Raw genomic sequence first — 72,089 nt, 5'->3', positions numbered from 1 at the left:
ATAAGCCCTAATTAGCATGGTATCAGAGCAAAGACCCTAGGATTTCTGCTCTGCCCGTTCCCTTAAGCAAACTCGGCCCTCCCATGGAGAACCTACCACCACTCCACGGTGGAAACAACCTCATCCTAATCGATTCCACCCCTACACTAAACACTACAACCCTAAACACTACTACCCCAACCGACCCTACCATGAATCCTACCCTACCTATATCGCAAGTTGTTACATAGATTGTCCATTATGATTCGTCTACTGCTTCGATTGGCATCAAACTCAATGGTGCCAATTATGGAGTTTGGTCTCAAATTGTTGAGATGTTTGTTGCTGAAAAAGACAAGTTTGGCTACTTTTTTGGGAGTAATCCATAGCCACCTACCGACGATCCGGCCTTCACCAAATGGCATACAGAGAACACTATTGTGAAGGGTTGGCTCATCAACTTTATGGAACCCAATTTGATTGGGTACCTTCTTCAACTACCGACGGCAAAGGAAGTGTGGGACACGATTGCTCACATGAGACAAGATGGACGACCAGTGGAGACATACTATAGTGATCTTCAATCTTTGTGGCAAGAGATTGATTATCGTCAACCCAATCTAATGAAGTGCAGTATTGATATTGAAATTTATAATAAAATTGTTCAAACGGATTGTGTGTACACTTTGCTTGCAGGATTGGATAAGATGTTTGATAAAATTCGTAGTGATATTATATGAACTGAGCCCATTCTTTCCGTCGAACAAACTTTTGCTTATGTTTGCCGGAGGGAATGCGATGAGTTGTGATGAATACCGGAGGACAGCTGCCAAGTAGGGCAGCCATGGTGGCTCGACCTATTACACGAGTTGTAACTCCACCTACACCGAGCCCAGGACTACAACCCCAAGCTACTACCCCGAGCCTAGCACAGGGTTCGCTCTTTGCTGCTAAGACGGCATCACGGCCCACCTCAGGTCCCCACCCTCCTCGTCTTAAACCACATGTCCCAGCTGTTGCGGTAGTGAGAAACATGGCTACGATAATTACTTCAAATTACATGACTATCATGACTGGTGGGAACTGTTGAAGCTTCCGAAACAACGGGAACGAGATGAGCAAGCCAAGTTAGGGCAAGCCAATCTCGCCACCTCCATGTCCCAATTATCTTTGATATCTCAAGATGATCCTCCTCCTATTTCGAGTTCTTTTGACATGTCTCTGGAGTCTTCAGGTAACTGTGGTTATGTTTTTAATATGAATAATGATGATACTCCATCCGGATGGATCATTGATTCCAGTGCCACATACTATTTGACTTATGATCCCATTGATTTAACTTGTGATACTGTTCCACTTCGACGTAATATTATTAATGCTAATGGAGTCACCTCATTGGTAATTGGTGCTGGCACCGTACGCCTCACCCTCTCTCTCTTTGCCTCATACATTACTTGTACCTTCACTAAAGCATAAATTGATGTCTCCTTGCCAAGCTATCGAACAATTAAACTGTTGTGTGCTAATGTATCAAAGTTTTGTTTTATATAGGATATTCTCAAGAAGGAGATAATTGGTCATGGTACTAAGATGGGGGATCTTTATTTTGTGGATGATGTCAGTACATGACGGGTCAATCTCGCCCAAGGAGCTGTTGATCACAAGGGACGTCAGATATGGTTATGGCATTACCGTTTGGGTCATCCATCTTTCAATTATTTGCAGCATATGTTTTCGGATTTATTTGTTGGTTGTTCAATTTCAGACTTTAAATGTGACACTTGTATACTTGCCAAGAGTCATTATGTTTCTTATCCGCTGAATTCTAATAAAAGTGTTAGTCCTTTTGGTCTTGTTCATTCAGATGTTTGGGGACCATCTCCGATTACTACTTCATTTGGTATTCGGTGGTTTGTAGCGTTCATAGATGATTGCACATGGATGACATGGTTATATCTTCTTAAGCATAAAAGTGATGTTTTTCGGCTTTTAAGATCTTCCACACCATGGTTCAGACACAGTTTTCTACTAAAATACAGATTTTGCATTCTTATAATGTCGGTGAATATGTTAATAATGATCTTTCACATTATTTAACTAATCACAGAACTCTTCACGAAACTACCTATCCTCAGACTCCTCAATAGAATGGGATGGTTGAGCGCAAAAATTACCATATCTTAGAAACGGCTCGCTTACTCTTGATTGGGGCGTATGTTCTATGCTATTCTTGGGATGTTGCTCTTCAAACCACCACTTATCTTATCAACTGTCTACCATCCAAAGTCCTGGATTTTCTTACCCTCTTACAAGTCCTTGCTACATTCATGCATCTACCGTCAGTTTTGGTACTCTCGTCTTGGGTTTTTGGATGTGTTGCATTTGTTCATCTTCATAAAAATCAACGGACGACTTGAACCGTGTGCTATCTGTTGTATTTTTATGGGGTATAGACTCCATTAGAAAGGGTACCGTTGCTACCACCCTCATTCCCGTCATATGTACGTTACTATGGATGTTAATTTTTCCGAGTCCGAGATGTATTACCTTTCAGATTCTTCCAATCCTCTTCCTCAGGGGGAGACACAGCATGACGAGAAGGATTGGACCATGGATGATACTACTGATCTTCCGCTGCCACTGGCTGAGCTAGCAGTAGAGCCTATAGTGGCTACGTTGCCAGCCCAGCCAACAACAGCTGTAGTGCTGCCCATAAAATCAACGACAGGCACAGCAGTGCCGTCCTCACCCACGACAATAGTGCTGTCATTTGTCAACTTTGAGACTTCTACTGATACTACTCCCCCTCATCTCCAAATATAGTACAACCAGTGACCATACTCCTGATAATATTCTTGAGGTAAGCTATACTATCCCTGTTGATGTATCTGTTGTTCCGAATTATCAAATACCTTTCAAGCACAACCGGGGAATGCCACCCAATTGTTATTCATCGGACACAACGAAAGGCTTTAAATACCTCATTGCCAACGATGTGTCATTACATAAATTATCAAAACTCGACAAAGCTTTCGTACAACAAATATCCAATGATAGCACACCAAGTTCCTTGAATGAGGCAATATCTGAGGATCGATTGGACCAAGGCAATGGAGGAAGAAATGGCTGCATTCCAGAAAAATCAAACATGGGATTTAGTTCCACTACCTCAAGGAAAGAAGAGAGTTGGGTGTCGATGGCTGTACACCATGAAGTACAAAGCTGATGGGTTTGTTGAACGATACAAAGCATGATTGGTGGCCAAGGGATACCCTCTGATGTATGGTGTTGATTATACAGAGATATTTGCCCCGGTAGCAAAGATTAATACGGTAAGAGTATTGCTTTCATTAACGGCTAACTTAGATTGGCCATTACAACAATTTGATGTAAAAAATACTTTCTTACATGGTAATCTTAAAGAGGAAGTGTATATGGATATTCCACCTAATTATGCATCCGTTTTACAACCTGGAGTAATGTGCAAGTTAAATAAAGCGTTGTATGGGTTGAAACAATCACCTCGAGCATGGTTTGGTAGATTCCGGATGACTATGAGGAAATATGGGTTCAGGCAGAGCAATTCAGATCATACACTTTTCTTGAAACGTCGAATGGGGAAATTGATGGCATTTACCATTTATGTGAATGATATGATTGTTACAGGTGATGGCAAAGAGGAAATCTCAAAGAAAGTATGTTTTAGACTTGTTAGCTGAAACTGGAATGTTTGATTGTAAACTGGCTGACACCCCCATAGTCCAAAATCACCATCTTGCCATGCACTCTGATCAAGTTCCCACTAACAAAGATCGTTATCAAAGGTTAGTTGGAAGATTAATTTATTTACCTCACATTAGGCCAGATATTGCATATGCAGTAAGTGTTGTTAGTCAGTTTATGCATTCTCCAAGTGATGCACATATGGGTGCAGTTGAACGCATCCTATGATACCTAAAGTCCTCACCGGGTAGAGGCATCATGTTTTCCAAGAATGATCATTGTTGAATAGAAGGTTGCCCCAATGCGGATGAGGTAGGCAACATTACTGATCATTAGTCCACATCTGGTTACTTTACATTTGTGGGAGGAAATTTAGTGACTTAGCGGAGTAAGAAACAGAAAGTGGTTGCTTTATCAAGTGCAGAGGTGGAATACAGGGGTATGGCAAAAAAAGTATGTGAGCTATTATGGCTTCGGAGGTTACTTGGTGAGCTCGGGTATCCTTCAAATTTAGCCTCGGATTTATTTTGTGATAATAAAGCAGCTATCGATATCTCACACAACCCAATTCAACATGATCACACAAAACATGTGGAAGTTGACCGACACTTCATTAAGGAGAAGTTGGATGAGAATATTATTCAATTCCTGTTTGTAAAGTCAGAGGATGAATTGGCATATATCTTAACTAAAGTTGTTGCAAGTCGAGCGTTCTACAATTCTCTTGTCAAGTTAGGCATGAACGACATTTATGTACCAACTTGAGGGGGAATGTTGGAGAGTTGACATTTTGTAATTAGTTTAGTTACCTATTTGGGTCCTTGTAATCAGATTGTAATTAGGAAAGATGTTATTTGATGTTTCTTTCCTTGTAAATCACTCTTGTATATTATATATTTTCCTCCTTGGTGAGAAGAATAATATTAGGAAGTTAAACCGTAAAAATAAGCCCTAATTAGCATCTTACTCTACGAGTTCAAATCCCACTATTTAACATTTTATAATTGTACATTTCTTATTGGGTAACCTGTAGCTAAATCACATGTTACTTGAAAAATCCCTCAGCCCAACAATATGCACTTAAGAGGATATGGTTGATGTTATCCTAGCTTAGACAGTTGCATATAAATTTGGATATAAAGCTCTTCAAATGCTTCTTCTACTTGTTGGTGAAGAGAACTGGATAGAAGGAAAAAACACATACAACGGGATCAGCAAAAATGTTTTGAATATCGATACCAGACAATGCGGATGGAACTAAAGCAGAAACTGTGGCAGTTTGCCACACCGATACACCAAGATGGACATTGGGCATTTGGTTTTCCAACTCCTTAAAATTAAGCCAGGAACAGTTGTTGTAACATCCCACATCGACCAACAGAAAGGGGGGTGATGTGCCTTATATGTACATGCCCACCTCCATATAGTACGAGGCCTTTTGGGAACTCACTGGCTTCGGATTCCATTGGAACTCCGAAGTTAAGAGAGTTTGGGTGAGAACAATCCTAGGATGGGTGACCCACTAGGAAGTTCTCGCGTGAATTCCCAAAAACAAAACCATGAGGGCGTGGCTGGAGCCCAAAGCGGACAATATCGTGCTACGGCGGAGCCGGTCTGTAATGTGACAGTTGCAATATGCCATTTCTTACCTAGTGGTAAAGTTATTAGTGGATATCTGATGTACTTCTTGTTCCCTAAGTAATGTTTAATGTACAACAGTACGTGTCTGTTTACATTAATAAAATCTCATAACCCTGTTTGGTACTCGCAAAGATTGAGGGATACCATGATCCCATTATCTCTTGATCCTTTGATTAAAGTATATAATGAGCTACATATGGCGCTTTATCGAGTAGTGGAAAGCAATTGTGGTTATGCATCATGGTGCAGGTTCGATCTCCAATAATTTTCCTCCTCCTTAATAACTAACTATTTAACACTTACTCTATCGCTCGATCACTAAAAAAAAAGCAGTGTGCTAAAAATTAACTAATTAACACTTTATGTCATACTGTTGAGTGGACTTGCATATAATGGGGTCGTTGATGTCAAAGTCGCGCCTAATATAGGACTTCCCTGGAACTTGTTTTGTATTACAATCTTCCTACGTCTCTCACCACGCGATTTTCAGCCTTCATAAAGACATCTTAGATCTATCTATATGGGCTGATGAGAGATAGAGAGGGGACAAAACACTTCAACTCAAATACTTTAGAAAAACGCATTTCTAGCTTACCGAGGTTTCAACTCCAAAAAATAAAAAATTAAAAAAAAGATTTTTCAATGGAGGAGGGTAAAAAAAAAAACTAATGAAAAAGGTTTGAAAACTTTGAGTTTTAACGATAATGACAAAATAAAGGGTAAAACGAATAGTACCAGGATTGACTTTTTAATGTAAAAATATGGTTTTTCGTTCAAATGAATTAGAACCTGACAAGTGGCTAGCTGATGAATTTTTTCGTCCTAATTGGGTTCTTTGAGGGGTTTTGTACATGTTTCAATAAAAAAAGAGGATTTTGTACAAAACTTAATAGGGTGTTTGTTTCAAATATCAGCAGTAATTGTAATCAATTAGATACATAAGGAAAAGAAATTGAACACATAACAAACCTCCACGAACAAATGAAATGCAGACAGATTCAGTTGGACAAAATTCTTCATGATTAGACGAGAAACTCGAACATTATGCGATGATCAGTATCAATATTCCATGTTTTACTTCCTGCACCTCCAAGCTGACATCGAAAACAACGGTCTATCTTGCCAGGAAATCAACACACAACCGTTCTCTTCCCTCATTCTATACCCGTCACAACCATAGCTCTGCAACATCCTCTTTGCCTGCAGCATTTCGTAATAGCTCAAAGGCACATTTCCAAAGACAGCTAAATCAAGCCTTTGAATCCATTTGTCAAGCTTTTCATGTCTTTCGGTCCTCTCAGATCCCTCGCAAGCTATAATGTTTTTTATCTCTTCCCCAAACAGCATTTTCTCTACCTTCAGTCTCTCCAATGAGGTTCTCAACATCGTAGACTCCAAGCAATCAAATAATGCAGCATACAAGTACAGAGATTCCAATAGCCTCTCCATCAGAGTGGATCCATTATGGTTAGAATCTTGCTCGGTTATTACCATAACCTTCGGTGTCAAACCCCAAAATGCATTAAGAAAGCTATCCAATTTCGCTGAAGGAGTTAAAGATAGCGGTGATGACGAGGTTGAATCAGGACTCGGGCTATACCCGTTGCCCATCTCTTTCTCTAGCAACTCACCCAATGTGCCTTGGTTCATTTGCAATGCTCTTGGCAAGTGATTTCCATTTGAACCCTTTGATGCTAATGGGGACTTCTTTTTCAGGAGTCCATCATCCGACGCCAAAAGGGAGTGCAACTAGAGAACTGAGCTGATAGCTAGAGCCTCGCCAGTTTTGACACGAAGTTTGTCCATATCGAGATTTTCCAATTTGCTGATTATGGGACAGAACTGAATTGGGATATCCAATTTTTTGGCTTCCTCAGTCAACCTATGAGCCATTTGATCCAGTACATCTTTCTGCTGATGAACACCGGTGATTCTCAAATGAGGCGGACCTTCAGGTCTTGCACTTAAAACTTGAAGAAGAGTAATCCATTGAACAAGTTCAGCTGCATTAAGATCAATTATATGCACCATCTTTTCCCCTTCCATGGCTTCCATAATAGCTTGGTTTGTGAGCACAAAAGCCACCTTTAGGAAGGGAAGCATCTTGAAAAACACTTTCCGAACTAGAATTTCATCTGAAACCAAAGATATTTTAGTGGAATTCAGGGCCCTGTGAAGACCGGGCCAAGCTTTGAGGATTCGATTAGCAAAAGCCTCAGTGAAGTAGGCAGCAATCCGCTGCATGGTATCACCGTCGGCAGCGGCGAGTTGGGAGATTTGCTCAAGGGCGACATTTGCATTTTCAAGGCTTCCGGTGGCAACATGGTTTGCACAAGTGAGCAACAAGTGGATCAAATATAAACCGTGGTCCTCGGATTTGAGTTCTTTAAGCCAAGGGTATGGTGAGCTTAAACTAGGTGAAAATGAAATCATGGAAAAGCATTGGAGAGGAGATGAAGTTGCAGACGATGACCCTTCGTCTTGAAACATTGGTGCCTTATGTATAGCAAACAAGAATGATTTGGTAATTAATTGGATAACAAAGTTGGCTGAATAATTCAGGGGATTTCTAAACAAGTACCCTATTCCGAGTGTTCATGCAAGAACAAATTGCACGAATTCACAATTTGAGAAAAATGTGTACTCTCAAACAAGCATTCACAACAACAACAAACAAAAGAACTTATAACCAAAGTGCTTTTTGGACAAAAGAAGGCCTTACTCCTAAGCAATAGCACCTAATTGGCTAAGAATTTATAGAATGTATGATCTTAAATATGCGAAGAAGGTGCCAAACTATCAGAAAAAGGGGTTTCAATTTTATCAGTAGAAAGAAAAATATCAGAAATTCAATCAAACCCCTACTAGAAAGGCTAAAATGGGAAAAAAAACCTATGATAAAATCAGATTAGATTCCCAAAGAAAACCAATGAAATCCAGGAGAGAAGTCGCCTGAGAAATCATAAGTAGAACAACAAAAACAGCTGAAGAAAGAAACTAGTTGTATAAGAACTAACCAAGCGAAGAAAGAAGAGGGAAATCCTTGGTGGGTTTTGTAATTGATCAAAGGCCCAAGTAGAAGTCAGAACCCCGTGAGAATTCAAGGAAAGCAGCCTTCTGGGTTTTGAGCTGATGTTCTTCTTCTGGGTTTTTTTTTCTCTGTTTTTATAAGATTTGAATTTAATAAAATTGGAAGTTGGGAGTTTTTGAAGAGAGACAGAAGCTCGTAGCTATGGCTTCGTTGTCGACAATGCGCGGGGAAGTCCTTTTGTCCTTATTGATTTGTTGTCCTTGGTTCCCAAGTGGAACATGGAATTTGTGAGATGATGAGCCAAATTTAAAACAGAGTAAATTCTGTCCCTCAAAAACTCAAGGAAACCTACTTTATTTGAATTTTGTCTTGACCTAAGGTGGATAAGGAATCAGATGTGGCCCAAAGACTTGTTAATATTCCCAAGAGTAAATTGTACAAATGGTCCCTCAACTTTAATCAAATTGGAGCAATGGTCCCTCAACTAAAAATCCATTACCTTTGGTCCCTCAACTTATCAAAACGTGCAGCTATGGTCCCTCAACTAAAAATCCATTACCATTGGTCCCTGAACTTTAATTCAAGTGGAGAAATGGTCCTTTAACTTTAACCCAATTGTAACAATGGTCCTTCCAATATAACTCGTTTTGACAAATTTTTTGACATAGTTGACGAAAAAAACCATAATTATATACTTTGATGAGTTAAGGGATCCTAATTATATAAATGGTCATTCCAACATAGCTTATTTTGACAAAATTTTGACAAAATTGATGAAAAGGACTATAGCTACACATTTTGATAAGTTGAGGGACCAATGGTAATGGATTTTTAGTTGAGGGACCATTGCTCCAATTTGATTAAAGTTGAGGGACCATTTGTACAATTTACTCTATTCCCAAAGGTTAGAAGAATTCAAACATGCCCTAACAAAGACAAACAGAGGATTTGTTTGGTAGTGGAAGGGGACAAGTGTAGGAATTGCAACAAAGCTCTTTGGGTGATACCAAAATAGAGGACTTGTCTTTTAATTTATTTTGTTTTGATATGGCCATCTCATGATCATACCATTGGTATTTTTTTTTAACAAACGATATTATTTACATTAAGAGGTGGGAGGGTAGGCTCAGCCTCACAATAAGCTAGTAATAATGTGGTTCAAATTCATTTTTGGCAAGAATCAAGCATAAGACATCTCACTTACAAGTGAAGAAAAATATCACTACGTTGTACAATTGGTATTACCTTGCTAATATTAAGACAAAAAGATGGGGAGCTTAAGCAACCCTCCAAAAGGTACATGCCCTTTTTATCTCTACTTCTTGGTGGACTCCCATTTGGATCACTCTCTTCTTTCTTTTTTTTTTTAACATCTTTTGGAAATATTTGAATTAATTAACATTGTGTTTTTGAAATCTATCATGCACTACCTAAGCGTAGATAAGTTAGTTAGATCATTATGCCCCTCTCGTTGGACTTAAATTTGAATCTTCATTTCGTAATTTATAAATTTTATAGGGATATAGCTTAATGCATCTCAAAGAAGAAAAGAAACAAAAATTATAGCTAATATTTAGCCTAAATTTATAAAATATGAAAATTTAGCTCATATGATTATTGAGAATATGTCTTATATTGATGAAAAGAGAGACTTTGCATGGACTTATAAGAGATCGGGCTACTTCTCATATTGCCAATTGGTTATACGGTGGAATCCCAACTTTCTTCAATGATATGTCAACATCACACTTTATGTTCCAATAAGTAAGGAAAATATGACAATTAATGTTATCGTTTAGTAGTATTCTCTTCACTTGTAAGTGAAAGACCTCAAATCTGACTCACATAAATCACAAGGACGTACTATACTTTGTTGAGTTTACTTAGTAAAATACACGTAGTTGATCCAACCACGAAATGCCATGTTGACAATACACATCAAAAGAGCATTTCATCGGCTTTTTATGACCTTTGTGTATGAAGACAAAGATGATGAGATATCAATGGTGATTTTGGTGCATCCAAGATTGAAAAATCCCAACCATTAAATCAAGTCACTAAAAGGTAAAAGGTGTAGATGAGAGGTTGGTGATCCCTTTAATTACTCTATTTTTCAACAACTAGGATACAACAGCCTCCCTTTTCTTCATTATTATAAGCAGTGGGTTAAAAAGAAAACTCCGTTACAAAACCCTGCTTGTTGAAAATACTGGTGGGTTAATGAATGTTCACAGTGATATTGAAAACATTGGTAGATTTTTCAATGCCCACACAAAGTGATATTGACTTGGGAAATGAAGGAGGATTGTATTGTCAAAAGGGCTGTAAATTTCAATGTATAGTTAATACGTTTGTTTGGAGTTGCTCTATAAATAGAGCGCTTCGTATGCTTTCAAGATACACAAAGAAACATGAAAGATCAATAACATCAGTATCTATTCCTCCCTCTTTTATTTGTCATCCCCTTGTGTTATAGTTACAGTGTGATATTTTACACATGCTTCGCTCCTGTCACTAGTAAAGGTTATCTCTCGAACTATTACCTATTTATAACACGTTATCATCACGATTCTCTAACCATTTCTCATTTCTCTTCATCGAAAGAAAAAAAAAAAGGTTTGCTCTAAGGATTTTACTATTCATCTTCTTCCTCTGCCTCAACTGCTGGATTTATCCTTGCGACGAATTGTTTGCACCATGCCTGTTTTTAGTTCTCAATCTAACAGTTACATATATCTTTGATTTCTTGTTTGGTGTAGCTCTTGATTACTAACCCAGTGTTTATCTATGTTAATTTACTGCAATCCAAGATGGTGCGGTACAATCGCCCATCTTGAACTGGAAATTTAATCTTACTGCAATCCAAGATGGTGCGGTATCATCGCCTATCTTGGACTACATATCTAATTTTATTGCAAATTTTAGGTTGAGCGGTACAGTCACCCACCCTACTCTGCATACTTAAATTTGCCTGCTTTTTAATTTTATTGCAATTTTAGGTGGTGCAGTATAATTGCCCACCCTGCTCTGCATATTTAAATTTTCCTGTTACCTGAGTGGTGCGGAATAATCGCTCATCCTATGTTATATTATTTCAATGAGAATGGTGCGGTACAATCGCCCTCCTCATTCATCATGTAAATCTTGAGCCAGAAGTTTTGAGTGCTTATTATTTTGGCCTGAAGATCAAAATGAAAAATTTGTAAGAATTAAAAGTTCTAACATTACACACCTTCATAATACATATTATTGCAAGTTCTTACACATCTCAATTTTCTTTCAGAAAAGAAAATGACGAACTTGGAAAAGCTTGATTTTGTTGCCCTGGACATTACTGAGAAGAACTACCTTACCTGGGTAGTGGATACCAAGATCCATTTGGAGGCAAGGAATCTTGGAGAAACAATCAAGGAAGAGAACAATGCATCTTCTCAAGATCAGGCAAAGGTCATTATCTTTATCTGTCGCCACCTTGATGAAGGACTAAAGAGCGAGTACCTAACAGTTGAAGATCCGTTAGCTCTCTGGAAGGCATTGAGAAACATATACAATCACCAGAAAATGGTAATTCTTCCAAGAGTTCGTTATGAGTGGACTCACCTAAGGATCTAGGATTTCAAGTCAGTGGCTGAGTACAATTCTGCGATGTTCAGAATTAGCTCCCAGATGAAACTTTGTGGGGAAACTATCACTGAAGAAGATATGCTGGAAAAAACTTTTAGCACCTTTCATGCCTCAAATGTGAGAACAACAGTATAAAGAGCGAGGTTTTACTGAATACATCCAGCTGATATCTATGCTCCTGGTTGCTGAACAAAACAATGAGCTCCTGTTGAAAAATCGTCAATCCTGATCTAATGGATCTACACCATTCCCAGAAGTGAATACTGCTTCCCTCAAAGTGAACGCCACATCCTCTGGTGGTAATAATCATAAACGAGGATGTGGCCACAGGCGAGGACGATGGAATGGGAAAAGCAAGAATCATGGTGTCCAGTTTCATAACCAGGTTCCAAGGCATAATTCAAGCTCGAGCTTCAAAAATGTGAATCACCACAAAGGCAAAGCTCATATGAACAATACTCCCAGAAACTCTGAAGGAGCCTGCCATAGGTGTGGTGGCAATGGGCACTGGGCGTGTACTTGTCGTACCCCAAAACATCTGATGGATCTAAATCAAGCCTCCATCAAGGAGAAGGGTGTCGAGACCAATTTTCTCGACCAGGCTAAACCAATGGATATACCTGATTCAGTGTGCGACTTATCAGAGCAGTTGAACACAACCCACCTAGATGTCTCAGACTTCATTGTGAAAAGAGGGAATGAAGTGTACCGGTCCGACTGAATCATTTATGTTTGATAAAGCATGGATAAAAGCTATGGTCATTCTCAAAACATGAGAAATGGCGGAGATATCTGTCTTGCAGACAGCGCAACCACACATACAATACTTCGAGATTGAAAGTATTTTTCAAGCTTGATGCTTACAAAAGTAAGGGTAACAACAATATCAGGTCAATCAGATGTAATTGAAGGCTCAGGGAAGCCCAGATTATGTTACCAAATGAAACAATATTGTCCATACAGAATACGTTGTACTCTACTCGATCTACTTGAAATTTGTTGAGTTTCAAAGACATACATTTAAATGGATACCACATTGAAACGAAAAGTGCAGAAAATGTGGAGTATCTATGCATTACCTCAAATGATACCCAAAAGCGTATATTGGAGAAGTTGCATGGTTTGACGAGTGGATTGTATTATACATACATAAAGACAGTTGAATCACATACTATCATGAACCAAAAGTTCATTGATTCAAAAGTCTACATGCTTTGACATGACCGTCTGGGTCACCCAGGATCTACCATGATGCGTAGGATCATTACCAACTCTAATGGATATCCATTATTGAGCAGACACATTGCTATCTCAAATTATAACCCTTGCAAGGCTTGTTCTCAAGCAAAGTTGGTAATTAGACCATCACAACTAAAGGTTGATGCTAAATCCCCATCATTTCTGCAAAGAATTCAAGGGGACATTTGTGGGCCTATTCAACCATCATGTGGACCATTCCAATATTTTATGGTTTTGGTTGATGCATCTACTTGATGGTCACATGTTTGTCTCTTGTCTACTTGGAATGTAGCTTTTGCGAGACTTCTTGCTCAGGTAATTAAGTTGTGAGCACAGTTCACAGATTACCCCATTAAGTCAATCCGACTTGATAACGCTGGTGAATTTACATCTTAAACTTTTGATGATTACTACATGACATTGGGCATTGATATTGAACACCCTGTTCCTCATGTCCATACTCAAAATGGTTAGCAAAAGCATTTATCAAGCGGCTTCAATTAATAGCTCGCAGTCTGCTTATGAAAACAAAATTGCCAATTTCTACATAGGGACATGCCATCTTACATGCTGCATCATTGGTTCGATTGAGACTTATAGCCAACCACCAATACTCATCAATACAACTAGTGTTTGGGCATCAGCCAAACATTTCTCATTTACGAGTTTTTGATTGTGCTGTTTATGTACCTATTGCACCACCACAACACACTAAGATGGGACCTCAGTGTAGACTGGGAATTTATATGGGTTTTGATTCACCGTCTATCATTAGATATTTGGAACCCTTGACAGGTGATATGTTTACAGCTCGTTTTGTTGATTGTCACTTTGATGAGACAGTCTTCCCATCGTTAGGGGGAGAAAAGACCGTTCCAGAAGAATGGCAAGAGCTGACATGGGTTGTTCCCACCTTATCTCATTTTGATCCACGTAGCACTCAATGTGAAAATGAAGTGAAAATGATCGTTCATCTCCAAAGTATTGTCAATCAAATGCCATATGCATTTAATGATGCTATGAAAGTGACAAAATCATATATACCAGCTGCAAATACACCTGCAAGAATTGATGTCCCTATTGGACAAAATAAAGTGGCAGTGAATGATTCATCTGGTGCACGCCTGAAGCGTGGTAGACCTCCAGGTTCAAAAGATTCAGCCCCTTGAAAGAGAAAGACGAGAGCACAACTGAATCCAAATGAAATCATTCAAGAAGAAAAAATGAATAACAAATCTACAATTCATGATTCTGTACTTTCAGAAAAAAAAAGAAAATGTCCTTGATGAGACACATGTACCTGAAGAAACAGAGGTACATGAAAGTAAAGAAATCTACATAAATTATGCTTGTACTAATGAATTGTGGGATCAGAATGAAATAATCATCGACGACATGTTCGCATTCACAGTAGCCACTGAAATCAAGTGATGATCTTGAGCCCTGCTCTGTTGATGAATGCAAACAGAGACAAGATTGGCCTAAGTGGAAAGATGCAATCCAGGCAGAATTAAATTCCTTGGAAAGGCGAAATGTTTTTGGACCAGTAGTCCAAACCCCGCCTGGTATAAACCCCATGGGTTACAAATGGGTATTCATAAGAAAGCGAAATGAGAAAAACGAAATTGCAAGATATAAAGCACGACTCGTTGCACAAGGTTTTTTACAAATACTTGACATGAAACTTATGGATGTCAGAAAAACTTAATAAGTTTAGTGGTTTTTTACAAAGACTTTCCTGTAATAGATGCAATTACGTTCCGTTACTTAATAAGTTTAGTGGTTTCAGAAAAACTTGACATGCAACTTATGGATGTCATCATCGCGTATCTATATGGAGAATTAAATACTGACATATATATGAAAGTCCCAGAAGGACTTAAGTTGCCTGAAACAACTAACAAATCACGAGATATGCTCTCAATAAAATTAAAGCGATCATTGTATGGGCTGAAACAATCTGGACGAATGTGGCATAATCGTTGGAACGCCTGAAGAGTATATCAACAATGTCATTTACCTTTGTGTGTTCATTAAGAAATCCAACTTTGGATTTGCTATAGTGGCAGTATATGTCGATGATATAAACCTAGTTAGAATGCCTGAAGAGCTCAATAAAACTACTGAATATTTGAAAAACGAATTTGAAATGAAAGACCTTAGAAAAACAAAATATTGTCTCGACCTGCAAATGGAGCATTGTGCTAATGGAATTTTGGTCCACCAATCAACTTACATTGAAAAAATCCTGAACCGATTTGGCATGGACAAGGCTTATCTACTCAGCACGCCAATGGTCGTTCGTTCTTTGGACGTTAAGAAAGATCCATTCCGTCCAAAAGAAGATGATGAGCTGGTCCTTGGTCCAAAAGTACCATATTTGAGTGCAATAGGTGCTTTATTGTATTTAGCACAATGTACTAAACTATATATAGCTTTTTTAGTCAACTTGTTAGCAAGGTATAGCTCTTCTCCAACAATTCGTCATTGGAAGGGAGTCAAAGATGTATTGCAATACCTTCGTGGAACAACAGACATGGGTCTCTTCTACTTAAAGAAATCCACAAATGACCAGGTCCTTATTGGATATGCAGATGCTGGTTTTCTCTCTGATCCGCATAAAGCCTGCTCACAAACTGGATATGTGTTCAAGAATGAAGATACAACAATCTCATGACGCTCAACAAAGCAAACATTAGTTACTACATCTTCAAATCACTCATATATACTTGCTTTACATGAAGCAAGTCGTGAATGTTCTTGGTTAAGATCAATGATCCATCATATCTGGAATTCATATGGTCTAACTTCGAAGACAAATAATCCAACTGTCATCCATGAAGATAATGTAGTAGTTTTTCAGTGCACATGAGTTTCAGAAGGCTAAAGTTATTGAAGTCAGACAAATCCGTTCCAATGAAAATCTGGCAAATTTGTTCAACAAGTCTCTACCAAAGTGCACATTTCAGAATTAGTGCAAAGTATCGGATTTGGAGAATGCAGAATCATGGGGAGAATATATCAAGGGGAGCATCCATGATACATGCATGTTGTACTCTTTTTCCTTCGATTAGGATTTTTCCCACTGGGTTTTTCCTATCAAGGTTTTAACGAGGCAACATAAGCATATTTAACACTACATCAACAATCCAGGTAAAGTTGTACTTTTTTTCCTTCGCTATGATTTTTTTCCACTGGGTTTTTCCGAGCAAGGTTTTAACGAGACAACTGATGTTGATATGTGGGCATCCAAGGGGGTGTTGAAAATACTGGTGGGTTAATGAATGTCCACAGTGATATTGAAAACATTGGTAGATTTTTCAATGCCCACACAAAGTGATATTGACTTAGGAAATGAAGGAGGATCATATTGTCAAAAGGTGTGTGCTGTAAATTTCAATGTATAGTTAATACGTTTGTTTGGAGTTGCTCTATAAATAGAGCGCTCCATATGCTTTCAAGATACATAGAGAAAAAGGAAAGATCAATAACATCAGTATCTATTCCTCCCTCTTTTATTTGTCATCCCCTTGTGTTATAGTCACAGTGTGATATTTTACACCTGCTTCGCTCCTGTCACTAGTAAAGGTTATTTCTCGAACTTTTACCTATTTATAACACTGCTAAAAATAAATTTATTTTGTCAATATCAAATAATCTAACAAGCAATGGAAAAAACTAACATCCACTCTAACCCACACCCAACCCAATATGATAGGTTTATTGGTGAGATTAAATGAAGCCAATCATGAAAATTAATGTGGTCGGACTCTAATTATACATCTCCATCCATTACCAAATTTCTCTTGTTTTAGGACAATCTTTAAAAGCATGAGCCATTGATTCAAAGCCACAAGTACATTTTTGACACTCATGGTTATCAGTCATACCCCATTTTTAGCCTTTGTTCATTAGTTAAATGCTTATCAAGATATAGCAGCTGTAAGAAACTCTGAACTTTTGGAGGAATATGAAGTTTCCAAATGATATTCTGCCTATTAGGAAAACCAATAGAATTAATGGCCAACATATAAGTAGATTTAACAAAAAATTATCATCACTTGTTCCACTCCAAATACACTTATTAGCCAAAGCATAAAAACCAATTGGAATGCTAAGAATTTGTTCAACAATCTCCTTTGGTAAAACAAGTAATAGTTTACCAATATCCCAACCATTATTGTAACAATAATCAGTTATAGTAGCCTTCAGCATATCGTTTGAGAGTGGACAGCTAACATGATGAAGCAAAATACCACATTTAGCCCATTTCTCAATCCAAAAATTTACCGTATTACCATTTCCAATTCGCCATAATAATCCCCATGTAAAAGTTTAGTCATTTCAAGAACAGCTATTCAAGTACAAGAAGATCCTAAAGCAGTTTTATCATTGAGTAATTACTCATATTACCTTAATTTACTTTCCGTTGAAAACTTTTGCCCAAAACCACAGACCATTTCTCTTTTCCTTTATTTACCAATTCTACACCAACAACACAATATTTACGGTTAAACTCATTCAATGAAAAACAATACGAACTCCTTGTCCCATGCACTTTCACTCTATGACCTCAAATTCAAGATTTGACCCTAATAAAATGTTCATTTCTTAAAGTTCCAAAATAGTAACTTTCAAACAATTATCAATTCTGAGATACCAAACAAGGTTTGTTTTTATTTGTTTTTATTTTTTTTATTTTTTTGCGAAAAATGAAAACTAGAAAGAAAAAATAAAAATGAATATCAAAGAAACACTTAATATTCTAGAATCTTAAGAAGGAGGAAACAATGGCAGTGTTTAGAAGGAGACATGATTTCTCACCCAAATTTGCAGTTTATTACAAATCATTAAGCAGATTATCCACTCATTCAGCAGCTTCCATCTCTTACAAAACGTACGCGACAAAGAGTCCCAAGAAAATAAGCACATAAATTAACCATAAATGGATGTGGTGTAGATTATCTTATCGTTTGCAAAAATCAGTTAATATTATTACTATTCTGTTTTTGTTTTTGAGTAGTAGGAAGATGCAGTATTGAGACTTTGTGTACCATGGCAGTAAGATACCCTAATGGTTGTAATGTACACCAGAACCTCGCGCCTGGCCTTCTCGACGTTGCCGCATTTATCATCATAGCGCAAGTAATAAACACATATCGCCATGAAGGAGAATTAACTCAACTGGTTGACAAGCCCTACAACGCTGATTCTGCACCACCTATAAAAAATAAATCCGTCTTTTATAAGTGAAAGCACAAGACATCATAGCTGTATAATTAAAATCATGTATAACTTGAATGTTCAGCACAATTTTACATATAATTCAAGCCTGACTGCTTTTAAACAAAACGACGAGTGGAATACCGATAACTTGGTAGTTAGTACTGTCAACTAAAAGCAGTCATGAGTATTGGATGGCTAGTGAAGTTAGGCTAGTCAACTTTCTTTATGTAAATTAGGCAAGTTAGGTAAGTTAGGCAAGTTAGGCAAGTTAGGCAAAGTTAGGTCTTATGTCTTCTTTCTTTCCCTATATATATGTTCATCTTGTAATGAGAAATAATCATCTAATATATCAAGGAATTAACTCTATTTTGGCATGGTATCAGAGCAATTCTGATCCAAAAAGAGTTTCTATTCTGATTCACTTACTGGCACTACTGCCATCTACCCAATAAGACCTGCTATTCTGCAGGTCTTCTACTTTCATACCAATCCAATCTTACTCTTTTTTCATTTGGCCATATCTGCCAACATTATTACCCATATCCAGCTTGTTAACCATACATATTCCGCTGCATCTTTTCCCATATTCTTCCCATTTGCAGTATCTCTGCAAAACCCAGAAATCTTTCCACACAAAAAAAATATACTACCCAATACCCCATAAGCCATACCCGTTGGAATCACCCAACAAATTTACTCATAACCTCTGAGGCAGTAATAATGGGTGACTCCAAGACCACTGTTTCAGCTACTGTTACTTAAAGTGATATGTCTCTACATATCACCCCAGACAAGTTGGATGGGTCCAACTATTCCTCATGGTCCCAAAGTGTCCGCATCTACATCACTGGCAGAGGTAAATGGTCTTATGTCAGTGGAACAAAAATGGCACCAGCAGAAGCTGATGCATTGTATGCTATATAGGAGGAAGAGAATGCCATGGTTCAATCTTGGTTACTCAACTCCATGACCAGAGATGTACGGGCCATTTTTCTCCGACTCCCTACTGCAAAAGATGTTTGGGATGCTGTTACCCAAACTTACTCAATTGAAAAAGATGCATCAAAGTTATACGAACTTCGCCGTCAAGCACTGGCGACTCGCCAGAATGGAGAACCTTTATCTGCATATTATGGTAAACTTCAGCAAACATGGCAAGAAATTGATTTCTTGCGTCCTGGAAAATTGAAGTGCGCTGATGATATTGCTACCCGAGAGACAGAAATTTCGGAAGAAAGATTGTATGATTTTCTGGCTGGTCTTGATCCTCATTTAGATCATGTTCGCAGTCAAGTTTTGACTCAAACAACTCTGCCTTCTGTTCGTCCTGCTTATGCTCTTGTGAATGCTCAAGCAAGTAGGCAAACCATTATGTTGGTTGGCCCACAAGTGGAAGGATCCGCCATGGTAGCTGCTCCGTCTCGATTTCCCCGTGGAGTCTCCAATTCTCGATTAGGTGGATCCAAAACTACTGATACAAGGAAGTGTACTTATTGTGACAAGGATAAGCATACTAGAGACACTTGCTTCAAGCTGCATGGATATCCTAATTGGTGGGTTCAAAAGAAGGAAAATCAAAAGAAAGGCATTGGTGGATCACAAGCACATCTGACACCAACGCATTCCATACCTCGAGTGGATAAATCTGCTCACTTAGTTTCTCCTACTACTGCTTCTACTTCCTTAGTCGATGCAGGTAACTTTGGTTTTGCCTTGAACACTACAATTGTTCCTCCCAATAAACCTTGGATCATTGATTCAGGGGCTTCTGACCACATGACCAATAACTCTACATGGTTTGTTTCTCACACTACTCCACCTTTAAATACCGTTAAAGTTGCTAATGGTATTTCTACTCCAGTGCTTGGAGCAGGCTCCATCTCATTAACACCAGGCTTATCTCTCTCATCTGTTTTACATGTTCCTAATCTTTCTCACAATTTGCTTTCCATTGGTAAACTTACAAATCAACTAAACTGTCTTGCCATCTTTTCTCCTACCCATTGTTGGTTTCAGGATATTCGAACGAAAACATTGATTGGTCATGGTAGAGAGAGGGGAGGTCTATACTACTTGGACTTACCACCCGATTGTGAGAAGACAAGTTATAGTTGTCAAGTGGAGGCCAAACAATTTGAAGCTTCTGAAAAAATTTGGTTATGGCACAAAAGATTGGGACACCCTTCCTTTCAGTACCTGCAATATCTATTCCCTTCTTTATTTTCTAAAGTCAAGGTTTCTGATTTCCATTGTGAAACTTGCATTCTTTCTAAAAATCATCGTGTCTCATTTCCTTTAAGTTCCCATAAAAGTAATGTTCCTTTCTCTCTTATTCATTCTGATGTTTGGGGACCATTTCATATTCCTACTTATACTGGTGCTAAATACTTTGTCTCTTTCATTGATGACTGCACTCGAGTTTCTTGGGTATACTTACTCAAAAATAAGAGTGAGGTTATGTCTATTTTTCCAATCTTTCATCAAATGATTCAAACCCAATTTCATGCTAAAATTCAAGTTGTTCGATCTGATAATGGGAAAGAATATTTGAATTATGGACTTGGAACATTTTTTCAACAACACGGTATCATTCATCAAACATCTTGTCCACATACTCCTCAACAGAACGGTATAGCAGAACGTAAAAATCGTCATCTCTTGGATGTGGCTCGCTCTTTATGTTCTGCTATGCACGTTCCTAAACGTTTTTGGGGTGATGCCATTCACACAGCTGTTTTTCTTATCAATCGCATGACATCACGTGTTCTCCAATTTCAAACACCTATCCAGACCCTTTCCCAATATCATTCTCTTCCTTCACTCCTTCATATTCCTCCAAAAGTGTTTGGTTGTGTCTGCTACGTTCACGTCCCCATGCACAATCGTGATAAGTTGGATCCTAGAGCCATCAAATGTGTGTTTATTGGCTATTCTGCTACTCATAAAGGGTATTGATGTTACTATCCTCCCACTGGGAAATTTTTTGTCTCTATGGATGTTACCTTTCGGGAACACGAGGCATTTTTTTCAAAAGAAGATTTGGCCACTTCTCTTTAGGGGGAGATATGGAGTAAGGAGGAAGAGAAGTTGTCGCTTGACATTGGTGGTATGCATTTTTCAGATGAACACTTGTCTGATGTCGGTGATGGTGCAAATTTGCCTAATGATGAGGCACAAGGTGAAAAAATATTGAAGGTGTATGAGAGGAGAAGAAAAAAGGGAGATAAAGAAAAAAGGGATGATGAGATAGGCCACCTACAGACAGATCCCCACATTGACCAACTCTCTGACCAATCAGCTACTACTCGTACGAATTATCCTGAGGTAACCACTCATTCTCCCTCTTTTCAGCCTACTATATTTGATGAGTCCAATCATGAGATTTCATTAAGTGATGATCCAAATGATTCAAATGAACCACATCGTGAGTCTCAGGGTTCTCGTTATCCTATTCGAGAAAATCGAGGGATACCCCCTGTTCGTTATGGTCATTCTTCTACAAAGGGTATTCAATATCCTATATCTAATTTTGTTTCATCTCATCGCTTGTCAAATTCTTATATATCTTTTGCAAACCAATTGTCATCAGTCTCAGCTCCTAATAAGTTACAGGATGCTCTTAAAGATCCAAAATGGAAAAAGGCTATGATTGAAGAGATGGAAGCGCTTCGAAAAAACTCCACTTGGGAACTGGTTGCACTTCCTGAAGGCAAGAAACCTGTTGGGTGTAGATGGGTGTTCACAGTAAAGCATAAAGCTGATGGTTCAGTGGAAAGGTACAAGGCTAGACTGGTAGCCAAAGGTTATACTCAAACCTATGGCATTGATTATCAGGAGACATTTGCTCCGGTAGCAAAGATCAACACTATCAGGGTTTTTATGTCATTGGCAGCAAATCTAGGGTGGCCTCTACGACAGTTTGATGTAAAAAATGCATTTTTACATGGAGACTTGGATGAAGAGGTATACATGGATCTTCCTCCAGGATTCACTACCACTTGCGATATTGGCAAAGTATGCAGGTTAAGGAAGTCCTTGTATGGATTGAAACAATCACCAAGGGCATGGTTTGGCAGGTTTGCTCAATCAATGAGAAGTTATGGGTTCAAGCAAACTCAAGCTGACCATACCTTATTTCTTAAGCATGATAGAGGTAAACTTACAACCTTAATTGTTTATGTGGATGATATGGTGGTTACAGGTAATGATGTCGAGGAAATTCAAAAACTTCAAAAGTATCTAGCCAAGGAATTTGAAATGAAGGACTTGGGTACTCTGAAATATTTCTTGGGTATTGAAGTTGCAAGATCAAAGCATGGCATTTTTCTTTCTCAAAAGAAATATGTTATAGACTTATTAACTAAGACTGGGATGTTAGCTTGTAAACCTGCAGACACACCAATTGAGCAAAACCATAGATTGGGAGACTATCATGATCAAGTTCCGGCTAACAAAGAAAGGTACCAAAGATTAGTTGGGAGGTTGATTTATTTGTCTCATACACGACCTGACATAGCCTATGCTGTAAGTGTAGTGAGTCAATTTATGCACAGGCCAAGTGAAGCCCACATGGATGTTGTACAATGCATTCTCAGGTATTTGAAGTCTGCTCCTGGAAAAGGCTTGATGTTTTCCAATCATGGACATCAAGAAGTTGAAGGGTACACTGATGCAGATTGGGCTGGGTCAGTAACTGATCGCAGATCGACTTCTGGATACTTTACATTTGTTGGAGGAAATCTAGTTACTTGGCGCAGTAAGAAGCAACATGTAATGGCTAGATCCAGTGCCGAAGCTGAATTTAGAGGTATGGCACATGGTGTGCAAGAATTGTTATGGCTCAGGACTTTGTTGAGAGAATTAGGTTTTAATTCTGCAAAGCCATCAAAACTTTATTGTGATAACAAAGCTGCCATTAGCATTGCTCATAATCCAGTTCAACATGATCGTACTAAACATGTTGAAGTGGATAGGCACTTTATTAAGGAAAGGTTGGTTGATGGTACCATTAACTTGCCTGATGTGAAGAGTGATGACCAGCTAGCAGATATTTTAACAAAGGCAGTGTCAAGTAGGATTTTCCATCTTTCACTCAGCAAGTTGGGCATTCGAGATATTTACGCACCAGCTTGAGGGGGAGTGTCAACTAAAAGCAGCCATGAGTATTGGATGGCTAGTGAAGTTAGGCTAGTCAACTTTCTTTATGTAAATTAGGCAAGTTAGGTAAGTTAGGCAAGTTAGGCAAGTTAGGCAAAGTTAGGTCTTATGTCTTCTTTCTTTCCCTATATATATGTTCATCTTGTAATGAGAAATAATCATCTAATATATCAAGGAATTAACTCTATTTTGGCAAGTACACATTCTTGTGCTTGTTCTGGGTTTGCTTATATATAATCAGGAAACACCAACAACCAGTTATCCTCTCAAAAAGTACACAAAGTTGACAATTAGAGTCATGACAGAATTTCACGAGTCTTTGAAATTGAAGACTCTTCCTGGAGGATGTCATTGCATATAGCATATGGCAGACACAGTATACATGATGGAATAACTTAAAAATGCCAAGACAAGAAAATAGTAAGAGATGGAAATCTAAAGAGTTTAGTCTTTAAGTCCAAGTCGGAATGCTTCTATCTATAAACATTTACACCACAAAAAATAGGTATGGCTTCAATGCTACGTAATGCTACGGGTATTTTAGCCTTTAGAATTGATTTCCATAACTATTTAGATCTTCTATTTTCAATTTCAGTTGTCCATTTTCTGTATCATTGAATACCACGTAGTATAGAATAAAATTCCAAAATATGATAGGACAAACTCCACAAATGATAACATTCCTCCGAACAAACTGATCTCAAGTACAAAAGGATATCTTACGGTGCTGCTCTTTGGATGGCACTAATCATGTTCCTACTCAAGCATTAGCGAATCAAAAGAGGAACAAGGCTGAAACGACCTTCTTCGTCAATGCTTACATACCTTAAAACATATTTTCTCCAATAAAAACATGGATTTTTTCTCATTATTATAGCAAAACAACAAAACGTTACCTACCTTTATTTTCACGTTCTCTAATCTGCGCAAGTGCTACAACAACCTTAGCACCAACAAGTGCATTGTTCTTCACCAGTCCAATGTCTAAATGTTGGTTAAGTAACTGATTTGATAATGAAGAAAGCTGGAGTGCCACCATAAAATTAATTGGCAATACGAGGAGTAGTCCAACCTCTTATAAGCACATACAAGGTCTCTCCTCTCATCAATGTGAGATTTATTCTCAACACGTCCCCTCACGTAACACATGGATAACACAACAACAACAGGGTGATGTGGATCACGTGTGGCCTTTTGGCTTCACACGGGGGACAACCTGCCCTGATACCATGAAGAAAGCTGGGATTCTATTATAAAACCAATTGGCAATATGAGGAGTAGCCAAACCTCTTATAAGCACATGCAAGGTCCCTCATCTCATCAATGTAAGATTTATTCTCAACAGATAAATCAAACATGACACACCCTGACCGAAGTTGAGACGTGCTGGCTGTCACATGAGAGTGACGTAGCCATGAGCTCAAAGCGGAAACGATAAAGAGTAAGAGAAATACTAACAATTTAAAACCAAGCGACTAACAATCCCAACTAAGAAATGATACTAGTTGCAGTCAAGTAGGACAATTACTAAGATATAACACCAGAGGGTGAATCCTACTTTTTCGGGATCTGTCAGAACACCGTTGAATTCCTCGTGGCCACCAAACTCTGCTAACTAAAAAGCTAGAGAGGCGAAAAATAAAGTTGAGTAGGTCAGTAAAACACATTTACATGAAAAACTTTATTTTCCTTTGAATATACTAATCTCTCGCCGTAAAACAAGTATAATTTTTCCCAAAATTAATATATAAGAATGTACATAAATATATATGTGTAATTATATCATTACAATCATGCTTCACATAATCATATTCAAATATATGTCATACCAATATATAACAGAGTAAGCAATTCAAGTAAGAATAAATTCATAGAAATATGATATGTTAGCCGGAACCCCTATGGTAGTCTGTACGGTTGAACTCATAGCTCAAACTCAATCTAGCCGGAGTCATTACTATGACCTATATGGCAATATACTGCACATAAGTCGGAACTCCTAGACAGGGTCTGTTCGACAAGATTGAATGTAATATAATTATACTCAACTCTATTTTCTCATACTAGCCGGGCGATAAATCGCTAGTCACCTACGAGTTGGAACTATGAATAAGGTCTGTACGACAAGACTGTGCATTTAAGTTAGATCCAATATGAGCATATAGTGCGGGAGGTGACGTAAATAAACAGGCTTGTATTTCACATCTCTGGCTAAATCACAATCACCCTAGGTGCAGTTTTATGAGCTCAACCTTATTCAATCACATAACATATCATTGACAATTCACATAATCAAAACATAACTCATTTGAGCTTACATGGGCCTCCACAACACCATGCGACAATATGCATAATTATGATAATGCATATAATAAAATAAAATATAGGCATAGGCATAGCGTGGCATTTAAATCACACTTCCTTTAAATACGTTTTCTGGGAAAAACGTCAAGTATATATATACTGAAAATAACTGCCCACTCACAGATAAGTCGATGGGTTGTAGCGCTCGATCCTCAATTGATTACGCACGTCTTGAGAATAGGTCTCACCTATAGGCGTAATAACCGAATAAACGTTATTTAACGCACAAAACCAACAATAGGTAATAACTTCTCATATATTGCTCAATTTGGGTATATGAATATACCACCGTGACCTACACAACCTCAGGATCGTCCCCAAATTTTTAAAATAAATTTTCATCCACCCACTCGCTGCCACGCGCCGACGAGTGCACGGCAAGACGCGCGGTCACACGCAGGGTACTCTGACGGAAACAGTAACAGCAATTAGGGAATATTCCGCTAAACTTAACTGACGGCGTCAGAATATTCCGTCAGAATCGTCTTCAACCTCAGGCTCCGGCGACCGTCGCCGTCGCCGGAAAACTAGGAATTTTTCAAATCCTTATATCTTCGTTGTTTCTCAACCAAATTTAATGAAATATGTACCCAAACGAAGCTTACAACATTTAGAATAAAATCATACCAATTTCAAGCTCCCAAAACCACTGGATCTTGCCTGAGAATCCCCGAACTTCCGGCCAAAACTTTAAACTTGCATATCTCGATATCCCGACGTCCAAAAACCTCCAACGAAGTACTCCGAGCCTCGTAAGGATCTCCTTAAGCTCCATGTGAGCTTGAAATTTCCAAAACACACAAGATTTAACGTTTGCATGAACAATGTTCAAATCGGAGATAGGGTTTCCAGGTGAAATCGAAGGTTTCCTTACCTAAAAATGGTACCTTTGAACTCGTATGGTCCTCACAAACACAATGGTTCCCTTCTCCACCTTGATCCATCACGTTTACAAGGGTTTTAGGTCTCGTCCATACAAGAGAGAAGAGAGAGAGAGTGAATCTGAGAGAGAGAGAGTACGGGAGGGTGAGAGAGAGAGAAAGTGGGGTGTAATGTGTGGGGTCCAAAAGTCACCAATCAACCAAAACAAAACCAAATCCCTTTTTAGTTCACTTAGGTCCAAAATTTAGGGATTAGTTCAATTATATAATCACTTAGTTCCCATCACATACACACCACAACACAAAATAACTCAACCTGTCCAAAGGCAAAACCGTCAATTCACGTCCTCGAGAATGAATATTCTAATATTTCGGGACGGGCTGTGAAAAAACATATGAAAAAAATTACATAAAATTTCATGAGAATTTCATCTTAATATAGCCTCCTATATACCTTAGGCTTGAATGAGTCAACGCCATACGTAAGGAGTTAGAAGATGAATTTATCATTGTTGTGCAAAGAAGAATAGATAAAGGATACTCGAAGCCAGTGAAGCTTCTCCAGTTAGCTCATTCACTTTCTTGAGCAAGAATGGAGTTGCATCATTTCCTATTGTGTTCTTATCCCTGAGAAGACAACTTCAATTAGCATATATAAAGATATAACATTTCACTGAAGATTATTGTTGACAAGAACACGACGTTTTACCTAGCATCTTCAAGGGCTTTCTGTATTGCAGACTCAATTAAACTTCCAGAAGCTGAGTGCTCTTTGGGAATTAGCACCGCAATCAAAATTCCACCTCCAAGCTCCAATTTCATATTTGCGTGTGTGTGTGTGTGTGTAAGAAAGGCGTATTACTGTAAGTTTTACATATAATTTATAGGAAGAAAGATGAATTGACTTTGTAACTTGCCTATAAGCTGAGCTGAGTCTTCTGGAGTATCCACACGGCAAGGCAGGTGTAACAAGCAAATGATCGAATAAAAGAAAGAACAAAAAATTGGTCCTTACGAACCTGTTAACATAATTGGTGCAACATGTAGAATTGTCATAGAGTCGGGCTGAAAGTCCACTTTTAACGACACATATATTGTCCCTAACTTTTCAACAATACCAATATTGTCCTTGTTCGCGTCAGGAATTTCCGTCGGGGATGTTTCCTGGCCGACGAGCACACAGCTCCCCAGGAGGTTGGCGCCGGTTGAGGGCTGCTGTCGGGCTTCTACTTCACTGTCGGGCTTTGTCGGGCAAGTCTCGTCGGGCAAGACTCTTCTGGCAAGGCTCGTCGGGCAAGGCTGAAAGAGAAGGACAAAGTTAACTTTGAGAGGTGCCTTTGTGGGGCCTTAGGTGTAGGCCTTGAGGCCCACAATCAAGGTTAACTTTTAGGTGCTCAGGCGTGCCACTGCCATCTTCAGCATGGCAGATGTAAAATGGATGTTGAGTTTTAGTTGTATATATGTATATATCCGAGAAACCGTGTTAGTTATAACAGGTGCCTTTGTGGGGCCTTAGGTGTAGGTCTTAGGTGTAGGCCTTGAGGTTTCCCATCAATAACTAAACCAGTGCTCGAACACATCATATTTATTCTCGTGATTGCAGGAGTTTTATAACTATTATACTTCTGATTACCCGAGTCTGAGAGGTAGAATGAACCTAAATAGGTGCCTTTGTGGGGCCTTAGGTGTAGGCCTTGAGGTTTCCCATCAGAATTCGTTCTTATACTCAAAACTCTCTAGATCACAGAACGGAATGAATCCAAATGGGTGCCTTTGTGGGGCCTTAGGTGTAGGCCTTGAGGTTTCCCATCAGAATCCATTCCATGCTCAAGCGTTCTATGATAATCATAATATAATAGAAATAAAACTAAAGGGTAGGTCAATTACTTGCGCCCAAAGTAACTTCGGACTTCTCGTTTATCAAGGACTGTCGTGGATGGGTTAAGTCCACATAAGGTTCTTTTTTATGCCTTGAGGCCAAGGACTTTTAACTGATCAGATTTGCATGCCCGAGGGCTTAGGACTTGGATCTGGTTTGAACACTGAAGATATATTCAAATCGGATCCAAGTACTGAAAAAGCCTTTTAATAGTCATATTGCTAGAAATAACTTGCACATAACTGGAAGTATACAACATATTGCTAGGCTTAATGAATGAAAAGACAAAAACAAAGCAAAGAAGGTCGGGCAAGGTTAAACCTTATCAGGTAAGGCTGCTCGTCTTGCAGGTTCTTATCTTTGTAGTTTTATCAAGGGTCTGAAAGCTTAGAGAGAGAGAGAGAGAGATTACAAAAGATGAATCGATACTATAGCAAGGTTAAACAGGGTAGCAGAGCTATTACAAAGGTTTGAAGGAAAGGTTATCCCGCGAGGGATGAAGGCTTGTCCCGAAAGGGATGAAGGCTTGGGCTGACTACAGCTTCGTTTTGAAGGCAAATCTGGCTCTGAGCAGAGTTTGTGCTTGCATTTGTTTGTTTGATTGAGTGTCCTTATTCCTGGCTTCTCTTTCTTCTTATATAGACAACTCGGCTTGGCCTCTTGTAGCAGCAGCCTTGCCCGAATGCGGTTTGAGGGTGATGACTCATCAGCTATTTTACATGTAATGCCACCATAAAGTACTTTATGGGCTGTGTAGCTGGTCAGTCTATACCACTTGGCCCTTGGGTAGGTGAACAAGTGGTCTTCATGAGCTGCACCAAGTCAGAAAAGGCTTTTTCTGCTTTTCTGGGTTTCAGCTGGGCTTCGGCCGACTTTCCCTTCAGGCCTCCTTTTGGGCCAGCTCATTTCTTGAGCCCAAAGTCAAGTTTTAATCCAAATAGTGCCCCCTTCAATTAATGGTAAGGTTGGAATCCCAGGCGCCATCATTGATTGAATATCCGCATGCGTGTATATCAATCTTTTGGAACTTGTGTTTTCTGTGCCCCTTGCTCTTCTCACGACCTTTGGACTGTCCTCTGAGCCCTATAAATTCTAGCTTGGAATCTCTTCTGTCAAGCCATCAAATCCTCTTCGGCCTTCCCTTCCATCCTCCTCGAGCGTTCTTGTTTTCTTTTTTAAAAACTGAGAAATGGGTTCCTCAAGCTTTGAGTGGGGTTTCCTAAAACTCCTTTTTCGTGAGAAAAAGGGGTTTCATCAAATGACTGCTATCTCCAATACCCTTGGTCGAACACCCCGCTATCTCCAACACCCCTGGTCAGGCGGTTTCCTCTTGAAGGCTTGTCTTCCTGCTTGTTGCGGTGATAAGTCAGGCTTCACCATCACATATGGTGACGGTCCTGTCGGAGGATCCTCTACCAGGCACATGTTGGCCGTACAACCTGATCACCTGATCAGATCCTATTCATGAAGATATCGGAAAACCAGCTGAAAACACCACTATATCCAGAGAGAATCAAATGTAATACGCAGGAATTGAATCTGTTGTAAATTTCACCAACTTGTCGACATGAAATAAATATTATTTCAACAACTTTTATCTTTATGTCTTCTTTGAATGGTTGATGAACAAACACTGCATATGAAACTCCCGAATCCTGCTTTACTTTGCCCCCTCTTCAATGTAACAATCTCTAACATCCCATAATGTAGGACAGTACTTCTTCAAGAATTTAACATTAATGGGATGTTTCTGCCCATTTCCCTCGAGGTCCGCCAAGTAGTATCCTCCTTTATCCAATACCTGACTAATAATGAAAGGACCTTCCCATGTCGGGCTCCACTTTCCAAAGCCCCGAAGCTGAGCTCTTAGCGGGAGGACTGTCTTCCATACTAAGTCTCCCTTTTTGAAAGACTTCATCTTTACCTTTTTGTTATAAGCTCGGGCAACTGCTTTCTTTCCTTCCTGAATCTGGTTCAAAGTTTCAATTCGGGCTACATCTAAGTCTTCAATTCCTTGACACATGGCTTCGATGTACTCTTCATTGTGTAACCCAAATTGATTCTGAACTCTGACAGAACTTACATTGATCTCCATGGGGAGCACCGCATCTTGCCCGAAAGTTAAAGTAAAAGGAGTTGTCCCTGTTCCTGCCCTCTTGGAAGTTCTGTATGCCCACAAAGTGTTCCCCAGCCTCTCATGCCACTTTTTTGGACTATCTACCACCATTCTTTTGATAATGTTGACCAGGATCTTGTTGCTGGCCTCTGCTTGGCCATTTGATTGAGGATAGTACGGACTGGACTGGATCATCTTTATTTTGTACTTGCTTGCAAACTCCTCAACTTCTTTTGAAATAAAAGATGGCCCACGATCCGTTACTATAGTTTCGGGCACCCCATATCTGTGCAGAATCTTGGTCTCGATAAAATTCTTGACTGCGGCTGAAGTTATGGATTTTACTGCTGATGCTTCCACCCACTTGGTGAAATAATCCGTTGCCACAATTATGAAAGTATGCCCTTTACTAGAAGCTGGATAGATTTTCCCGATGAAGTCCATCGCCCATCATCTGAAAGGCCAAGGCTTGACTACTGGATTTAAAGGTACTGAAGGCACATGTTGGAGAGGTCCGTGCCTCTGACACTCTTCACAACCTCGGGCATAAGACTTGCAATCTTTCTCCATGTCGGGCCAGAAATAACCGTACCTTCTAAGCAACCATCTCATCTTTGTCCCAGCCTGATGTGCTCCACATATTCCTTCATGTACTTCGGCCATTACTCTCATGGATTCTTCTTGGCCTAAGCATTTTAATAGTAACCCATCCGGAGTTTTCCTTAGTAGGTTCTTCGCCCATAAGACATACTTGGTTGCTTGCTGTCTATTTTTCTTACTTGTAGGCGAAGAGGGATCCTTCAAATGATGAATGATAGGTGACCTCCAATCTTCTATCTCGGTTTCTAGAACCATTATATCCAGACTGAATCCCCTTTCTAAGATAGAATGAAGGTTTCTTCTTTGGATCTCGACATCTACCCCATATTTCCTCTCCTGTATTGGCACTCCTGAGGCTAGTTGTGCCATCTCATTGGCCGCTAAGTTGAATCCCCTGGGAATATAATTGACTGATATCTCAGAATCCCAGAAACTCAATAATTGCGTAGCTGCCAAGTAATACCCCGCCATAGTGATATGTCTGCACTTGAACTCACCATTTAGCTGGTTTATTACTAACTCCGAATCACCAAAGACCTCTACCTCTGCTGCCCCCAAATCCATCAGGATTTCCAGACCAATTATTAGGGCCTCATACTCTGCCCGATTATTAGTATTTCCTTGGTAGTCGAGGAGAAATGAGTAATAATGATAAACCCCATGAGGGTTTACAATCACTATCCCAGCTCCTGAAGCCTTCTGAGTGTGAGATCCATCGAAATATAACTTCCAATGAGTGATCCAGAGACCAGCTACTCTTCTTATCTCTTGCTGGACCCAATCTTCTTTGCCCGAAATATCTTTTCTTGGCGGGATCCAAATGCTAGTAACCTCTAGGCTTCCTGGGATATTGATCACCTCACTTTGAAATTCTTGATGCTCGGTCAGGAAGTCGGCAATTGCTTGACCTTTGACTGCCCTTTGGGGTACATACTGGAAACTGAACTCTGATAAGGCTAGAATCCACTTCCTAATCCTTCCTGTTAGCATTGGCTTTGACAACATGTACTTTATCACATCTGTCTTGGCGATGATGTGCACGTGACAAGGTAACATGTAATGCCTTAGTTTACTGGCAGTGAAATATAGAGCCAAGCATAATCTCTCCACTGGGGAATATCTTGTTTCTACCTCGGTCAGAATCCTACTGAGGTAGTACACTGCCTGCTCCTTCCCACCTTCATTATTTTGGGCTAGCAAACTCCCGATTGACTTTTCTGAGGCAGAAATATACAGCTTTAAGGGTTTTCCCCTTTGAGGTGGCACCAACACAGGTGGATAAGTCAAATAGGCCTTGATGTTGTCAAATGCCTATTGGTGTGGCGGTCCCCACTCGAAGTTTTCTTTATCTTTCAATCTTAGTAGAGGAGTCAGTGGCTGGATCTTGCCCGCTAAATTGGCAATGAATCTCCTCAAGAAGTTAATTTTGCCTAGTAGCCTTTGAGTTGTACCTTATTGGTGGGTGAAGGTGACTCCATTATTGCCCGAGATTTGTTCTTGTCCACTTCTACACCTCTCTGATGCACCAGGAATCCCAAGAAGTTGCCCGTTCTGACTCCAAATGCGCACTTCTTTGGATTCATCTTCAATTTGTGGATTCTCATTCTTGTCAATGTTTGCTTGAGGTCTACTAGATGCTGCTCTTCTGTCTTAGATTTAACCATGATGTCATCAATATATACTTCAATGCTCTGGCCAATCAGATCGTGAAAGATGGCATTCATTGCCCTTTGGTAGGTTGCACCAGCATTCTTGAGCCCGAATGGCATGACCAGATATTCATATGCCCCCACATGACCGGGACACCTAAAAGCTGTTTTATGTATATCTTCTGGAGCCATATTTATCTGATTATACCCGGCATTTCCATCCATAAAAGATAAGACTTTATGTTTTGCTACAGCATCTATGGATAAATCGGCCATGGGCATGGGATACTCATCTTTCGGCGTGGCACTATTAATATTTCTGTAGTCAACACAACATCATATTACTTTTGTCACAGCTTTTAAAACGGGTACAATGTTGGCTAACCACTCCACATATTTAGCTGGTCTAATAAAGCCAGCTTTTACCAGCCTTTCAATCTCTTCTTTGACCTTTTCTTCTATCTCCTTTGACATCCTTCGTGGTGCTTGTTTGACAGGTTTATATCCCTCTTTGATGGGCATTCTATGTTCCACCAAGGTTGAATCTAACCCTGGCATCTCGGTATAATGCCAAGCAAAACAGTCTTTGAATTCTTGCAAAAGACAAATAATCCTTGCCCGATCATCAACCCCTAATAAACCACTGATCTGTATTGGTCTCGGATCCTCCTCTGTTCTTAGATCAATAACTTCCAGAGGATCCTGGACTTCTGGTGATGGCTTATCCGGTTCTGCACATAAAAATTCGACCAGCTTCGGGCTCTCGGGCAAGTCGTCTGGCCCGTCTAGATCATATATGCACTCGGCCATTTGAATGGCCCTATCCAGTTTCTCTCTGCAAGATTCCTCCTTGCTTTCATGCTGGCTGGTTGAAGCTCCCTCCTGCCATTCCTGCTCTTCCTTATCCAAGAGCTCCCTTTCTTGCCTTCTTCCCTTCCCATACACCAACAGTCTTTTAATCAGGGATCTGACTGCCATTACCTGATATTTCTTCTTTTGTTCAGTCATTGATGGTGTAGGGGATTTGGGATGATACAAGGTCTATCCCACTCCTCTTTAGTAAGGAGCATTCCTTGTTCCAAAAGCTTTTGGGCCGTCACCTTGGTAGGGCGGCCGTTCTTATCAGCTCCTGAACATTTCAAGATTCCTACATTGGGGTTGTAGAAACTTGCTTCTGCAACATTAGCTGTGGGGAGGAATGGCCGTGATTCGGCCTCTACTATCTCCCAAAAGCTTGGTCCTTCTGTGCCCGCCTCATGATAAACAGCTACTTGTTGATGAAGAGTGGAGGGTATGGCCAAACTTTGGTGGATCCAATCTCTTCCGAGTAAGGCCCCATAAGTGGAAGTGCAGTCCACCACAAAGAATGCCAGCATTATCTGTTTAGATCCCAAATCCACTTCTAAAGGCAATATCCCATGAGTCTTGGTGATAGCGCCTGAGAAGCTAGAGACCGTGAGGTCTGTGGGAATAAGATCATCCGTGCCTCTCCCCATTTTCTTCATCTACTTGGCTGGTAACACATTAACAGCTGCTCCTCCATCAATTAGAATTCTTTTGAAGGGCACACCTTCCAAGTGAGCTGTAACATATATGGGCTTCAGATGGTTGGCCAGCGAGATGCTCGGGCGGCTAAACACCATCTTGTCTGTATAAATCCTTAGAGGACCACCTTTGGATGCTTCTGAAGATTCAGCCTTGCCCGAGTCTTCTTCTTCAACTACCTCCACATTGACATGTGCCATCATTGGCTCAGTTGTCAAGTAATCACCCTCCATAGTAGCGGGTTGATCAGGTCTGGCACCAAACGTGGCGGACAATACATATACCATGTTGATATGGAAATTACTAGGCTCGAGCAAATCTTCCTTCTTGCTCCCAATCTGGTCCATAAATTCATCCAACCAGGCCATTGCATCGGCTAGAAGTAGTGGTTCTGATGCCCCCTCCTGTTGCTGTTGATTCATGTCCGTATACAGTGTTTGTTTTGGAACTTCACCAAAAGGATCCACCAATGGTAGAGAAGGTGGTCTTCTCTCAAATGAAACAGTTCCAACGCAAATAGGCTCTGGCTTCCACCCAGGGGTTGGCACCATGATCAGATCTTCTTGAGCTCTCCTCAAAATCCTATACTTCCCAGGGTGTTGGCTCTGCGGCACGTGATCCCCCTCGCCTTCTGTCTTGCTATTGGCCTTTTCCACCTCTTTCTTACTTCTCCAACAGAGCTGACTACTTCCCCCAGATGTTGTTTCTCCAACCTTTGATTTTTGAAGGCTTCGGATGTTGTTGGGGTCTTCAGGGAATTCATGTAGGCTTTGTGCTGCCTTTGAACCCTCCTAACCATGGAGACTCCCATTGGTTTGGTAGGCTGTCCGTTCTTCCCGACTACGTACCATTTTCGCCCGAGGTGGGCAAGATTTCCTTTTCTAACAGGATTGGTTATCCCATCAATCCTCTTGATTTCCCTCCCCATCTGGCCATATTGAGGATGATTTGCGCCCCTCGATATCTTCTGCCTCTTCAGAAGCTTCATGGTTTCGAAATACTTCTGACAAAGCTTTGGGTTGGGAATCACCTCCTAGTCGTTGAAAAACGCTTCGGGAAGTATCCTTTTTTGTTGCATGCTTAATCTTTTCGCGGGCTTCTCTTCTGACGTTTTCTTCCTTCCTCCTGATCAGTTCGTGATCAATGAGGATTCCAGCCGGGGGAATTTCGAGCTCACACTCACATTGGCACTTACTACACATAACCATCCCCTTGATTATGGCTGCTTTTGGATATTCGGGCGATCTGATCATCCCTCCTGTAGGTTTTGTAGCCAGTCTTTCTTCCTCTGCTTCCCTTGTGATCTTTTCTTTTCCTTTCTCCGCCCATGCCATATTGATCATATTTATAGAGGCTTCTGAGAAGGGAACTGCAGGTTTGGCCATCATCATCTCTTCTGGCTGGCTGGCTCTAAGTCTTTTTCCTTCGGGAGGAACCAAGTCTGTATCATTTCTGGAGCTTGTGGAGGCTTTCTCCAATCTTTGCAACATTTGTAACAATGTGGTTTGAAAATCTTCTGGCATTTTGTCATATATTTTCTGATAAAAAAGGAAGTCCCACCGGGCGTGCCAAAACTATGTTCGCGTCAGGAATTTCCGTCGGGGATGTTTCCTGGCCGACGAGCACACAGCTTCCCTGGAGGTTAGCGCCGGTTGAGGGCTGCTGTCGGGCTTCTACTTCACTGTCGGGCTTTGTCGAGCAAGTCTCATCGGGCAAGTCTTGTCGGGCAAGACTCTTCTAGCAAGGCTCGTCGGGCAAGGCTGAAAGAGAATGATAGAGTTAACTTTGAGAGGTGCCTTTGTGGGGCCTTAGGTGTAGGCCTTGAGGCTCACAATCAAGGTTAACTTTTAGGTGCTCAGGCGTGCCACTGCCATCTTCAGCATGGCAGATGTAAAATGGATGTCGAGTTTTAGTTGTATATATGTATATATCCGAGAAACCGTGTTAGTTATAACAGGTGCCTTTATGGGGCCTTAGGTGTAGGCCTTGAGGCTTCCCATCAATAACTAAACCAGTGCTCGAACACATCATATTTGTTCTAGTGATTGCAGGAGTTTTATAACTATTATACTTCTGATTACCCGAGTCCGAGAGGTAGAATGAACCCAAATAGATGCCTTTGTAGGGCCTTAGGTGTAGGCCTTGAGGCTTCCCATCAGAATTCGTTCTTATACTCAAAACTCTCTAGATCGCAGAACGGAATGAATCCAAATGGGTGCCTTTGTGGGGCCTTAGGTGTAGGCCTTGAGGCTTCCCATCAGAATCCATTCCATGCTCAAGCGTTCTATGATAATCATAATATAATAGAAATAAAACTAAAGGGTAGGTCGATTACTTGCGCCCCAAGTAACTGAAGGGATTATTTAGAAAAACATGTTCATTTGAATAACATCTATAGCATGCAATTAACAAATTAAAGGCGGAATCATGCTTGTATGCATTCAAAAACAAAACATTACCCATGAAATTCAAAGCCTAGTAGATTGGTGAACCAATAATCAACTCAAAACAAAGTGAGTTGAAATTAATACCTTTGTAGATTCCTCTTTGCATAAGCAAAGGCTAATCACCCAAAGAGATAGGGGCCTTCATTCCTTGCTTCTTAGATCCATGGATTTGGATGGAAGAATAGGTTTCTCCAAGTTCCCAAAATAGGGAACCTCTAAGTCTCTTCACCAAGGTTTGATTGTAGAAGAAATGAGTGACCTTGGAGTAGTAGGATTGCTAGATGTACCCTCCAAGGTGTTAGCTTCTTTAGAGAGAAAATGGAGAGACAATTCTCACCAATTTTCCCCCAAAATAAACCCTTAATAATCTTAATGAATATTTAGTTATAAAGTCATTTATATAGTCACTTCTTTAAGTGACCTAAATAACCAAAACCCTAATTCATCACACTATGGCCGGCCATTTAGGGGATTTTGGGCTTTTGGGCTTTAATGAATCTTCATTCATTAAATTGTCATACAACTTAAGTTAATGGGCTTGACGTTCGAAGCCCATTGGGCCTTAAGGTCCAAAACTATCCCGAAGTCTTTAACGAACTTATTCGTTTGATTAATTAACATATTAATTAATCCTTGCCATAAATAAATGATTAAACCATTTAATCATTCTTACTCATTTTCGTTTAATCTTCAATCTCCACCTTTTATGGTGTGCGATCCATTAGGTTCCTTTTAGCGAGGTAGTGGGCGATTAAAACCATTTTACATCGATTGTGAATTGAAACTATTTTCAATTCTCCCTTTAGTGATTACACACGTTTAGGGCTTCCACAAACCATGAGTGACACCTAGCAGCATATCATGGTTACCCAAGCTAATCAGAAGAGGATAGAGAACCTATTCAGTTTGGGATTACAAATGCAATACGGTCCTTCTCTAATCTAATACTCTTGACCACATTGTTTGGTATGATAGTTTATTTATTCATGTCTACTATCCAATGTGATTCGTGTGCTTATATGATTTCCTTGAATGTGATTTGGAACGCATTCCCTAATCTCATTCATACTCTGGCCAGAGATTCCAAATCATATCATAGAGTATTCTCCCTCAACTGTTTGAAGGTTAGAGATCCCTTGTTGCGCATTCACTTGTCTCCATAGCTAAGTGGCTTAACCCCAACGATGCCGTGGACACCCCGAGGGGGTGACTTTGACATAATCAAAGATCAAGGACTTAACCACAAGACAACTGTGATGCCTCAGGTCAAAGGACTACTTTGCATTATCCCAACCATGAGTTCTCATGTGACATGGAATATAAGAACTCTTCGTTGATCACGTTCAGTGAACTCATTCTCTATTGAGCACCTACGTACTTGTCTTGATGTCACACACACCAATGACTCGAGACTAATCACTCTCCCTGAGAGAAGACATAGTACGTACTGATCTTAACGGACTGTCAACGCCCAATTGACAATCCTATGATCAGGAACGTTTAGGATGTGTCTACGAAAGAATGGTCTCATGAATCTAACTTCATTAGATTACATTCTCCCAATCACATATTCCTTGGACTTTATCGTTTAAGCATATAACATTTATATGAGACGGCTCAAACAATAATGTATGCCCTTTATATGTAAAACTAGATTAGTTTAACATGTGAAATGTCCGTAAAGTATCATCACATGATTGGCTTTAGGGCACATTTCCAACAATCTCCCACTTGCACTAGAGCCAATCAGCTTGGTCATCTTGATGATACCTCTTCTGTAGTCATTTCATAAATAGCTGAATAGTAGGCCTAGGCAGTGGATATCTATGTGTGTTATCCACAGAAGCAACCTTGAGAATAACGACGTCACCATTATACATGATTCTCAATCATGTGGTTCAGTCTCTCATTTGTGTTCGGATCTTGATGAGACCTTGATTCCCAGGCTTGAGCTATCGCCCCATTAGTGTCATACACTTTCTGGTTGGAATCGAATAGAGAGTTCATAAATGAACTTTCCCATCCAAACAACATTGTTGTAAACTTCTATATGGCAATATATCTTGCATTCATAATGGAACACACTAAAGTCATTACTTTAATGTTTCCATCCAAATATCTCTTTAGTCATAATAAAGAGATATTTGTTTATCTCTTCATTCATAATGAAGAAACATCCAATGATGGATCAGATTCATAATCTAATACATTTACGCGTCCATTACGTTACTCTAATTCTTCCTCATTCTTTGAGGAATCTATCCTTAAGTTTTTCTTAAATACTTAAGGACTCACTTGACAGTTGCCACGGTTCTGATCCTGGGCTTGCACTGATATCGTCTTGTACCGTTCTAGGTACAACTCATATCAATGTTTTTCATACAATATGAAATACATAAATCACCTTTCTGCTTATGCATAAAGGATTCAATTTACGCATTATTTCTATGGGAGTCAAAGGGTACGTTCCCTTTGAGAAGGGCAACTTGCTAGTCTCACTAGAATCGTCCTTCTTATTGAAGTTTATCATCATATGAGAAACTTCCTAGCATCCATTGTCTATTATTAGGGATTGATATAATCCAATTATATCATGAAATATATCATTATAGATTTCCATCCCAAGTATATAGACTATATCTCCCATATACATTCTATCTTCATATAATGTATTAAAGTCATAACTTTAACGAAGAAGTATTCTTTTCATTTCCAAAATTAATATATCATATATACTTAAATTTTAGGAACATGATTAACTCCCACTAATCTTTTGTAAAACTCGTAAACAAAAGATTCATTTACATCTTGATGAGAAATCAAACGATTTGATCCTTTTTCCTCATAAAATGCAAATAGCTCCCACTAACTTGCTAAGATCCATGATGGATGGATCTCTACAACTTACATGTCTTGTGATTTATATTTTTGGACATATATTATCAAGACTATCTTAATAATGGTTTCGGAAACCCATATTATGTCAAAACATTGAATCACCATTTTAGTTGTAGCTAGCAATCTTCGAATTAATTGAAACCAAGCCTATCTCAAAGATGGTTTCTTCAAAGTCAACCATTCTCTTTGATTGTAGTTACCTTAAGCTACCAATTAGCTATGAAGGTTTCATTATTTCGAGTCAAATGGTACTTTACCATTTCCTTGAGTATATATCGTATATGCACTCAATGTAGTCATAAGGATTTTCATTCTTATCGACTACCTTGGAGCTTGTGGTATAGGAACTAGGTTGTTATATTTGTTGATTACTATCTTGTCTCTCAAAGAACCCATTCTTTGAGTTCTATCTCTCGTTCATTTGCTTTTAGGCAAATCACATTGTAGAATTACAATGAACTACCCAACAAAACAACATTTGTTAGTTGGTTTATAGAAGCGATATCCAAAAGTTATTTTAAGGATATCCTACAAGATTGTTATCAAACAAATATTGCTTATTAGCACACAACCCCAAATCTCTAACATGCTTAAGATTTGTCTTTCTTTTCCAACTACATCTTATGGAGTCATGAAAATATTGGAAGATCTTCTAATTGACAATCATATTGTTTTAGAAGTATATATCCTATATATGGGTAATAGATAACATCTAACGAACTAAATCTTATTCGAGTTCGTTCTTCTCCTAATGGAGAAATACATTATCTTATGATGCTATTTTCCTTGATATCTTTCAAGGAAACTCATCTAAAGTGTTACCTTTCCTTGGATCAAATCTAAGGAGGTAAATACTTTAGATATCTTACTCATCTATTTACATTTCTTGAATTCTTTGAAACCTTTTGCAAAGTATTCGGACTTGTGTTTATTCAAAATAAACTATAGTCCAACCGAGAGTGATCTTCGGTGAATGTCATATAACATGAGTAGTATTATGTTGTGGACAAGTGCCACTAACATCTAAGTGAATTAACCTCAACAACTTTGTGATTCTTTCTTCTTTCCAAAAGAATAAAGATTCGAACATTTCGCCTCTATACAATTTTAACAAGAAGGTATTGGATCCGGATCTAACGATCCAAAACATCCTTGTTTCACCAACTCGTAACTTATGTTTTAGAGGTATCACAATTTAGTTGGGATTAGTCACTACCTTGCAACCTTTTGGGTTTTAAGCATCATTATATTCTAAACAGTTAACACTACCATATCATCTCTACTATAGAGACAATCAATTAGATTACTATAATCCAATTTCTTTGGTAGTTCATATGAGGAAGTAAGTACTATCTGCTTTCGCAGAGATCTATATCTTATTCACGTTCCGTATGTGAAGCACCTTTTCTTCTCTTATATATCTTCTACTTCTTATTAGTCACACTTTTACAACGATTTGTAAAACATAGTTACTAATATGGAATCATACATTCAAGTAGAAGAACCAACTGTTTTGAACTATTCAAGAACATTTTACAACACCTTCGAAAGGTGTGTTCTTGACACTTGCAAGACATTTCTTGCAAATACCCCTTCCAATGTCCATCCTTTCATAAAGAAAGTTTGTTCCCTTGGAGTTATTTATCTTCTTTATTTGACTTTCACCTTTGACTACATTAGTCATGGTCCCTAAACTCCCACTATCTCTCTTGAAACCTTTTTCAATTGTGTTATACACATCAAACAATTTGGAGAGTATGTGGTTATTGTTCACTACATAGTTTACCATAAACTTAGTGAACCATTAGGATAGGGAAACAAAGGTGAAGTCCTTGCCTAGTTTCCGTCTCGTTAAGTGGTTTAACATTTCAACACTCAATGATTCAAAATCATCATAAGTCCATGTTAATGGACTATTTTTGTCAACCAACCATTATGTTCTAAACATAATTACAAACTTTCAAGAGTTGTACAAGGCAACTCTCATTTCTTCATACAACAATTTGTAAGTGAAGAATCATGGCACATAAAGTGTCCATGCCCTTGTGCTTACTTCTCAAGTTCTTTGTTCAATTAACAAAGAAATAAGCACCAAGTGTTTGTATTGACTAAGGGTTGTTCAAAGCAACTCTTATTTCTTCATACAACAATTTGTAATTGAAGAATTATGACATTAAAAGTGTTGTCCTCTTTATGATAGACCTTTTCTAACATATTCTTCTAATGATACATTATCAATAGGAAGATTGTGAGGATGAGACTACTTTGGTACTTTTACAAGCCATTAAAGACAATCTATGGTTTTGTAGTACCAAGTCCGTAAACTAAACGTTCGGCTTTTATTTGTCAAGTGTTGGATAGCGTTTGCAAATATATTGGTAATCAAATACATAACGAATATAAATTGATTGATTTTAAGCCATTTGATTTGGGTCTTTAAATCAAATAGCACCACTCACTATTTTTGGCAAATTCCATATCCCTCATAGGAATTCGAGAGTTTTGGATGAAACTCCTAGTAGGTTATGGGAGGCTCACTATTACCAAGCCCACCTCACGATGATACGATATATGGCTAGCAACAATAATAATGAGAGAGTACGCTTACTCATTTGCAACTCATGCAAGTACCCATCTTATTTGGCCTCTAGAGAATGTAACCTCACAATGATATGATATTGGTTCCATTGCACTTAGTTAAGTTCTTCCCACCATGCTTGGTTCATGAAGGGGTTCAAGAATAGCCTCACAATGATATGATATTGGCCATCCTCGTTGCCTACACTCACCTCATCATATGTGTATGGATTCCTCCTGAGTATAAGCATGCACTTTGTACTCCCCCATGATAGGGTGAAGCCGGTGTACAAGTCATAAACGATTGGATCCCACCACGGTGGAAGGCCACGAAAGAGTGTTCTAAGCACTCTCCGCTTATCAACTTAATATTGGTTTGGTTGAGGGTTTTTGGTCTCATCACATATAAACATACATTTTAATCTCTATTAAAACAATTTTGGTCCTATTACAACTATTGGTCCATATGATTGTTTTAGTTGTACATAATACTCTCACTATGCTTTTAAAACGGTTTTTAAAGCAAGAGTATATGTTACTACTAACATAAGGTTTGCATTCATTTGATGGACTATATAGTTGCCTTAGGGCCTTAGGATGACTATGAACCTTTGTTTAGATTCAACACGAGCCTTGTGTTGAATCTCGGTCTAGGGATGGAGATTGATTTTAGTTACGCGTTTAATCACATTAAGGCGTGTTGTCTTAGGGGCGTTGGACCCAATTACTTCATTTTCATGCATATCATATAAAGCAAGAAAGAAATACTTCAAAGTAAAGGATGAGCTTATGCTCATTACAACATTTGCATAAAACAAATTACCTTAAAGTAAAGAAGGACTTATGCCCTTTTACAACATTTGATCAAATCAAATTACAACCAAAATCTAATCTACACATTCCCATGGTTCAAACAAATTTGAAACGCCTTTCACATAGCTCAATTATATTAGGCTTAGGTTCATAATCATCCTTTAATTAATTAACGCTTTAACTAATTAATTGAATGCAACATTTTCATTTGGTTTTTGTATCCATAAAATTGATTTAAGTGGAGCTAAACAAAATGAAAATCCAATTCTCATTTAAAGAGACAAAACAATTTTGTTCTCATCCTATTTGGGCCATCATGCAATAACCACAACTTTTTGGGCCATATTGCGAAAACATAAACTTTTGGGGTCACTTTGTAAAAACACAAAAGTCACTACTTCATGTAAATACAACTAGAACCCAAAATTTAAATAAATTCAAAACTTCATTAAAGGAGCAAAACAATTTGTCCTTTAGCGTTTTTAGGCCTTAACGTCAAAACGTAAACTTTCGGGTCAAAGTACAAATACACAAAAGTATCAAAACTTTATGTAATTGCATAAAAGCCCCAAAAATACCCTATTTTATTAGGGTGGCCGGTTTTTAGGGATAAAAAGGAGTGGTGGATGTTTTGATTTATTAGTTTTGTCAAAAACAATCAAGTAGTGCTTTCACCTTTCATAAAAATAATATATGTTTTGATGATTGATATTTCTTTCATCATTTATACAAATATTTAACACTTTAAATACTTTCATAAAAATAATATATGTTTTGATGATTGATGTTTCCATCATCATTTATACAAATATTTAACACTTTAAATACATGATAAATCATTTGAAAAACATATATCATAAACTTTATGAAATAAATCAAAACTTTGAATCAAAACACCAAACCTTTTTGTTCTTGGCAAGAACATCAAGAACAATGAAGAACATCCATGAAAAACCCAAATTTTTCCATGAACTTTTTTTACCCAAAAACATTCCAAAACCATTCTTACTTAAGGGCAATAACATCTAACCAAACTAGGGTACTTAGGGATTCCAAAGAACACATTAAAACACTTTTAACAAGTCAAACAAGAACCCAAAATTCCACCCTTTGGATTTGGCCGAATTTTCCCAAAAGCATGGCACCAAATTTTAGCTCCAATATTCATGCTCATATGAACAACATCTACAACATTTGAGATAGCAAATTTTCCAACAAAATTTACTTTCAAAGAAGCAAGAATAAAGCTTGTAACAATTACAACTTTTAAATCACAAACTTATGAACTACAAAACCCAAAAGGATTCACCAACTACTAGACCTAGGCTCTGATACCACTTGAAGGGATTATTTAGAAAAACATGTTCATTTGAATAACATCTATAGCATGCAATTAACAAATTAAAGGCGGAATCATGCTTGTATGCATTCAAAAACAAAACATTACCCATGAAATTCAAAGCCTAGTAGATTGGTGAACCAATAATCAACTCAAAACAAAGTGAGTTGAAATTAATACCTTTGTAGATTCCTCTTTGCATAAGCAAAGGCTAATCACCCAAAGAGATAGGGGCCTTCATTCCTTGCTTCTTAGATCCATGGATTTGGATGGAAGAATAGGTTTCTCCAAGTTCCCAAAATAGGGAACCTTTAAGTCTCTTCACCAAGGTTTGATTGTAGAAGAAATGAGTGACCTTGGAGTAGTAGGATTGCTAGATGTACCCTCCAAGGTGTTAGCTTCTTTAGAGAGAAAATGGAGAGACAATTCTCACCAATTTTCCCCCAAAATAAACCCTTAATAATCTTAATGAATATTTAGTTATAAAGTCATTTATATAGTCACTTCTTTAAGTGACCTAAATAACCAAAACCCTAATTCATCACACTATGGCCGGCCATTTAGGGGATTTTGGGCTTTTGGGCTTTAATGAATCTTCATTCATTAAATTGTCATACAACTTAAGTTAATGGGCTTGACGTTCGAAGCCCATTGGGCCTTAAGGTCCAAAACTATCCCGAAGTCTTTAACGAACTTATTCGTTTGATTAATTAACATATTAATTAATCCTTGCCATAAATAAATGATTAAACCATTTAATCATTCTTACTCATTTTCGTTTAATCTTCAATCTCCACCTTTTATGGTGTGCGATCCATTAGGTTCCTTTTAGCGAGGTAGTGGGCGATTAAAACCATTTTACATCGATTGTGAATTGAAACTATTTTCAATTCTCCCTTTAGTGATTACACACGTTTAGGGCTTCCACAAACCATGAGTGACACCTAGCAGCATATCATGGTTACCCAAGCTAATCAGAAGAGGATAGAGAACCTATTCAGTTTGGGATTACAAATGCAATACGGTCCTTCTCTAATCTAATACTCTTGACCACATTGTTTGGTATGATAGTTTATTTATTCATGTCTACTATCCAATGTGATTCGTGTGCTTATATGATTTCCTTGAATGTGATTTGGAACGCATTCCCTAATCTCATTCATACTCTGGCCAGAGATTCCAAATCATATCATAGAGTATTCTCCCTCAACTGTTTGAAGGTTAGAGATCCCTTGTTGCGCATTCACTTGTCTCCATAGCTAAGTGGCTTAACCCCAACGATGCCGTGGACACCCCGAGGGGGTGACTTTGACATAATCAAAGATCAAAGACTTAACCATAAGACAACTGTGATGCCTCAGGTCAAAGGACTACTTTGCATTATCCCAATCATGAGTTCTCATGTGACATGGAATATAAGAACTCTTCGTTGATCACGTTCAGTGAACTCATTCTCTATTGAGCACCTACGTACTTGTCTTGATGTCACACACACCAATGACTCGAGACTAATCACTCTCCCTGAGAGAAGACATAGTACGTACTGATCTTAACGGACTGTCAACGCCCAATTGACAATCCTATGATCAGGAACGTTTAGGATGTGTCTACGAAAGAATGGTCTCATGAATCTAACTTCATTAGATTACATTCTCCCAATCACATATTCCTTGGACTTTATCGTTTAAGCATATAACATTTATATGAGACGGCTCAAACAATAATGTATGCCCTTTATATGTAAAACTAGATTAGTTTAACATGTGAAATGTCCGTAAAGTATCATCACATGATTGGCTTTAGGGCACATTTCCAACAGTAACTTCGGACTTCTCGTTTATCAAGGACTGTCGTGGATGGGTTAAGTCCACATAAGGTTCTTTTTTATGCCTTGAGGCCAAGGACTTTTAACTGATCAGATTTGCATGCCCGAGGGCTTAGGACTTGGATCTGGTTTGAACACTGAAGATATATTCAAATCGGATCCAAGTACTGAGAAAGCCTTTTAATAGTCATATTGCTAGAAATAACTTGCACATAACTGGAAGTATACAACATATTGCTAGGCTTAATGAATGAAAAGACAAAAACAAGGCAAAGAAGGTCGGGCAAGGTTAAACCTTATCAGGTAAGGCTGCTCGTCTTGCAGGTTCTTATCTTTGTAGTTTTGTCAAGGGTCTGAAAGCTTAGAGAGAGAGAGAGAGAGAGATTACAAAAGATGAATCGATACTACAGCAAGGTTAAACAGGGTAGCAGAGCTATTACAAAGGTTTGAAGGAAAGGTTATCCCGCGAGGGATGAAGGCTTGTCCCGAGATGGATGAAGGCTTGGGCTGACTACAGCTTCGTTTTGAAGGCAAATCTGGCTCTGAGCAGAGTTTGTGCTTGCATTTGTTTGTTTGATTGAGTGTCCTTATTCCTGGCTTCTCTTTCTTCTTATATAGACAACTCGGCTTGGCCTCCTGTAGCAGCAGCCTTGCCCGAATACGGTTTGAGGGTGATGACTCATTAGCTATTTTACATGTAATGCCACCATAAAGTACTTTATGGGCTGTGTAGCTGGTCAGTCTATACCACTTGGCCCTTGGGTAGGTGAGCAAATGGTCTTCATGAGCTGCACCAAGTCAGAAAAGGCTTTTTCTGCTTTCCTGGGTTTCGGCTGGGCTTCGGCCGACTTTCCCTTCAGGCCTCCTTTTGGGCCAGCTCCTTTCTTGAGCCCAAAGTCAAGTTTTAATCCAAACAGTCCTTAACTTGGTAATTATCACTGCACAATCCCATGTGGGGTGTTTTATCACAAAATGCCGAAGTATAAGTTGAAGTAGAGTTCAAATATTTACACTCTTCTTTTCTCACAGATACGATCCATGCGAAATATTTCAACACAATCCTTTAAAGCTGTTATATTTCTGTTTGCGCACTCGTACGTTTTTTTCGTTCCATGTGTTATCACCCCAAAAGTTTTATATATTTGACACTTTCTCCATCCAAAAGACAAATTTCTTTGATTTTGGCCCAGTTTAACAAAACAAATACAAAATGATGACTCCATTAGTTCTAACAGTAGCCCATTTTTCTATAAGTTGAGGATTGAATCTATCCTCAGCCCCTCCCTCCCATGCCAACTGTGATAAGGTTCGTGCAGTTTGACCATTTTGATCGCACTGATAGAGAGGCTGATGCCCATTTTAATCAAGGACAACTTTTCATCGTCCTACTAAGGAATATGGTAATCGAATCCGAGTTCAGCCTGACTTTGACCCATATTTGAGCAACAGTGCTGTTTGAACTCATAAAACTAAGCACACAACTGACACTCTTTAATACAGAGGTCAAACACAGAATACAGAGCGTGATATCAAATTTGTGTGCTATTTTTTCCTTGAAGATAAAAAAAAAAAATTACAGTCAGGATCCTTTAGAAATTTGTGTGCTTAACAAAAAAATAAGAACTATTGCTCAAGTAATGGTTGGCCTAGGATCCTTATGGAGGCTTCGTACCATCATCTTCAACATTCAAAAACTAGCTTTTCGATTTCTTTTCATAAGTTTTCGTCATGTACTTTCATGAGGCTAACTTCATTGTTGATACTCTTGTTTTGATTGTGTCACACTTTTGGTGCTAATCAGCTTTGGATACAATCTCTTTCGAAGGAAGCTCTTGCTCGGCAAGAGTGAGATTTCATTTATTATTCTAGACACCCAGTTGTCTTAAGACCAAATCCAAAAGTTGGGTTAAAACTCAAAACTAAAGTTTTAAACTTGCCCAAAACTTCTCCCAAAAAAGGGTTTTGGGTTAAAACTTTTTTTGGGGCCAAATTTACCCGAGAAAATGAGCCGAGGTTAGTGGCTAGAACCTAGCGCTGCGACTCAGTTGCTGACGCTGTCGGTCACTTACAGAAAGACAAATTACTATTTTCTTGATCGAATGGCCCAGGTGATTCAACTAAGGTGTAGATTCAATTTTTTTTCTAAATAATTTATAAATACATTAAATCCAATAATTGATATCGAATATAATGAAATATAAAGGTAAAAAAATCTAAAAACAAAAAATTAAGTCCAACGGCTAAAACAATTAAAAAAAATTATAAATCTAACCACCAAAAATTAAATCCAATGGTTTGCCATAATAATGTAGTTCAACTTCGCCTTTAGCGAGAATAAAATCTAAGACATCTCACTTACAAGTAAGAAAAAATACCAATTAACTATAGTACTAGTGGCAATTTCGTTTTCTTTTGAAAAAAAACCAAAAAATAAAATAAGAATTTGTCTGCCAGTACTAAATGGAATGGATATTTGGGGGACATTTTGGTAAATCCGAGAAGAAATACAACGACCACAAGTCATAAACTGCTGTTTCCATCTCCTCCTTCCCTCCTCTGCTTTCTTGCTCACATGGCCATGGCTTCCAGACTCTCACCTACTTCGATTCTTAATCTTCCAATCCCAGCTAGAAATCTCCCAAACCACCCTCACAGAATGCCTCTTTTTTCTATTCCACCACCTCTGGATCTCCATGCAAATTCCTCTATCAATTCAACAACCATTTCGCGCTCTAAAGGACGATCATCGCCACCGGCACTTGGTGCTGTCCAAGAAGAAGTCGTCCAGTCCCCAAGTTCAGAGCGCACCGGAAATTCAGAAGCTTCCCCTTCTTCCTCTTCCAAGCTCGTTCTCGTCATTGGCGGCACCGGCGGCGTTGGTATTCCCCAAGTGGTCCTGCTTTGCTTTACTAGCTCTTCCTATGCTTGCACATACCATCTTTTTATTTATTTATTTTTTACTGTTCGAGTGATATTCTAATCTAATTTAAACTATTGCAGGGGGACACCCTCTTATTATTTATCTATTAGAATTTAAGCGATATTTTAATCTAGAGTTGGACAGTCTAGACATCTTTTAACACTATGTATGTAGTATATATGCGTATGTGTATATGTATGTATGTATGTGTTTGTCAGTTTGTGTGTGTATGTATGTATGTATGTATGTGTGTATATGTGTCTGTATGTATGTGTGTATATGTGTCTGTATGTATGTGTGTGTGGATATCACTAGTACTTTTATTTTGTTTCGAATTCTATTTCCGGGTATTTGTAATTGATGTTGGTTTATGTGCGTTATAGAAATTGAGCCTTGTGATTGTGGAAATGCGATTGGTTTTGTAGTGATTAGTGCAGTAGGTGTGTATCTGTATCAAATAAGTACTCCCAAGATTTTACTTCTTTTATGATTTTCTTGGCAACTTTGTAACCTGAATCTCATTCCAGGTCAGCTGGTGGTGGCTTCGTTGCTCGACCGGAATATCAAGTCCCGACTATTGTTGCGTGACCCCGAGAAAGCCACTACATTATTTGGTGAACACGATGAAGAAACATTGCAGGTACCAATTTCTGTGTAAGTAATTTATCCGGAGATTCCTATCAATCAATCACTCAAATGTTTTGCATATATTTCTGTTAAGTTAAAGCATCCAGCCCAGTGATTTATTTTCTAAGACACGAGGTTGAGACTTAACTGAGCCAAACACTTGGATTAATTATAGTAGGTGACATTTAACATGTGGATGAATTGTGTATGCTTTCCCGATTCCCTTGATAATTTCTTCCTCCAAATTATTTTTTGAGGATAAATGCATGCATTTTCTTGCTTTAAATTTGCATCCTTCCACGAGGAGTAGGGGTATAAGTTCTAAATATTCGAAACTTGATAGATATTCAAAGGGGACACTCGGAATCCAAAGGATCTGGATCCATCTATTTTTGAGGTTCGTGCTTTAAGTTCAGTTGCTTGTACCTTTCTTCCATTTACTGGATATAAATGTGTCAATGATTAATGATTCTGAAGTATTAGTTTTACAATGTCTTATCTTTTAGGGAGTCACCCATGTGATTTGCTGCTCGGGAACTACTGCCTTTCCTTCAAAGCGATGGGAAGGCGATAATACACCAGAAAGAGTTGGTTAGAATTATCCATTTTGAAACTTTTTCTTTACCAGTGAGCAAGAATCTCCATCATACAACATGGTGCACTATTTATCTTCTATTCGGATGTAATAGATTGCTGAACAGCCTTGCATACCAAATAGATTCATAAATTTTGTGCCAACTTCATGGACATGCTTGCATGGGTAGTATGCTCACAACCGAATGTTCTTACTCATCTAGAACTATGCTTTCAGAGATTTTGACTTTAAACTTTTTGTTCAAGATTGGGAGGGTGTGAGAAATCTTATATCTGCACTGCCTTCATCGCTGAAGAGAATTGTTCTTGTATCATCAGTAGGCGTAACCAAGTCAAATGAACTGCCATGGAGGTAATACTAATTCACTCGGAACTACATTTAGGGATTTAAATGCATCAGATTTGTGTAGCGTTCAAAATTTCATAGTTTCATAATAAGATCCCAACAGGGAATTGATAATAGTTTGTTGATGCACAAAACCGGAGGTCTTGGAACAACGTAAATCCGACCGTGAATCTGCATAAAATGTAAATGACACAAGAGCTATCGTGGTTCACCCCAAGGTTTGGGCTACGTCCACACTGATTGTATTGTATTTCTCTGTTGAAGAGGAAGAGAGAGCTTAGAGCTTAGGGGATGTGAGGAGGCTTCGAGAGGGATGAGGAGAGACCCTCCCCAATTGTGAGGGTGAGGGGTCCTTTTATAGAATAAGGACTCCTCACTTATTACATATTTGCCCCTTCCTTTATCCCATAATTACATTTAAGTCCCCTGAGTATTTGTACGAGATCTAAATACGAGGCCCTAAATATGGTATAAACATAGTTCATAATATGGCTGGGACTCATGCATTGCATTTAATAAGCAGCGGCATAGAAACCATATGAGGCTTGTGAACCTTTCATTTGAGGCACACATAAATTTACAGAGCTTTCCAGCAAGCTTATGTTTATAGGATTGTGTGATGTAGGTCTGATAGTAGTGGCTTGTGTCCTCGTTTTCTTGACATTCTTGTTCATTCCCTACGAACAATTTACAACAATCAAAGAGCCAAAGTTCCTGTCCTACATCACATACAGGATGCATTTAAAGGAATATATTTTCTCCTTGTACAAAATGAGACTCCTTGCAATTCAAGAATCTTCTTACGCACTGTTTACTTGTACCAATACCAGCTTATTTTTGTGAATGGTTATCTAGTTTCGGAATCTCGCATTGGTTTCTTCTTCATAGCGTAGATGTGAGTTTTATTCGCTATATAGTTCTTCGGGAGTAATGTAGCATTCTTGTACCTCTTCTTGTTATGGCTTTAAAAATTTTGATGTGACATGGACTCGATTTGGAACTGACCATGTTCATACAATTGGTTCATGATGAACAGATGAAGTGAGTTTCACTTTTCTATCTTCTTCTCACATAGAATAATTGAATTACATTGTTTTGTAGCATTATGAACCTTTTTGGCGTTCTCAAATATAAAAAGATGGGGGAGGATATGCTTCGTAATTCTGGCCTACCATTTACAATAATCAGGTTTGTGTAAACTCGTTAATGTACTTGTCTTCTGACTCTCTGAGAGACAATAGAACTTTTATAAAGCAGCTGTATATGGCAGACTTCAAGTTAGAGAAAAGCAGCTGATTATTCTTTCGGTGGTTGCTTATATTGTTCTTGGTGCGTTTCAGACCTGGTAGATTGACAGATGGACCTTACACATCATATGATCTTAATACATTGCTCAAAGCTACAGCTGGCAAACGGCGTGCAGTCCTATTAGGTCAAGGTACTTCAATTGCTCCGAGCATTGCATAGATGAATTAGAGGTTCAGTTCATGAGGCTCAATTATGGGTCCTCTGGTCTTCTATAAAAAATTTAGCATCAATTGGCAGCACCGCAATAAGCAGAACACAAAACCATCAAACAAGAGGTTACGAAATGTCAAGTGAATGAAGGCTGCTTCGGCAGAATGTCAAAGGAATACTTTGCTTTAGGATGAGAGATAGGCGGAGGGGGAAGGGTTCAATATGGGAAACTGCTATTTAAAATGTTATAGTAGGGCTGATGGACCAAAAATGAAAGGACAAAAACTGAAAAGTACTACATTGTTTTCTTATGTAATTATGTTGTTGTCGATGTATTCCCTTTCGGGGCTTTGATGCAAATGAGTTTTAACTTGTAACTTATTTCATTGTGTGTTTACTCTGCTTCTGCATTACTTAGGGATGGGCATTATTTATACGTCAGAAACCTTGACATGAATGCAGCTGCTGTGTCTATATTTGTTTGTTCCTGGCTTTTAGCAACCTTATACAACCGATGCTACCTTAGTAGATGCCTGGTCTGAGTCTGGAACATTGTTCAGTAGCTAGTAACTGATCCTGCATCAAGCCACACATTGAGCCAACCATTTGTGGGAAGGCTTAATTGTGTTGAGTTGAATATGGTGATTTAAATATCTCAAAATTAAATTTCTGCGAGATTCCAATATATTCCTGTCATACCTCATCAAGTCCTAAAGTTCAGGAAAGAATGATCATCTGCGTACATGGTTTTTTTTATTGAGTATTGCTAATTCCTTCCTAGAATGTCTTTAATCGGTTCATATTTTTTTATGGGAACCAGGAGATAAGCTAGTTGGAGAGGTTAGCAGGCATGTCGTTGCTGAAGCTTGCATACAGGCGTTGGACATAGAATGTACTGAAGGACAAATTTTTGAAGTCAACTCGGTCGAGGTAATTTTCTAAAGATGATTGCAGAAGTTAGGGGGTCACCACATAGTAATGCATGTCTGGTCTCAATTTTAAACATCCCTTGGCATTTGAACTCAAACTTCATGTCAGTCTTTAAGTATATCTGAAGATTTACTGACCATAACTAAAGAAAAAATGCGCCTGAATTGAAAGGTCATGCGTTAATACTTAACCTAACTAATAGTGGAAGCCTGTAAATTGATCTGTGATACTTCGGAAGGAAAATTTAAGGTTTCAATAATCTACATTGCATGTTGAAAGGTGAATGGTGTCCTTGCTTAATTGTTTCTAGGAAAATTTGAACCTCTCTTATATAAGACCCAAAAAAAGCTTTCGTAGACTGTTATTAGCTTCCACAGTTTGGCTGGTTGTGCGTGGTTCCTCAGTGTCACTCTTTTTGGCTTGTTGAAATTGATGTTACTTGGCTTATCAGCAACCCATATGAACATGGAAGCCCAAGTGGAATGGGAATTTTCCATCCGGATGGGGATGTTGCGGTTTCTAGGCCACCTATTTCCATGAGCTCGCCAGGATTTACATCCTGAAAGTGTCCCTTCAAGTTTGGATGTCAGGAAAAGTAACACCTGAAGCCGAATAAGTAGCTGTTAGAATAAGGAATAGAACATAATGAGGCAACAAAATAAGTCTTTGGGAATGAACTTGAATTGAGGAAGATGACTGGAATCAGTTTCCATTCTATTTTTTCCCCTCGGTGTATAAGAGTACACTGCTTTTGACCCTTCACGATTTGGAACACGCTTGATATTGCTGCCGTGTTTATTAGAGATCTGTTGCATCTGTGATAGAAATATCAAGGATTCCAATTAACCCTGTCAGGTTATTCTTTGAGGAATTCCTTTCCAACGGAAAAATCTTGTACTGTGCAGGGAGAAGGCCCAGGAAGTGATCAGCAAAAGTGGCGGGAATTGTTCAAAGCTGCCCGAGCTCAGTGACTGTATTTTTGGATTTCATTTGGATCATTCATGTATATCGACGATACTGTTTGGAAACAAAATATATAAATGTCTGTATAGTGTAAATAACTACTGTGTAATACTTCGATTAAGATCTGTAAATTTTGTTGCCCTTCGTTTGCTTATCAGTCGCTCGTGCATCCTCTAGAAGTGATCTCATGTTCTAAATATCCACACCGAAACTAGAGAATCTTGCTTTATATGTGAGTTTCTAGGTACCATTTTCTTGCAATTCTCCTTTAGTGGACAAACTATAGAATATTTATATAAACTTCTACTTTGCACCTGCCAAAACAAAACCACTCTAGCACAGAACGGAACTAGCCACAACCAAGTATCGAACTCATCACAAAAATATATCGTTCTTGCCATTGTGTCGCTTGTGAAACGGCAATGCGACAAGATGTTCAACTCGAGATGAGTTAAAATTTTTATTCATTAGGTGGCAAATTACATGATCTAGGGGCATATAAAAACTCAACTGAGTAGCAGTTCCCAACTGAACTGCATCACAATAACTCCATCTTACCATCGTCTATCTAGAAAAAGTTATATTACTATATACAAATCTGGATTCCGAAAGAACAAAAAAGAAGGGAAAGAATCCACAGAGGGAAGACGAACGGAACAGATACGAAGATAATAATGTTACAATCTAACTTTCAAAAGTGTGTGTTACTAATAAATTCTCCTTTTGTGTCCCAGGGGCGACTTTCAAAAGATTTCCCTATCATACTGCGACTCTGGTTTACAGTCCCATCCTCACAGCCGTACTCTGGAAAGTAATCGAGGAAAGTTTTGCTTCCTAGTTCATCGATTCCATTAAAGAGGAAGTTCACCAGCAAGTCCTACGGATTAGATTTTACGTAAGAAACTGCACTGCACTGATGTAAGAAAATCCAACTCATTCATGTCTAATAATACCTTAGCTTGTGTCTCCCCAATCAACTTTTTCAGTAGTGCATGTCCGGGATCCTGCTTTCATATGTTACCTCAACAAAATAAGTCACATAAACAGATAATTGGGGATTAAAGTTAAACTCTAACTTTAGTCAACCAGATTAGGAGATCATTCAACCCGTATAATGCTCGGTTTCACTACTCAACTTTTGTCAAGTTTTGGCATCACAGTCAACGACTAATTCTTCATAAATCGTTCTTAAACCTTTCTGAATGCCCGTTTTCCTCATGGCATTCAAATATAAATATTATGAAAGTGATCACATTGGCGGAAATGTTAATTTCACAATCTTCTAAAATTTCCAGCAATAAATCTACCACATTCTGGGGAAACACCTGTGTTTCTTTTCTTCATTATCTTTGTGTTTCATACCTAAAACACTGATTTTTTAAGCGTTGAGAGTAAACCAAAGGGATGCACGATGACTTCACAATAAAATCTATTCCAGAATAAATCACAAGGAATTCATACAACAGATGCGGAATGTGTGTAACAAAAAACTTGTGAAAGATTATAAATCACCTTCTCTGCTCTCCATGTTAGATATCTATGTTGCGCTTCACGGTTACATATAATTTGGGAGGCATTTGTCTCCACTACTGCTTGGTCCATCAGTGCAAGCCATGCCTGCAGGAGCAAGAGGAAGTTGTCGTATATTACAATTTGGAATCCTACAGGTTAATTGTCCTACAATATGAATGTTTGATATCCAATTCCACTTGACAGCATTATGAAAATATCACAAATTTGGGGGCATAAAGTCCATCAAATCTATACCTTGTAATAATCCATGAATGCAGAATATAAAACATCATAATTGTTGGGGCTTGACGTAAATCTTGTCCATATCACAATTGGTGAAAAGAATTTAAGTGACTCACTCGTAAGCTTTCCTCCCCAGGGTAAAAGCTGCATGAAATCTGAGTTCAGTTGCAATGCAATATCTTAAGAAAGATTGGAAATTACTATTGAAACGACATCCTACATTAGGTGCGCCAGTTCAAATCATTCCACATACCTCAGAATATTTAACACCAAGAGGTATTAGGCTTTTATAGTATTTGTCTCTGTAATGCCTTTGACTGATTACATCATGCAACGGATTGAGGTCCCTACAAATGATTAATCACGGGTAAGCTCTTCAATATATATGAACGATACCAAACCTGCAACAGCAAGAAAATTACAGTTCTGTTGCACTAAAACTAATAATTTGAGAGGATACAAAAGTGAGGTAAATGGTGGAGTTGTTAGATCACCACATCCAACATGAACTAAAAAAGACAAATAATTAATGACATATCAAAGCCAGAAAGTTGGACTTCTATAAATAACTGTGCTAAATAAGGGCTGGTCAGATTATGAAGAGGTAACTCAAATCCAATGCAATAAGAGATTTTGTATAAAATTCTAAAAGGACAGAAATTGGAAAAGCAAACGATTCATAGCAAGAAAAAGTAGGAATTTTAGAATACAAAAATTGTGCAGAGAGCCAATATATTTGTAATTTTGTTCTTATAACTCACCCCTAGCTTTTCATAAAAGAAAAAAGAAATGTATTTGTGTTTATGCTTAAGATTCAGAGTAATAATTGACAAAGGAACAGCAATACATTGATAAATATGAGCTTACAGCACAACTATGTTTATATTTGCACTGGTGAAGAAGTTGGCACAAAATATGGGCATATCAAATTCGGGTTCTGGGAAGACAGCAAAATCCAAAATCTGCATACGGTTTATGATACAACAGTTATTGGCATTGCAAAGGAAAATGTGAATAGTTCTATAGATAATAACAGAATATACAATACATGCACTACTTCAAGGAAAAGTTGTGCTGATTAAATTCCGCTGCAACAGCAATATATGGCTTCAGTTTTATTTATGGTTCACCTTCTAAATGCTAATTGCTAAATCAAATTGTGTGATATTATATTATTATTGTCCCTTCATAGTGTCAAGAGCCGGAAAAGATCTAACATGACAAAATAAACTTAACCATGAAGCTAGTTGGGAAGCAAATTACTGTACATATAAAACCAATCAAGCCTTTTGTCAAGAAAATTAATATTCGTGGGGCTACAGCACATTTCACACAGGACATGTAATCATCTCTATTTATGTAGACAATTCTGAAAAACATAAATCACCCTACAGTTGATTTTCCAACTGGTCTGTAACAAATTTTGTCCATCAATTTCACACGCTACCTCAAATGAACTACCTCTATTTGAATATGCTGGTGAAATACTTTTTTGAAATATAGCAAACCGCAGAAAATTCATTAGCTGAGTTATTGCACCAGGATTATAGCAATGATAAATCAAACTGAAACTAACATACTGAATAAAATGGAGCCTTGTGAGCATCATAGAGTAAATAAAAAGACATGTTAAAGCATGATACCTGCATTGTTTGGCTCTCAATGCATAAGCTACGTAGATGTCTAATTTTAGTAGCTTCAAATGATAACATTTGAATATCTGCTTTACCATCCATTGAAATCCTGGAATTATATCTTTCCTGAAGACGTACAAAGGAATGTTAAATATTATGAGAGGTGGTTATATTGTGACGTGTTGATAATTTGATACTATCAAAGCAGCAAAAGAGTTCTCACAAATGAAAAACAAAAAAAGAAAATAGTTCAAGAAATGGCCAATGTGGAAGTTGCAAAACTTTTGTGAAGATGGTCTACTCCAAATAATGCATATGAAAAAGCTGCAAAAGTTCATTATCTTCTAGCAAAACACTTTAGTTAGAGACTATATGAATTTAATACTTATTAAACGGAATTGAATATGAAGGATATACTGCTGGCAAACATGATACGATCCTTGCTAAAACTGCAATCAATCAGTTAAACATCTCACATTCTGAGGATTCAATTTCATTTTTGACAGAATTTGGGCAATCGAATAAAACAGTGCCTTCAGCTAACTCTACTGAAACCATACTGAATTGATGTCCTTTCATTGAGTCCTCCTAAATTGCATTGGTTTATCCTAAAGATTTCATTTCAATTGGAATTTAGTTATTCACCATGTACGAGGATCCCCGTTAAGCATCCATGGCTGAATGGCCAAAGCGCCCAACTCATAATTGGTGAATTTGTAGGTTCAATTACTACTGGATGCATGCAAAGGGACCGCATGCCGAAGTAGAACAATTCTTTTTTTGTAATGTGAAAAAGATTGTTTGCAAAGCAACTACAAAACCAGTCGATTGATTCACAGATAGATTTCTATCGGTATCTCTGTGGGTAGAAATAAAGATAGGGATCCAAGCAACGGCTCGGTCATTTTTGGAAATGTTTTGAGAAAAAAAAAATGTATCAAGATTCAAACCACACATTTTGAATGGGCCACATGGTGCAAGTATAGGACTTGATGACCTGACCACCTACCCAAGCACTCTGGACAATGTCTGAGCACCTTGGTCGAAGACAAATCAGATCTCTATCTTGAGTTGAGCAATCGCAATGCTCAGTTTCCAGTCCTAAGTACTAGCCCAACCTTAGTGCTCGGGATAGCATTAGCTTGGTGATTGGGATCCCAAGTCCCTATTGGCCCTGAAACCTCGGGGGAGAATCATCACAAAGGTGATTTGACACTCAAGGGAAGTATGGAGAACATGTTCCTAACCAGTGTCTTAAATGCTGATAATATCGGCGATATTTCGCCGATATTATCGGTTTTTCGCGAGACCGATATTTTAATGGTTATCCAATTGGTTTTTGTCAAAATATCGCGATATTGTCGATATTATCGCGAAATTTCAGAACTGTGCAAATCGGAGAAGAACGCCGGAGCTTCTACAGCTCCGGCCGACTGTAAAAGAGCCCCCTAGACTCCGATCTAGGTATGAAAATGAAATAGAAGACGAGAGGAACGTCTTTATAACGTCCGTTTGCCGTGAAACGGTCGGAGGTGTTCGGAAAGTTCGTCGACACCCACGGCCTCGCCGGAGATGGGTGTGCCTATTCCCGAGCCGATTTCATCCTAAAAACCTTGCAAAAACACGAGATAGAACTTCAATTTCACATCTAAGCTTCGATCTAGAACAGAAAAAGAAAAACTCGAAGCTTACCTAACCGGAGAAATTGAAGAAACTCGTCGGAGCAGGTGCAATGGTGTGCGTGTGGGTCTCGGTGCAGAGAGAAAGGAGAGGGAGGAGCAGAAGGTCGTGGTGTGTGTGTGGGAGAAGGGAGAAGAGAGATCGAGAGATCTCTGTGTGTGTGTGTGGGAGTGGAGAATGGAGAGAAATTGAAGAAACTTGCCGGAGCAGGTGCGATGGTGTGCGTGTGGGTCTCGGTGCAGAGAGAAAGGAGAGGTGTATGTGGGTCTCGGTGCAGAGAGAAAGGAGAGGGAGGAGCAGAAGGCCGTGGTGTGTGTGTGGGAGAAGGGAGAAGAGAGATCGAGAGATCTGTGTGTGTGTGTGTGTGGGAGTGGAGAATGGAGAGAATAGAGAAGGATCGAGAGAGAGAGACAGAGGTCTCTGTGTGTCTGGGTGTGTGATGTTTGTGTGCATGCGTTGTTGTGTGCGTGTGTGGTTGCGTGTGTTGTGTGTGTGTGTGGGGTTCCTCCTGTCAGGACTCAGGACACACTCAGGAACTTCTGACAACTTTTACAATTATTTTGACAATTTCAGACCATGGACAAAAATAATGGTGATTTCTTTGAAAAGAATCTAAATAATTCAAAACGCAGACAACTTTTACAATTATAACTTGTACAATTTCAGACCATGGATGGTGGTTTCATTCAAAACCGTGTGCCACTATGATATTCTTTCAAGAGGTGGAGTATCAGAGCCATTTAGAGCATTTTCGTTTCTTCTTCTTCCCTTACCTCTTTCAAAGCCATTCCAGATCCATTCCAGAGCTTGAACACAAAGGGTTCCATATTTAAAGTAAGTTTACAAACTTATATTTATATTATTGTAATTTATACAACAACAAAAAAATTTGTGTGGACTCGTATGTTAATTTTTTTAAGTAATTAATACTTGCATGTTAGTTTTTGTAAGTAATTAAGTAATGTTAACAATTACATGTTAATTTTTTTAAGTAATTAAGTAATGTTGTATAATTATTCCCTAGGATAATTTTAATATGTTTAATGTTATTTATTATTTTATTAATATTAGGTTTTATTATCAAATTGGATTATTATTCATTAATATTAGGTTTTTTTATTATCAAATTGGATTATTATTCATTAAATTGGATTATTATCAAATTAGATTATTCATTAAATTGGATTATTATTAAATTGGATTATTATTAAATTGGATTATTATCAAATTGGATTATTATTCATCACTATGTTTTATATTAGGATTATTTTTTTATCAAATTGGATTATTATTCATTAATATTAGGTTTTATTATTCCATATTATTTTTATAATTACTTAAATTTTTACATTCACCTCTCCCAGACCCTGCGTAAAGCGGGAGCCTTGTGCACTGGGTACGACCTTTATACTTAAATTTTTACAATCATTTTCTTTACTTTGTATTTAATTCTTCTGTAGAATAACTTTATTATTTAGGTTCTCTTATATAACCGTCATCACTACTATATTTTTTGGCCAAAAAATAATTGTCTAATTTTCATGAAAAATAAATATAGGTACGTTTAAGATGTCCAGTGGAGTTACTAAACATGATCCAGCTTGGGAACATGGAAACCCAATAGACGGAAACAAACATGGCACAATTTGCAAATATTGTGATCGGGTAATGAAGAGTGGCGGAGTGACACGACTTAAGTACCATCTTAGTGGATTAGATCCAGCAAAAAATATCCAACGATGCGATAATGTCCCCCCAGAAGTGAAGGCATTCATCAGCACATTATTAAAAAATAAAAAATAGCAGAAGGAAAAGATAACACATGGAATGGAAAATATTCGAGCTGGGCTAAGAGGAGAAGTCATTGGCCAAGCGGTTGACAGTGATGATGATGACGATGAGGACGAATGTGATGATGACATGGGACCTGAAGAACGACGCAGTTTGAAACAAGCATTACGTGCCTCCAAACAGTCAGCATGGGAAAGAGAACACCTTCATAAAATTCCTAATAGAGCACAAGGTTCCGGGACAAGTGGTGGTGCACAAATGAGACGGGGAGGCAGTCTTAGAGAATCACAACCAACACCACCAACAGCCCCAAGTTTATATAAGTCATCCAAAGCACGTCAAAAAAGTGTTTGGAGTTATTTCACTGGAGGTAATGTGAATGAGGGAATGGAGCGTCTAATTAGCAAGTTCTTTATCTATGAAAATGTCCCTGCTGAGAAAGCATCATCACATCATTTCAAAAATATGATAGTGGGATGTCAACAGGCCGGTGTTGGAGTACAACCTCCCACTCCCTATGAGATAAGAAACAAATATTTGGATATGGAGTATAAAGACATTGACGAGTATGTTAACAAGTTAATGTCAAAGTGGGAAACTAATGGTTGCACAATCATGTGTGACAGATGGACTGGCCCGACCAGATTGTCTATCATAAACTTCATGGTATACTCCAAGGGAAAGACAATTTTTTTTAAGTCTGTTGATGCTTCAGACCATATAAAGAACTACAAGTATATTTACAAATTATTAAGGGATGTAATCATGGAGGTGGGAGAGCATAATGTTGTCCAAGTCATAACGGACAACGGTTCTACATTTGTCAAAGCTGGAAAAAAGTTAATGAAGCGTCATAATGTGTTTTGGACATCATGTGCAGCACATTGTATTGATCTCATGTTTGAGGCAATGGGGAAGAGAGAATGTTGCTACTATGGTAAAAAGAGCTAGAACGATCACAAATTATATTTACAATCACGGTTGGTTGTTGGCAAAGATGCGTGAATTTTGCAAAGGAGAAATTATTCGTCCAGCTACCACTCGATTCGCCACCAACTATATTGCATTAGACAGCCTACTTAAGAAGAAAGCAGGATTGAAGCAACTATTCACTAGTGACGATTGGGCCAACCACAATTTCAGCCACTCAAATGCAGGTCGTATGGTGGAAAGTATAGTGCTTGATCATGCTTTTTGGACTCAATCAGAACATGTGTGCCAAGTGTTTGAACCTCTTTACAAAGTTTTACAGATCGTTGACACATAAATGTATCCTACTATGGGGGCAATATATGAGTTGATGCATGTAGTGAATGATGAATTGGAAAGAAAACATGGTGCAAGGTGGGTCATAAAGATAATTGAAGACCGATGGTATAAAACATTATACCACGATTTGCATGCAGCAGGTATAAATTATGTCATAATTTGCAATTCATTTCTTTAATTGCATAAGTATTATTTCTCTTATTAGAGTATGTGTTTCTTTGAACAACATATTATTTGAACCCTCAATACCAATACAGACCCGGTGTTGAAGATGATGGTACCCTTATACGTGCTGTACATAATGTATACTCTAAATTAGACCTTGCATCACCAGTAGTTGGCCAATTTGGAAATGAGGTACACAATTACTTAAATTATAATAATTACTTTGTTGGATTAAACTAACACGATTTATTGAATTCAGCTAACATGGTTTAAAGATGCAAGAAGAACTTTTGGAGAACCAACATCAGTTGCTGCTCGAACAAAAATGTCTCCTAGTGAGTGTAAACATATTTCACGATAAGTTTATAATAGAATTTGTTGGCATAATTAGGCTTATCAACATTGTTTTTCATTGTAGCTGAATGGTGAATCATGTATTGGACCGATGCACCAACTGTGAGAAAGTTAGCAATCAAAGTATTATCACAAACAGCTTCCTCATCTGCTTGTGAAAGAAATTGAAGCACATTTGCACTCATACACACAAAGCAAAGAAATTGGTTGGCTCATAGTAGGTTGGAAAAATTAGTTTATTGCTACTACAACATGAAGCTTCAAATTCGAGATAAGGAAGCAGAAATAGATCATGTCGACCGTGGTGACCCACTAGATGTGTTTGATATTGTTGCTGAAGATGATGATACAGAGGGTAACCAACTTTATCAATGGATTAGACCTCTTCATTTAGATGATGATGAAGGCAACCCAGCTCCCAGAGTTGCTGAAGAAGCACATAATGAAGGGATAAATGTAGAAAGAGTATTAGCGGAGGAGGTGGGATCTAGCAGCGCTGACTCTTTAGAAGAACTTTTGCGCCCAAGACCAAGAAACACTGGAATTCCACCTTCTTCCAATCCTACACAACCACAACATCGTGCTGATACTAATGATAGCTCTAGTACAAGATCAGGAGGAGACTCATCTACCACCGGAGGTGGGAATGATGAAGGATATAGTGGAGCTGGAGGTAGTGGTGGTGGATATGGAAACTATGTTGAACCACCTCCCGGATTTATGAGCCCCTTCACTGGTGAGGCAAACTTCACGCATGCAACACAGGATGAGGACCATGGCAGTAGACGGGCAGGACCAGGAATTGGTGCCACATGGAAGGACTATACTCGTAGAGAAATAGGCAAGGGGATTTTGTTAAGTCAAGAAGATGACTCGTTATCTATAACTTCGGACTCTGTTGGATTGGGAAGTAGTAACTATGGTTATACTCATAACCAACCATTTCCCTACCCTTCATATCCCATTCCTGTTGGGATGGAATCGAGTGACTCATGGAAACAATCCGAGACTCAATCTTCAAATGATTTCGCTTATGGACAAGGTCAACCAATCTCAGATCCATATGGGTGGCATGTTAACAATTACATGCAAAACTATTTTGGGGATTTATCATTTGATAACTACTCTTCACAATACACTCACTCTACACATAGAGATGATGAAGACAGTGAAAAATTTGAACCTCATAGGAACTCTATGTGGTACTAAGTCACTCATGTATCTTACCATGCAATGTATAAAGTATAAAATATTGTACTAATTCATTATATATAAATTATTATGGTGTGTTTAAACTTCTTTCATTAATTACTACATATTTTCTACACTCACAATATTTGCCAGCTCGCTATATAATCAACTTGATAATGTTAAATCCATCATGCAATGCATTTCCTTCCAATTTTTTGTGATAAACTAATAGATAATTGACTAAATAAACATCCTGCAAAGTTTCAATAAAAATTTCCAAGTTTTTCTTACAATTTCCGTGGTTTCCATATTATTTTTATCGATATCGATATTATCTCGATATTTCCATCGATATTTCCATGTTTTCGGACTACCGATATTTCCGATATTATCGATATTTAATACCTTGTTCCTAACCACACACAATTTGAAAGTCAATAGACACTTTATATTCCAACACCAAGTAATCCTTTTCTCCCATGTAAAAAAAAATTCAGTTAAATCGAGCACTTATACTGGTGATGTATAATCTATGATAATGGTTATAAAGAAAGACTTGGCACTTCATGCGATTGGGAACAAAGCTCCGACTAACTTACTGTAAGTTCCCTAGGGGCCAATTAAGGGAGGCCGAATCGAGAAACATATGGAAGCCAAAGCTGCTCAAATATGCTCAGTTGCGACCTACGTTGAGCAAAAGTCCGAAGCGCTTTTCATATGTTAGATTCCTCATATGTGCATTTACTGATCTTCATACCATAATTTTCCTATTCCCTGCTTCTTTCTAACTGATGAGGTTCTCATTCAATAGGAACATCCATGCAGTAATGTGATTATTTAACCACAAATGCACAAAACCTTTTATGTTAACACACATTTAAAATTGCATAATTAACAAAAGGAAGACGGCAACTAATTCCCAAACTAATCCACCCAAAAGAAAAAAGCCATTTATAAACCTCTTTGTTTTATTTTCAAGAAACAGGTGTGCAGCAAACCAGCATTCTATAACTTTGAAAGATAATAGAAAATATTTCCTCATCCAAGAATTGCATGCCAAAGGCCCAAAACTTCAAATCACACCAGATCTAAAGATGTATGCTGAAAGGCAACAGAATGCATACATGTGTATATATATATATATATATATATATATGTATGTATATTTATAAATGTATAAATGTATAAATACATATACCTGCAAGGGAGAAGGTTCCAGATGGGTGTGGAGTTTGGTTTCCTCCGAAGCAAAGTGAATGAATTTCTTGTAAGAAACTGCAGAGAGTTGTTGGGAAATGAGTCTCTGCTGCTTCCTACTGCTGCTGCTGCAAATACTAGAGAACAATACAGTGCAGATTGATGGCAAAGGTTTTTTGGGTATGCAAAACCTTAGAGAAGAAGAACACTCCATTGAAGAGAGAGAGAGAGAGAGAGAGAGAAACTTGCACTGAAGCAATCAGCCACCAACAGCAACCATAAAAATTCAATAAACCCCTCTCTGATGGGGTTTTGGATTTTTTCCTTTATTTATTTATTTATTTTTTATATTTTCTGGTGTTGCGAAAGATGGTAAGATTGCTCGTCGGTCAGTGTGTTGGATTCAACTCTATCCGGTAATACAGAAGTGGTAGTGAGCAGAAATCTACATGGACCCCCACCTCGGATGTTGTGTCTTTACTTTAGGCCTGCGTTTGCTTCATTCGGAACCTAAAAATATAAAAGTAGAAAAGTGCTTGCCTTCGAAATTTTCGATATATTTTACTGTACTAACGTTAAAATCAAAATCATCATTCTTTGTAGGGTAAAGTACAAAAAAATTATTTCAATTATTGGGGTTACGACATTTTCATACTTCATTTTTTAAAATTGACAATGTCATACCTTATCATATGAATTTGTGTCAATGTTATACCTTCCACTAGGGTTAGCCTGAATTTGTGCCAATCTTATGAATTTTTTAATAAAAAATGGGTTCATAAGATGAGATATGACATTGTCAATTTTAAAAGATGAGGTATGAAAATGTCGTGACATCAATAGTTTTTCTTTCTTTTTATCGTTATTTAAATATAAATATTATTTTCTTTCAAAAAATATATATATAAATAATTTAGGATTTTATCTATCAAATAAATTAATAATTATAGTAACAAATAACAATTTCATACTGAACAGTCGGTGTGCTTGATTCATATAGATAATTAAGTGGTTTCGAAGTAAATGTGTTTTTTTAATAAGATCTTTACATTATGATGAAAAATGAACAGTTCTAATTATGACGTTTATACAGTAAAATGTTGACACGTCGTTATATAAATAAGTTTAAAGCCAAACTATATATTTGATTACGAGAATTTTGTTAATCATACACAATTTATAATTTTATGGAGAGTGATTTATGAAATGTGTAAAGTAAATTATAAATTATTTTGTTAGGTGCAACAGTATCGGTACTTTTTTTTTTAACATACGATATTATCTACATTAAAGGGAGAGTGAGGTGGGCTAAGCCTCAATAAGCTAATAATAATGTGGTTCAAATTTGTCTTTGATGAGAATAGAAACTAAGAGGTCTCACTTACAAGTAAAGAGAAACATCATTAGACCATAATACTAAGTAGAACAGTAGCGGTTTTATAAGAGCGTTAAAAATGTACAAACCTGAAAGATGGCATCTTGGATTATATTGGAAGGGTCCTCAAAACATAACAAACTCAAAAGCAAAAGACAATGCCAACTTAACCAATCTAATAACTACCATTTGGGTGATCTGTAGATGTGACAAGCATATGGGCAGAGGATCCTCTTCAGATCCACTTTGTGGGGATCCTAGGGATCCCCATATCCTAGCCATTCATCGTACATTGTGCGGCCAGTTTTCGTCAGATACTATTTGTGTTTAATTTTAAATAAAAAAAAAGTCAAATGATTTCTGAACGCACGAAGATATAGGGATCCCTATGATCCCCATAAAGTGGATCCGGATGGGATCCAATTCCAGTATGTGAACCAACAAAGGAACAAAGTCAAATCTTGATATCATCATTAATATTATTATTAAGAGAAGAGAGAGTTCAAAACTATTATAATAATTTTAAAAATGGGGATTTCAAACCCTGGACGCATTGATGGAAACTTAACAACCTATCCATTAGGATAATGGGCTACATGCTTAATTGATCAATAATGATACATATATTCATTTTATTGGCAAAGTTATATGTGAAGAAAGTTGGGGCTCCACCATAAAACCAATTAGTAATATAGGGAATAGCCCACCTCTTATAAGCCCTTGTATGGTTTGGTCCCTCACCGATAGGAGACTTTGTCCTCACATTTTCACACGCCTCCTCACGTGTGACAAATTTTCAAGCCCAACATGTGAACAACACAATTGCGTGATGTGGAGCACGTGCTGCTGTTCAACTTCACACATGGGTCAACTTGCTTTGATAGTATGAAGAAAGTTGAGGTTCCACTATAAAATCAATTGACAATATAGGAAGCAACCAAACCTCTTGTAAGCTTTTGCAAGGTTTTTTTCTTTCACCGATGTGAGACTCTTTTACCTTCACAAATGTATAATTGCCAGATGTGACTTTAAAAGAGTCTTATATTGGTGAAAGTAGAAACCTTACAAGGGCTATAAGTAAGTTGGGCTACCTATTATATTGCCAATTGGTTTTATGGTGGAATCCCAACTATTTTCATGGTATCAGAGCAGGTTGTCCCATGTGGAATGCCCAACGGCTACACATGCTCTACGACACCCAATTTATGTTGTCCACATGTTTGGCTTGAAAATTCACCACACATGAGGGGGCGTGGGAATATATGAATGTAAATGAGCCCCACATTGGTGAAAGGAAAAACTTTGCAACGACTTATAAGAGGTTGAGCTACTTCCCATTGTGCCAATTAGTTTTGTGGTGGAACCTCAACTTTCTTCAATTTGAAGAAATAAAAAACAGAAAATAATGACATGGCTCGAAACGATATCTTTTCCAGCCCTCAAGGGTTCACCTAATATCACTTTTGTTCCTTGATGAATCTACCACTAGTGTGATGACTTTAGTTTAGATTTCACATAGGGCCTTCAAAATTTTCAAGAAGCTTTGTATATAAACTAGACAAAAAGATCAAATAAACTATAGAATTCGTACAAGAAATTCCAAAGATCAAATGCTCAAATAATCTTAACAAACCCATTAAAAATGTACATTCAATTGGACGTGATATGAACGAGGTGGTTCAAGCAAGACTTGGTGAGTGTTAAGAGTGTGTGTCTTCATGTAAATTCCTTTCATTATTTCTTTTCACCTGTTGATTGATTCGAGTTGTAAAATTTTAATTATTTTGTATTATTAACAATTAAGGACATTGTGATATAAAAGTAAAAACTACAAGTAGTATTATTCAATAAAACAACACCAATTTCAAATTCGATAAAATATTACTAATTATTAGATCATCCATCATCACTGGGAAACAAAATTACACATGAAGACTTAGATACTAGCTAGAGCCTAGAACCGCTGAACATCTCTAGGGTTAAGAGACCTAAGTTTAAGAGGATGAGTTTCTGAATTGGCATTTAGGTCTAGTTTCTGCATTTAATTCTTGTAGAATCGAGAATGAAGTTTTCATAAATAGCAGACGATATGCTACCCTATTTCCTTGAAAGAAGGTTTGGATTGTTTGATTGTCCTGTCAGCTTTAGGACTTACCAGACTCATACTGTGATGTCATATGAAATAGTATAAATTCCAGCTTCACTCTCTGCACCATTGCTTTGGATTGTTGAAAATTGAAACATTATTCCAATCCCAAAACCACAAACGTTCATTGTCACCTCCAGTGGACATTACTCCATCTGCATTGGATGCCATGGTGTTAATAATGGTTTTCTGTTCGGAGAGCATATTGTTGATGCACAAAACCGGAGGTCTTGGAACAATGTAAATCCGACCGTGAATCTGCAAGTAATGTAAATAACACAAGATGTATCGTGGTTCACCCCAAGGTTTGGGCTACATTCACACTGATTATGTATTTATTTAAAGGAGAGAGAGCTCTGAGAGTGAGAGCTTTGAAAGGGGGTGAGAGGGCCTAGGAATTGGCCTCCGAGGGTGAGAATGAGGCTCTCCCCAATTGTGAGGGTGAGGGGTCATTTTATAGAATAAGGGCTCTTTACTTATTACATATTTGCCCATTCCTTTATCACATAATTACATTTAAGTCCCCCGAGTATTTGTACGAGATCTAAATACAAGGCCCTAAATATGGTATAAACACATATGTTGTGCATAAACTCTCCCTTCGATCAGAAGGTTAAATTTCTTTATCGTGTTAGTCGAAGTAGATGCAAAGCAATTCCCCTTATCTAATTTAGGATGTTGTGCCATTGCACACACTGATTTCTTATGGTGTGTGAGAGTTGAAATGTTTTTAACATTTCTAAGTTCCTAAAGCTTTATGGTTGTGTCATGAGTGCGATAACAAATTGTGGATTTGTTGGCCTCGCGAGAAAGAAGCAAATTGTACCTTCATGGTCGGACAATACGTGAACTTGCACATGCTTAAGAAAAATATCCTAAACCCGACATACATTATCACGTCTTCTGGTAAGTAAATAGTCAAGAGTGGGATGAAGAGTCTTGCTATTGACACCACTTAGATGACCGTGCTACAAACAAATAACTTGTTTTGTTCAAGGTCCCAACAATTAACTTGACCTTCATCGCCAGTGGAGGACAAATAAGGATGCATGGTGCTAACGACAATGCCTCTTATCTACTCAATATGTCTCGTAAATGAAAGTTGTAGCCCATTGGATGCCAAATCACATATCTTGATTGTCCGATTAGCAAAGCCAGTGCAAAACCACTTATTGCTTGGATCTATTGAATTAAATGTATTTATGTTGATTTAACTTTCCTATTCGAAATAATAAGTGTCATTATTATATGTTTATATACACATATATGAAAGTATCATGCTTTTCAGATTCTTATATGCAATATATTTATTTCTTCACTTATTTGCTGGAGATCTTTCTCTCTCTTTTCAAATTTAAAGTTATACGATCATGTATCACTACATCGAGTTGAAAAATATTTTGATTATAAATTCGTATTGATCTGTGCGGTTATTATTGAGAATTTTGCACTATGAGATCAATTTCGGTATTTTATGTCCTTTATTAATATTGGTCTTACTTGGAGAATTCAGATGAGCTGGGTTTAAAGTTCGTTTCATTATATATGGAATTTACAGATAAGTGACCTGCATTGTCTTTGCTATTAAGTTAAAATTACAATGATTTATTGTGAACATGATACCTTATAGTTATAGTCAACGGGAAAGGCATGTAAATATTGGTTTATAAGTGGTTTTGTCACATCCAAAACGTGCTGGACGTAGTGATTGCTTTCAGATTAAGGCCGAAATTTACAAGCATTTATTGGTTGCTTATTTGCTCATGGATAATTATTAAGATATGGCATGCTTTTTATTGATGGAGTTTTTCTCATTGATTAAGATGATGATAGTTATTTAACAAGAGTTAATGGACCTATGAATTTCATATTGAATAAAATATAAATAGAAATTGTGGGGGTTGTCTCCATTTTGGTTAAATAGCTTTAATGTGGGGGTTACCAAATTTTAATTAGTTTATACCAATTAAGTATATTGATTAATATTATTTTGAATTATTATATTCATATATTATGTGAGTATTCATGTTGAATGAGAATTACAACATGTTATGACATGAGATTATATTCTAACGTTATTTTATTACCATGAATTTGTAGGGGTGTTCAAACAAGTTTCCAGGAGCTAAAAGAAATTTTCATTTTATCAGTAATGAGTTTTATCAAGTGATTTCAAAAACGCTTAGATTAGTTTTCGGAAGTCATCAAATCCCCTCATGATGAAAGGTTTTGTAGAAATTGACGTTTTTGTGATATGACCATCTACTTTAAGGTATGTGATTATTCATGTATTTATTTGAGATTTTCCTAAATTTGTGGGTTTGGTCATGGGAGCAAGTTATATGTTATAGTGTTTATATATAATGGATATGATCTCAACTCCTTATGATTGCACTAATAATTTTTTTAGCAAGTATTGTGGAGCCAAAAATATTCACTAGGTGACACGTGGACTTTTGGACAAAAATACCCTCGAGGCATACCGGGTTTCCTACACGCGAGCAGTGGAGAATCATCCATCAACCAAGCAGGAGTACCCAAAATGGGTAACAATTCAAAACCTATTTCATTCCATATATGTTTTTACCTCATTTTTTCCTTATTCAATTAGCCATTTATTTCAAACATTCCATAACATCCTCAACCAATTAATATAATCAATATATTAAAGGCTAATTACATCACCAAATTATACCCCAAAAATCACACCAAGGGCCGGCCATTCCCATCCAAAAAGAGCCTATCATATTCTCTACCTTTTCCACCATTTTCCCTTTTTAATTATTTGGTAACTCCTAATAAACCTAAATCAAACCCAAAAAACCCTAGCCACCTCCTATCCCTATAAATATACTCTCATTTCTCACCAAAAAACCAATTCCAACACTTTGACAAAAATCCCAAAATTCTCTAAACACTCTTTCTCTCTAAATTCTAACTTTGGCATCGGAGGTTCTTTGGCCAAAGCCCCCCCCATTCATCGTGGGCGCGTGAGGCTCTTGGCCTTAACCTAAGGTGTTAATTGTTTTGTAGGTGCAAAATCGTCCAAGATCGAGGAGGAAGAAATTTGCATCCACAAATTGGTGCTTTCATTGAGAGTTGAAATCCATACTCGTAGAAGACTCTCGCACAAAAAAGGTT

The 72,089-nt window shown here is 38.0% G+C and overlaps 6 protein-coding genes across 6 annotated transcripts; 2 read left to right on the top strand and 4 right to left on the bottom strand.

Moving 5' to 3' along the window:
• Positions 1–6,216: 6,216 nt before the first annotated feature.
• LOC103418952 (scarecrow-like protein 3) lies at positions 6,217–8,660 on the bottom strand. Its single transcript, XM_070819154.1, has one exon. The coding sequence runs from the start codon at positions 7,831–7,833 to the stop codon at positions 7,093–7,095; it is 741 nt and encodes a 246-aa protein (XP_070675255.1). The 5' UTR covers positions 7,834–8,660; the 3' UTR covers positions 6,217–7,092.
• LOC139194725 (scarecrow-like protein 3) lies at positions 6,418–6,954 on the bottom strand. Its single transcript, XM_070819630.1, has one exon. The coding sequence runs from the start codon at positions 6,952–6,954 to the stop codon at positions 6,418–6,420; it is 537 nt and encodes a 178-aa protein (XP_070675731.1).
• Positions 8,661–11,665: 3,005 nt separating the features above from the next.
• LOC139194724 (uncharacterized) lies at positions 11,666–12,719 on the top strand. Its single transcript, XM_070819629.1, has 2 exons — positions 11,666–11,938; positions 12,384–12,719. The coding sequence occupies exons 1-2, from the start codon at positions 11,666–11,668 to the stop codon at positions 12,717–12,719; spliced, it is 609 nt and encodes a 202-aa protein (XP_070675730.1).
• Positions 12,720–31,310: 18,591 nt separating this feature from the next.
• On the bottom strand, positions 31,311–34,605 carry LOC139194723 (uncharacterized). Its single transcript, XM_070819628.1, has 4 exons — positions 34,210–34,605; positions 33,660–34,042; positions 32,912–33,428; positions 31,311–32,771 (listed from the first exon to the last, which is right to left on the bottom strand). Exons 1-4 carry the CDS (start codon positions 34,603–34,605, stop codon positions 31,311–31,313), a joined length of 2,757 nt encoding a protein of 918 aa, XP_070675729.1.
• A 14,235-nt stretch (positions 34,606–48,840) lies between these two features.
• LOC103427134 (uncharacterized protein At5g02240) lies at positions 48,841–54,548 on the top strand. The gene is made up of 9 exons (XM_029100018.2): positions 48,841–49,432; positions 50,001–50,113; positions 50,444–50,497; positions 50,607–50,691; positions 50,941–51,046; positions 52,142–52,228; positions 52,381–52,478; positions 53,319–53,428; positions 54,334–54,548. Exons 1-9 carry the CDS (start codon positions 49,126–49,128, stop codon positions 54,397–54,399), a joined length of 1,026 nt encoding a protein of 341 aa, XP_028955851.1. The 5' UTR covers positions 48,841–49,125; the 3' UTR covers positions 54,400–54,548.
• A 290-nt stretch (positions 54,549–54,838) lies between these two features.
• On the bottom strand, positions 54,839–65,961 carry LOC103426911 (phytochromobilin:ferredoxin oxidoreductase, chloroplastic). The gene is made up of 8 exons (XM_008364992.4): positions 65,429–65,961; positions 57,790–57,906; positions 57,014–57,108; positions 56,400–56,493; positions 56,159–56,290; positions 55,904–56,008; positions 55,345–55,395; positions 54,839–55,268 (listed from the first exon to the last, which is right to left on the bottom strand). Exons 1-8 carry the CDS (start codon positions 65,639–65,641, stop codon positions 55,083–55,085), a joined length of 993 nt encoding a protein of 330 aa, XP_008363214.3. The 5' UTR covers positions 65,642–65,961; the 3' UTR covers positions 54,839–55,082.
• Between the last annotated feature and the right edge of the window lie 6,128 nt (positions 65,962–72,089).

The sequence above is a fragment of the Malus domestica genome, chromosome 03 (genome assembly GCF_042453785.1).
Source record: "Malus domestica chromosome 03, GDT2T_hap1".
Taxonomy (NCBI): domain Eukaryota; kingdom Viridiplantae; phylum Streptophyta; class Magnoliopsida; order Rosales; family Rosaceae; genus Malus; species Malus domestica.
This window is presented reverse-complemented; position numbering and strand designations above follow the sequence as displayed.

Coding starts and splice junctions, on each gene's coding strand:
- LOC139194723 (XM_070819628.1), bottom strand. CDS start 34,605: ATGGGGAGAGGCACGGATGATCTTATTCCCACAGACCTCACGGTCTCT. Junction 33,429..33,659: donor CATTATACCGAGATGCCAGG/GTTAGATTCAAC, acceptor TGTTGACTACAG/AAATATTAATAGTGCCACGC. Junction 32,772..32,911: donor CACCTTCACCCACCAATAAG/GTACAACTCAAA, acceptor CCACACCAATAG/GCATTTGACAACATCAAGGC.
- LOC103426911 (XM_008364992.4), bottom strand. CDS start 65,641: ATGGAGTGTTCTTCTTCTCTAAGGTTTTGCATACCCAAAAAACCTTTG. Junction 57,907..65,428: donor TGGAACCTTCTCCCTTGCAG/GTATATGTATTT, acceptor GTACGTCTTCAG/GAAAGATATAATTCCAGGAT. Junction 56,009..56,158: donor CATTCATGGATTATTACAAG/GTATAGATTTGA, acceptor TTGCTCCTGCAG/GCATGGCTTGCACTGATGGA.
- LOC139194724 (XM_070819629.1), top strand. CDS start 11,666: ATGACGAACTTGGAAAAGCTTGATTTTGTTGCCCTGGACATTACTGAG. Junction 11,939..12,383: donor TATACAATCACCAGAAAATG/GTAATTCTTCCA, acceptor TTTCATAACCAG/GTTCCAAGGCATAATTCAAG.
- LOC103418952 (XM_070819154.1), bottom strand. CDS start 7,833: ATGTTTCAAGACGAAGGGTCATCGTCTGCAACTTCATCTCCTCTCCAA.
- LOC139194725 (XM_070819630.1), bottom strand. CDS start 6,954: ATGGGCAACGGGTATAGCCCGAGTCCTGATTCAACCTCGTCATCACCG.
- LOC103427134 (XM_029100018.2), top strand. CDS start 49,126: ATGGCCATGGCTTCCAGACTCTCACCTACTTCGATTCTTAATCTTCCA. Junction 52,479..53,318: donor TGCAGTCCTATTAGGTCAAG/GTACTTCAATTG, acceptor TATGGGAACCAG/GAGATAAGCTAGTTGGAGAG. Junction 53,429..54,333: donor TTGAAGTCAACTCGGTCGAG/GTAATTTTCTAA, acceptor TGTACTGTGCAG/GGAGAAGGCCCAGGAAGTGA.